Source organism: Pholis gunnellus (genome assembly GCF_910591455.1).
Source record: "Pholis gunnellus genome assembly, chromosome: 12".
Lineage (NCBI taxonomy): Eukaryota > Metazoa > Chordata > Actinopteri > Perciformes > Pholidae > Pholis > Pholis gunnellus.
The window spans coordinates 5,720,577-5,780,935 of record NC_136539.1 but is presented as its reverse complement, the minus strand read 5'-3'; the positions used below and the strand labels follow the sequence as shown (position 1 = coordinate 5,780,935).

At 42.8% G+C, this 60,359-nt stretch overlaps 1 protein-coding gene across 3 annotated transcripts; it reads left to right on the top strand.

The window, feature by feature from the left end:
* The first annotated feature begins 33,844 nt into the window (after positions 1–33,844).
* Positions 33,845–47,949, top strand: ankrd50l (ankyrin repeat domain 50-like). Of its 3 annotated transcripts, XM_079170021.1 has the most exons (4): positions 33,845–33,980; positions 34,075–34,891; positions 42,382–42,593; positions 43,301–47,949. In XM_079170021.1, exons 2-4 carry the CDS (start codon positions 34,473–34,475, stop codon positions 46,849–46,851), a joined length of 4,182 nt encoding a protein of 1,393 aa, XP_079026147.1. In that variant the 5' UTR covers positions 33,845–33,980; positions 34,075–34,472; the 3' UTR covers positions 46,852–47,949. The 3 variants fall into 3 exon arrangements, with proteins under 3 accessions (XP_079026147.1, XP_079026148.1, XP_079026149.1); XM_079170022.1 differs by lacking the exons at positions 33,845–33,980; positions 34,075–34,891 and adding an exon at positions 36,856–40,825; XM_079170023.1 differs by lacking the exons at positions 33,845–33,980; positions 34,075–34,891 and adding an exon at positions 40,687–40,825 and having other exon boundaries at positions 42,387–42,593.
* Positions 47,950–60,359: the final 12,410 nt, after the last annotated feature.

The window sequence follows — 60,359 nt, the reverse complement described above, 5'->3', positions numbered from 1 at the left end:
TTAATAAAAGTATAAAACCAATTCCGACCCAATAAATATAGACAGAAATAGTGCGGCATACGCTGGAGGCTCATTCATGAAACTGGGAACAAATTTCTTCTAATAAATATTTTTGTTAACATGGCATCACTCATCTCCTTGTAAAGACTGTGAGTTCTAGCGAGACTCTGAGACTAATATCTGAAAAGTAGCGACGCAGCGACGCAAGGCCAAAGTAACAACACTGCTTCTATTATTGTGATTGTGTTATTATTCTTTAATCTTCTTGTTGTGTGTACTGTTTATTTGTTTTTTGACTGTAGGAGAAGCACAGTCTTTTCTCTTCCCTCAGGGTCCATGAACCTGTCCATCTGCTCACACACACACCAGAACAGACAGCCAAGGGCAAAGGGGAGAGTCTTTGTTTTGTGTGTGTGTGTGTGTGTTTTAAATATGAGGTTTTTGAAGGGTTGGGTGTGCAGTCAGTTTACATGGTACAAGGTCTGGACCAGAGCCACTAGACTTCAGCTCCCTCCCAGAGGCTGCCCCACCTCTCCTTACTTTAAATCACACACACACAGACACACAACACACATCCTCAGGGCTGCTCTGACAGCTCCCCCCCCCAAACATACACACACACACACACGCAGACACACTTGTGCCATCACACAGCCGTTCTCTTTCTGCTGACCAGCAGAAACCCAGGACACCTTAACCCAAGGACAGTGTGTGTGTGTGTGTGTGTGTGTGTGTGTAGAGGGGTTGCTGGGGGCCTCAGCTCACTCCTCCTCTCCTCCAGCCTGCTGGAATGCCAAAACCAGCCGGCAGGGTCAACGCAGGAGTCAAAACACTTCAGAGGAACGAGGAGAGGCCAAGCAGCGCCGTGCATTTTTTATCGCACAGGTACATGATTTTGACCCATTGAACAATAAACCCAAATGACTTGAAGCCTGGAAGAAAAAAGCTCTGCCGTAAGTTAAAAGGTGGAGAACGTGTGTTGGCTGTGCAGCCTCAGAGGTCAGTGATGAGGGGAATACTCAACCTGGATGCACTTGAACACCGATAAACAGTACGTTTGTCTTATAACTGCTGGAGGTTAACAGAATTTCCTCAGTGATATCCAACGTTCTTACGACTCCATTACTGAAGGTTTTCTAATCTGCACTGTTTGCTGGCAATGCTCATATTACAACTTTACAAGTATGTTATTGAAAATAACGCCCGCCACAGCGTCTTTATTGACATTAAATTACATCAGCTCACTTATTTAAGTGTCTTGTCAGTCTAGAATAATGCTGATAAAATCGGAGCAGTGTGGACACAGTAAGACGACAAATTCTGGTCAATCAATTAAAGGCAATAAACCGGATACTTTTGAAGTTCTTTCGCGGCTTGTTAACAATTTTTATTTGACCAGGAAGTCCTATTGAGATGATAGAGCTGTTTAACAGGAGAGACCTGACCAAAGTACAAATTCACTCAAGATTAAAGCTACTACGAGGACATTTTATTTTGTGTCAATTTTGGCGGTCTGTTCGGACAACAGTGGTAGTGTTTCCAAGCACCAGATTCCCTTTCAAAATCTTCTCGTTTTACTCTCCTGGTTCTGGCTCTCTCGTGCCTTCCTTTCCTCATAGGTCTCCAGGGGGTGTTGGCTCCCAGCGGGGACTGGCGGAGCAGCAAGCTCTCCTCCCATTGGACCTCCAAAGCCGGATCTGGGTCTGTCCACGGTGGGCTGGTTGCTGCCGGTGGCCCCGTTGGAATCTGAGCTGAAGGAGTTTCTGGTGAAACTAGATGACTTCATCTGATTTAGCTGGAATCCAACCAGGTGGCACCAATGACAAGCATCAAGATTACATTTATAGAAATAGAAAATCTTCTCGCTGATGGTAATGTTTACATAGGTAGCCATATAGAGGCACATTTATAGGGTATAAATGTTTCTTAGAATTCGTGGATTTTAGCAGGGAGGTAAAGAAAGAAAGTGGGCACAGCTCAACTTTAAAACTTGACAAAAGATTAAATTGACATGTAAAAATGAGCCGATCCTTGAGGAAGCACAGACAATCGCAGAGTCCATAAAGGGAAAGTTATTGTGATGTATGATTTTGTGGAACTGGATGAGAAGCAACATTAACATTTCATTCCATTTTTCTCATGAACAGAAGTCTCCACAACCAACAGTAGGAACTCAATAGCATCTCACCCCAAAGAATATGCCCAAATATATTTGACCTTGTGATCAGGCTGAAAAAACATTTCGCAAAGGCATAAGAACATGACTTGTTCTACTTTTGCTTCTCAAGCATATGTTGTTTTCAAACCCAGTTGCCAGAAAAAATGTAGGCATTATACATTTCTGTAAACCAGGACAGGTTCTGATCCAAAAATATGTTTCATGATAACTGTCCATATTTGTCTCGTATCACGCTTGCAGAAATGCACAATAACACGTGGTTAATGTTGTAATGTTAATGTTGTGGGAAGATTGATTAGGTTGAGCAACAAAATCACTTGGTTATAGTTAGAAAATATAAAAAATTGAAATATGTCTGTCGTTTATATTTATACTAACATCTTATATTAATATACATTTTCTATCAGCATTATATTTTGGACTATAGTTCTGAATGTGTAAACTAGGTGTAAAGGCAACGACTAATGGGTCCTGAGGATTGCGGAGTGTTTGCGTTTATAAATGTGTGTGTGTGTGTGTGTGTGTGTTGGGCAGTGTACCCACCATCCTGAGTCCTCTGTTGGGAAGGGCATGGTCCATTCCTCCTGTGTGCAGGTGTCATGGCTGGACCTCTTCATTTGCATACATTTGCATGCTGTCAAACGGAGCTGCCGCTGACAGCTTCCAGAGCCGACTGTCTTCCTGGACCCCGGCCCAATCCTGTCGGCATGGTTACACGGCACGGTTAAAGTGTAGCGCGGCAGGCTCGCGGCCAGGACGATCCGCCTCGATGAGAGCTTCAGGGAGACGTCTGTTAGCGGACAGACATCAACTCACACCAACGACCTCCAAATGTCACTGAGTGAGGGCATGAAAATAAGAGTACATGTTTGTCGGCACACAGCAACACGGAGGCACTTTGGGTCCTTTTAAACCGAATAGAACCAGAACTTGAACCATTAAAAGGTAACGTTGTGTCAAATATTTTGCATTTCCAAACATGGAGAGTAGTTAAAGAGTATTTTTTTATATCCATAAACTAAATGATATAAGATGTACTTTGATGAATCAATGCTCGTGTTAACACTGACATTTCTGACCAAATGTATTAAACTCGCTCAAAAAGCCATCTGTTTTAAATCAGAAGCCAATTGTGAGATAAGAGTCGACCATTTGGGACTAATCTACGTTATGAAATTAAATAATGTTAACGCCCTCTAATCACACCCCACTCCTCACCTCTCAGCATCTATCCTCTTTAACATTACCGTGGCAGTGTGTAGCATTACTATCACAGCACAAGCCTGTTGTCTCCTTTCTGTGGACTGGAAATCACTAAATTACCAAATCTGGTGAATCAGTGTTGATGACTGATTATCTGGTGATAGCAATGAATTTTCCTAGGATGTGACAAGAGTGTAAAGATGAAGCATTAACTAGCGCCTCGCTAGTTTGCTAGCTAACATTAGCATGCCAATTCCACCATGTTTTCATGCTCACGTTACACCGGTTACAGAAAATAAGCGTGTCGGTGGGCTGGGTTCCTGTTATATACTGTATTAGAATCAGACCTGGAGGGGAACTTACATCGTAAATTGTGCCAGTTGAGCTTTTGCAAGGCTCCGAGTTTTTGCTAGTATGTTAGCTGCCACGGAGCCCACACTGTCACTAATGTCACTGATATACCAAAAGAAATATGCTTATCCAAGACACCGCTGCATGTATTATAACAGTTTTATTCTGTAACCTGGTCAATGTTTTCTACTAAAGCAAATGTCTTTTTGCAAACAATTTCACCAGAGCGTTCTCTCCTGTGTCCACCCACCTCCTCCCTCCAACCTTACAAATAAAAATAAATAAAAAATGAAGGTGAGTTCACTGTCCGAGCTCCCTCTTTAAAATGAACTGCCCTTTACCCCCCCCCCCCCCCCCCCCCCTCCCTCCCTCGCCCTTCTGTCTCCATCCATTCTGCTTTTGGCAGTTGCGCCGAGACCTTTCAGAATGACTTGTTTGGCCCCAGATTTCTGGACATTCGGCGCCAGGAGACACAGAAGCCAAATAGTCAAAACGGGCTTTCTCCTCAGTTCCTCCGGCCCTCTCATCCCTGCCTCCTCGGCGGGTGTTTGTCATCCCCCGCTGAGCCAAACAGACGTGTGTTTACCAGTTTACTGTAGCTGGCCGGGGAGGCTTGTCGGTGTGCAGGCCAGCGCTTTGTCTCTCACACTGTGAAACACAACAGCAGTTAGACTTCTCCCTGACAGCATGCTAATCGTCTGATTTAACTCTCCCATGTTTAATCATGAGGGGAAAGGAAGGGAGAGAGAGAAAGAGATTATGATAATTGCTTCAAAGTTCTTTTGTGTTGGATCCCATCTGTACACTTTTAGTATGAGGTGTCACTTTCGACATGTCTGTTTCTTTTTGGTGCAAACAAACAGACAGAAGACTGGAAATGTTGTTTTTTTTCTCCCTGAAATGGTTGAGTTTTATGTAAATCTGCCAAAAATGAAGAAATGAAGTATTGTGATCAAGCCGTTAAACTGCACTCAAACATATTTGCATGTACACATATTGCTTTGATAATCACAATAATAAGTCAGATGTAGCTATTTTCAGTCGACTCAATGACACTTAAAAGAAACCAAACCTACAAGATGAGGACTGAAAAACCAGGGCGCCATTGGACCTGAAGAAACAAACGGGGCTGGACTGGTTGAGTAGCTAGGGAGTATTTCTAACAAGGCGTTATGCAAAGTTGCTATTTCTAAACACTTTTTTGAAGGCATTTTGTCTTTATTGGATAGTTAACCTTTGAAAACAAAAGGAAACACATGGAGAGAGAAAGGCGGACGACTTGCCAAGGGTACTTAGCCAGAATTAAACCATGTTGATGTTGCAACCTTGCATCTTTGAGCAATAAAGCCTGGCTCGCAGTTCTAGTTCCAGTTCATTCCAAAAGGCGTTGGACGGAGACGAGGTCAGGACCAGTCAATGTCTTCCACACCAAACTGGAAAGAGGGTATTGTCGTATTGTAACAGAAAAGGGACAAACACAAACTATTGCCACAAAGTTGGAATAATATTATTACAATAATGGGCATAGTGTAAACCAGTTAGATATTCAACAATCAGCTAATCTGATATGGGTGTGGTGTTCCAGTGTTGACATGGCATGTTCAGATATGTTTGGTCGTATATTTTAATACAATGTAAAACATATTGTTTACAACTTCACAAGTCACACAAGATCGATCAGCTCCCACTCCCAACTCGTCAAATGCCACCGCTTGGTCGGTGCCCCTCTGCGTCTGATACAGAACACTCGTTCAACCCCACTGATGTCATTATTGGAGTTACAAACGTACTTATTTTACATAACAAACTTACTTATTTGAACCCAAACCACAATTTTTTTTAAACTTTACCAAGTCCTTGTTTTTGCCTCAATCTAACCAAGTAGGTAAATCAAAAAACTCAGTAAAGCTATGTTGGAAGTTTTATTATGAAATGACACATTAGTTAGTTTCTTGTGAACATAAAAGTTTTATTTTGAAAAGACACTATGCATGTAACAAGTTGAAATTGACACGCTGAGCATGAGTCCAAGTGCGTTTAATACTTTCTATGAATGAAAGTACAAAAGTATTAGCATCAAAATACTTACTAATAATAATTAAGTACTCAGTATGCAGAATGACCAGTTTCAGAACAACATAGTTCTTTATTGTAATGTAATATAACCGAATGTACAAAATAGGGTCTTAAATTTAGAATAAAGGTTTGGTTTGAAGATAAATTATCTGTCGGGATGCCACTTCTTTTATCGGTTGACATGATTGTTCAGGAGGCAGCAGCATCAGTGTGGGAGTCAAAGTGAGTTTTGGTGCTCAGAACATGTGAGATTTACAGACACTACAGTGTGACGAGCCGCCACAACAATCCGCTCTCTCTGTGACACAGACAATGGTGGGACTGTTCAACCACAGACGTACAAGTGTCCCGGCCATCTGTCTGCATACCCCCACAGTACAAACATTGTGCTACACACACACACACACACACACTGCTGTCAGCCCCCCAAAAAACACACAGCCAGCCCTGTCATACATGTGCTAACTAGCACAGTACTAGTCATTTACATATCAAAAACTTTGTTAGAGCTGTTCACTTTTCATATCTTTGAATTAGGCTAAATTATTTTATAAATGTTAAGGCTGATGTCAAGCATTTAAATAAACGTGAAGACAATTGGCAAAATTAATCAACAGTAACGTTGATGGTCAAAAAGGCGTTTTGGCTCATTTTTCTCATTTCATTTTTTTCAGCTTTTCAAATGTAAGAATCTCCGTTTTATGGTTTTGTAATTTTAATATCTTTAGGTTTGGTACTTTGAAGACGTCATCTTGGTCACCTTTTTACAATGTCCTGATATTTTATAGAAAAAAGAAAAGCTGGAGGACCAAAAATTATGAAGAGGATTAATAGTTTGAACAATGACATGGTGAAGTTGAATTAAAAGCACTGTCAGGAGGCATCCCTGTGCTCTCCTGCTGACACACACACACACACACACACACACACACACACACACACACACACACACACACACACACAGGGCTTTAAATCTAAAGAGACTATATATGAAGTAGAGACAAAGGGTGTGTGTGTGTGTTTGTGTGTGCATGCGTAAGCGTACCAGCAGAATAAGATCGGGTCACCATACAGTCTCAGTGACAGTTGAGTATTGAAAGGCTGCAACAGAAGAGAGATGCCTCTGTGTGTGTGTGAGTGTGAGTGTGAGTCTGAGTGTGAGTGTGAGAGAGAGAGAGAGAGAGAGAGAGAGAACACATAAACAGATAAAGAATAAAGAAAGAGTCTGCAGCCTTCAGACAGATTCTCCTTCTCTGTCTGAGTCAATACAGTGTGTGTGTCTGTGTATGAGAGTGTTTATAGAGAGATAGAGAGAAAGAGAAAGAGAGAAAACACAGAAACAGATAAAGAATTTTAAAAAGTCTGCAGCCTCCTGAAAGATTGTCCTTCACTATCTGAGTCAATACAGTGTGTGTGTTTCTCTTTTTTTCTCTTTTAAAATATTCGTAAATGTTTTTTGAATTGTTCTTAATAACTTGATGGATGAAAAAACAGTCAATGTCAGGTAGATGTAAAGTATCAAAAACATGACTTAACCACAGCACCATTGGTCAACATGTACCTCTTGTATTTGTGGGGACCTTGTATTTTTGCATGACCTGTGATTGGTCACAGCTTGTTTTTTCTCCTGCAAGCTTCTGTTGGATGTGGAGATGGTTGAGAGTGAAGACAACGTAGAGGACGTTGATACCGACTCAGTGGTCTCATTTTTCTGTAACAAGCATCTAGCGACGCCATCTCCACTCCAAACCTTCCATTTACCTCAGTCGCTGCTCTCTCGTTCTATCTGAATGAATGATAATAAACACGGTGATCTGCAATAGTCTCCAATTCAGCAATTAGATGCGGCATATAGTATACCTTGTTGTAGTTCTAGTTGTATTCTAGCTATATTTTCCCGTGACAGTTTGTAGGCTATTTATTACAAGTGGTACAGGCGTGCATATTGCTCAAAAATCAAACATAGTATCAATTATGTATTTGCTGTAGATTGTATAGAACAGTACATCCATTCACTTAGAAAACTGACATTTAGGAAACATCATATTTCGATGATCTGGCTGATTATTATGTGTTCACTGTAAATAGATTGCAGAGATAGACTGCTTGGTGCGCTAGATTGACTAGAGTTTTTAGCAATATACCTCCTGTTTGCTGCATTGGTTTCTAGCTTCTCCTGTTCTCCATTTGCTACTACGAAATAAGACAGTGATCTGCATTCGAAACAGTTGATACAAAAAAACTTCACAGCTGGAAATTGTAACCAACATAGAACGCTGGGTGAAAGGCTGAATAAAAACGCTCAAAGAACACAAATCCTTTTCTGGCTCTCAAAATGATGCCAAACTGCTGGATTTGGATGTTTGAACAATATTATTGATAAAACAAGTGAAATATATAGTTATATAGTATATAAAAGTACAATGGAACAGCTGGAACACCTGGTTCCAAAATGATGACCTCACCTAAATTCTCTGTACTGAAACCTCTCTAACTATTTTATTCTTTACTCCAGTGGTCCCCAAACTATGGCCCGCGTGCCGGATGCGGCCCGCCTCCACATTTGGTCCGGCCCCCTGAACAATACCAGAGACGCATTATGATTTTTTTTCAGTCTGCACAATTAATCGAATTTTAATCGCGATCACGATTTTGGCTGCCACGAGTAAATGAGCATGATCGTCTGCGATATTAACGTTTAAGATACGTGCTCTGCTACATATCAAATCAAACGCTTCCTGAATCAGCCAACCACCAGGGGGCGAACGAGATGAGAGCTGTCATGCGCGCACCCTGTAGAAGTAGAAGAGTAGAAGAAGTAGAAGAGCCGAGAGACGGGAGCTTGAAGGACGAGTACTTGTGCTTAATTTATTTACACGCCGGCATGTCATGTCTGTCACTACATGGTCGCGCGTTTTCAATTCCCCAGCTCTCTGCATCGCGCACGGCGGTGTTCCGCCCCGATCCGCGCGCACGATGCAACAGTCGCTCACCTGCGAGTAGCACGCACGTAGCACCCCCCCCCCATAATCGTTCCCTAGGTCAAACGATATGTTCAGTGATGTGGCCCTCAAAGGAAAAAGTTTGGGGACCCCTGCTTTACTCTGTCAAAGCCACATCTTTTTAGAGACTCCTGACCTGTTTTGTTATGATTTGGGAGTTTTCAGGCTAGCCAGGGCCTCATAAAAAAAAATATTAACAATAAAATTGCTTTTTTTTCAGGCGAACCTGACAATTTTCAATTTGAGCTGTGTGCCATCTTCATTTATTATTAACCAGTAACATATACACAATATTTACCCATCTGAACAGATCTCACAAGTGTTTCTGTTATCAAAAAAAAGTATTCAAATAGACCTTGTAGTTAGAGATTTACACTCTCTTGAGTATGGGTATGCAATTTTCGAGCATCGGCCTAAAAATAGGCCTAGGGTTCAAGAGGTTATGTTAATTTTTATAATTAGAAATTAAAGAAAATATTTGTTCTCCCAGTCATTTAGAATGGTCCAGTTGTACAAGCCCACCCAGAGCATCGCGCCTGCCTGGAATTTACTACGACTCGTGTTAAATCAAAGACGGCATCAGATTTCTACCTCGCTGGCTAATCAGAGTGCTTCTCTGGACCATCGTCTCAAGTCCAAACACACACCGTTGTGATATAGCTGTCATCCACCAGGGGCAGCAGTGAGCGGGATGCTGCTGAGGAGCACACCGGTCATTGAGCGAGGAAGAAATCCTGTGCCATCTTTGATTTAGCATGGGTTCTACTGACATTGGTGGAAATGTGCAAACATATTTAATTAAAATGCAAGTCATAAGCAGTCAAATATATGAGGGAAAAATACCTTTTGAAGCATCCATTGAAGTATTGCATGAATTCAAATTACATTCTTCACACAGAAACTGTCTTCATGTTGGTTTTGACTAGTGAACAGAGCCTGGTTTTGTGTGTGTGTGTGTGTGTGTGCGTGTGTGTGTGCGTGTGTGTGTGTTTTGTCCTTATTCACTGTGTCACACAAAGACAACACAGCCTGGGAGACGAAACCCACACCTGCATCCAAACCCACAGAGGAGACACTCATGTGACGGCCTGAATGGTGTCACTTCTTTCTTTCTGTCTCTTTCTTTGCTTTCTTTCTTCATTTCCGTCTTTCTATGAACGACAGGCTGAGCACTATAATCTGTGTACCATCAGCATACTGTATACAGAGACGTCCCTGTTTGCAGTGTGAGAGACAGTTGCCGTTAACTGTGTAAATCACAGTGAGTGCTGTCAGAGTGAAGGAAGCAGAGACACATTCACTGTCTAGCAGATGGCTCATACGCTGCTGAGGCTGAAAACCTCCTTTGCTCACACTCAGACGTTTCAAGGAGCTGCAACTGTTTCAATGCTTGTTTGTTTGAGGCAGAAATGACAGAAAACACATTTTCAGTTGGAACATTAAATTAAGTACTAGACAATAAATAAATATTCTCTTTGGTATAGCCTTAGAAACCTGCTGGTAGCACAAAAAAAGTATTAAAGCGATTATTTTTCCATATGTATGACATACTATTTAGACATTTTGTTTGCAACTGAAAGTAAATGGAATTGATTATTCTACATCTTCAACACTAACACCAACACATCCTTTCTGCTAGCAGTCCTTCAGTCTGCAAGCTGCCACAGCTACCATGGAGCCCACACTGTCACTAACTGCACTCACTGAATAAATAATATACATTTTTTTGGAAAAATAAAATCAATTTCAGAGAGAAGCAGACAGAAGGGTCTATGTGTTTGAAAAGATATCCAGGAAATGAAACTGATTCAGTAGTAATAACAGGTTATAAGGATAAAGATAGAAGCTAAAGCGACAGATCACTGTGTTTAAATAAACCACCACATCACCTGGTGATGGAGACAGAAGACAATGAAATTAAGGAACAACACTGTTCCTGTAAAGCCGGGTAGGTCTTTATTCACTGTCACAATCATTAAAAAGCTAAATCAGCATGTGTATACATCCAGTATACCTTCAGTAGCTAGCGGAGCATAGAAGTGCTAACGCTAGTTAACGATGTGCTAACGCTAGTTAACGATGTGCTAACGTACTCCAGTAATGTTAGCTCCACAGGTTTTTACGTAGACGCGTAAAGTTTTAGAATTGTATATATCCTTCCAACCTCTCTGAGTAAGGAGTATCTCTATTACACAAAGTTCACCATGACTAGCTCCGAATCCACAAAACAACAACAAATATATGAAACCATTGCATGAGTCTTTGCAGCAGAGCCGGTTAGTTCTTGGACCATGGTCGGAGCTGGCCCATGTTTTAGTATGATTGGCCAGTCTGTGTTTGATGTGCGGGATTTATCGAAGGATCAATTGTGGTCATGATCAAAAAGAAACTGTCATTCCATAAATGAGCTGACATGTCTGAATGAATCTGTAAAGAACACACAACCTCTTGACGGTGCATTGCGTGGCGGTGGCACAGAATGTGTTAACATTACATGCCGGAACCACAGAGACAATGTCAATGGACAATCAGTTCAAATCCCTTTTCATGTGGCGGCCACATAAGAGGAGGAGGTCAGGGTGGATGAATGGATTCAACACAGGACTTTCGCTCAGGAGACCAGTGTTTGTGTCCCATTTGAAGCCAACACTGACATTTCTAAGCTACGTAAGAAGTTACATAACAAAGTTACTAAGTTCTAACCCAAGCAGAAATGTTATAGTTATGAAGGAAAACTACCTAACCCAGTAGATTTGCTGCTAAATCTAACGTTAAATTGTTTCCCTAGTGGCAACACATAATCAACCACTAAGCAAGCACACCCGGAAAAAACATGTTAAGCTAGTTTGAAGTGTACTGCCAGCTCAACAGTGCACTAATGCTGCGCACTGAACCAATTGGTGAAGTCGAGTCGTATAATCGTGTGTTTCCTCGTCGTTTACATTTTTATCATGGGTCTTGCATCAGTCAGTCTTACGGTTGTGTTGTGTTTTCTCACTGTTGTGTAACATCTCAAACCCTTACACACACTGTAACCTCCCTCCGCAAAAAAAAAGATTTGACTTTGTCCACTTCTTTAGTTTATGACCAAATACCTGCAAAACAAATGACATTCCCATCAGCCTCGGCTGTTGTCAGTGATACTGCTCATTAGCAAAAGGCAGAATGCTAACGTGCTGAACTAACATGGTGAACATCAGCATGTCAACATTGTCATTGTGAGCATGTTAGCACGCAGACTTTTTACTTGCTCCTTGGGTCACTTCGGAACATTCCACCAAATACTATCTGAATATTTTAACAATGTTTTTGTTTTTGTTTTTTTAATACTGCGTTTTCTGCTAATTAAGAAACAAAATCAGTCAAACATATGGATCCAAAAAACTTGACCCTCGTTTCAGAAACCTGGACCCTGACATCTAAGACAAAGTAAGGTTCATGTGATCACCTCAGCTTGTAAATGGCAGATCAGCACTTGTTCTGTAAAAGACAGCATAAAACCACAGAGACCCGTGTCTGGATATTGTTTCCCAATTAGCCAGAACGACGGTCATTTCGGCAGAGACTGTTGCCAACATCTGAAACAACAGCCAGTGTATTTAGCAATTAGCTGCAGTGTGGCCCGATGGGGGTGGGAGGGTCCTGGCAGAGAGAGAAAACATCAGGGACGGACCTGGAGACGGAGCAGGGTAGAGACGACTAATTTCCCTCAGGAGGACTCAGATGCACACACTAGCGCAAACGCATGAATACAAAATGTATACACACATACAGACATATGCACACAGACTTGCATTCAGCCACACACACACACACACACACACACACCACCTCTTTACATCTTTGATAAAACCTCAGGGGAGTTCAGGGTTGGAGCCAGTAGCTGCAAACTGAGTGTTGACCAGTGTGTTGTGTTCTCACCATGCCGTGTATCTCTTGTCTAATGAGGAGGTGCCAGTCCCACCAGTTAATTTAGCAGAAGACAATCGCACCCTGAGTCACACTGACATTTATAGGCAATTAGGACCTGCCTGAGAAAAGTGTGTGTGCGTGGTTGGGTGTGCATCTGTGATTTAGTGTGTGTGTGTGTGTGTGTGTGTGTGTGTTTGTGTGTGTTTGTGTGTGTGTGTGGGTGTGTGTGGTAAGTGCAGCAGTTCTGTCGACATTTTTATCAAAACTGACAGAACAGCCATGTAGCTAATTTTGTTTGCATAGAGATAATGGGGAGACACAATTTTAATTGCATCATGACATTAAATTCAGCTGATTCTGTGTTTTTTACAAGGCCTGTAACCGGTAAGTATCTATGGGGGCACATTTTACATACACAGACATACACGGAAATGTGACCTTACTGTCATGAAGTTGGCTTGTGTATTGGAAAATATTGATAAAAGAAATGAAGTTATTTTCTGTGTTCTTTTTTTCTTTGTTTTTTATGACTATGTGAATATGAAACCTGGATGATTTCATTTTTTGAGGTCAGAACGTTTGTCAGTTTATTCTCTCTTAGCCCTTAACATGTAGCTATCATAGTCCTAAATCACACATTTACAATCAGATGACACCCTCTATCCATTTTATTTGCACAAGGGAATGATCCTCCAACAAATGGGAGAAAAACAGACCCTACAAGTGAAAAAAGAGATAACTAATAGATATCACCGTGTTTCTAGGATTAACATGTTCCATAAATGTAAAAACCTTCAGAATAAAAAAAAAAGTGAAACTGGAAAGTTTGGTGAATGTAGGTGCTACTGAAGTGGACATTTCTAGCTCAGAGTCTGAGACAAACGATTGTAAAAATAAAATAACTATGGTGAATAGGGTGAAGAAAGAATCACTAATAGATAACACCATGACACTTCTCCATTGATTACTGCCATTATCTAATGCTAGGTTTTGGTGAATTTAGGAGAAATCTACAGACACAAACTGACAAAATAGTACAATAAACAGACATGTGTGTTTTGGAAGTTTTCTTTCCACTACACCTGTTATGGAAACAAAATAGCCCAGAATCTCACAATTGACCACTGGATGAAAAACCTGGTTTTGTCCTGTGGTGAACGCAACTTTAAGGTACTTCTGCATCGCCTTCACTTTTCAGAACCAGACGTAGCCGCCTGCTCCAAAGCCTGCATGTCCCCAAAAGCAACTTTCAATTCCTGGCAATTCTCCGATCAAAATTCAACATTCGCAGACTCTCAGAAACGCGCCCAATGATGTTTTGAGAATGGTTTGTGTTTTCAGTCCTCAGATGAACCCATAGCATCTCTTACAGCCAGTCAAAGGTCACCACACAGTGCTGAGCGCTGTAGAAGCGATCGCCTGCAGGATCGTGTGTGATGTAATGCTGCTTGCATCACACTGTATCTCCCCCAGCTGATGACAGTCAGGCCTGTTTCCCCTGCCAGCACATCCCAGCTGCTATGAGGCAATGTAGTCTGCCAGGCACAATACGGCGTGTCAGCCCTCAACAATGGAGGGCTTGTGCTCCCTGGATGGCATCATTGTCACAGTTTTTCTTTCTTTCTCTCTTTCTTTCTTTCTGTTTTTGGGAGGGAAGGCTTTGTGAGTTGTTGTTGTTTGTGGATGTTGTTTTAGCTACAAGTCTCTCTAGGTTAGCCAGTTATTAACCCTTGCATTGTCGGCTGGGAGACAATGGCTGCAGTGAGTGGTGATGCACGGCTCATATGCAGACTGGATGTGGGTCATGGGAAGAAAAAGGGGTACGATGGTGCCGTGGGATTGCAGTGAATCTATACCTTTATCTTTTAAGGACGCCAAACCAGGTCAGACACGGGATGGCAAAACCAGACCTGGAGACTTGAGGTGGACTTATTACGTGGCTTTAGAAAGAAGACATAAGTCAATCATCTCTCACAGGTGAAAAGCATAATGTTGCTCAATTTAGACGTCACATCTATTCTTGGTCTGGTATGACTCGTAGCTTATGGTGGCTAAATTTAGAACGCTTTAAATAGATATTTCTGTTATTATGTTATAACTTTATTTATGGTATCGTCACACTACATTTTAGCATTTCCAGTTATTGTTGTCACAATTGCCGCTGTTCTGTACTTTAAAGCTACTACAAGGAATTTTGTGATAAAGCGGTAGTGTTTCTGAGGCCCTTTAGAAAACCTCTCATTTTACTGCTGGGCTGGTCAATGGCGGCGGTTCTAGTGAACCTGCATGAATTTATCTGATTCCATGTGGAATCCGACGCGGTGGCACCAATGACGAGCATTAAGCGTCACTATATAGAAATAGCCAATCTTGCCGATGATGTTGTTTACTTATGTACATCATATATCGGCATCAATATTGAGACTGCTTTATAACCAGTTAGAAGTTCCTCAAAGTAACTTTAATCCAGAGAAATGTGTTCTTGAAACTTGACTCAGACTCCTCTTGGCCTAACTTTTTTATCGTCAGTAAATCGTCATTTTGCTTTTTTGACAACCTGGATCTAATTTTCATAGTTTGGCTGTATCAATAAAAAACAATGTATCCATCAATTTAATCGCTGAGATCTCAAATATACCAACATTACTGAAGTCAAATGGGCCGGAGGACATGTGCAATATAGTGCAGACTATGAGTCGGGTGTCATAGCCACAAAAACAAGACCAAAGTCGTCTTCATCTTTATATACGAGGGAGGTTCGGTTACTAGTGAGGGCTTTGCAGTGGAAGGAACATTAATTGGTAGAAAAGGTTTTGCTTAATGGAGCAATGATTGTTGACTTGCAGTGTCGTATAATTACCGCTGGGTTAATACTCCTAAATCATTCGACAATTCAAATAACGAGCCTCTACATAAACAGGTGCCCTCGTATAATGCCTCAGGCCAAAGTGTTTACAGGGTCTGTTCTGCTGAACGATTCATTCAAACTTGAGAAAAACAGTCCCATGAGTGTAGATTTCCACTCTTAAGGTTAAATATGCATCTTTATCTCTTTTTGGCATTACCAATATTGTTATTACGTTATCTGAACAGGCCAGAATATTGATATTGATTGCATTTTGAACAGTAGTCTGTAATACACATATATTAAGGTTCATTGGTGTAGAGCTGTGTCATGTTATGAGTGAGGTTAGGTTCAGGGTTGAAGTAAAGTCTCCTTGGATTATCATGTGAAAATCTATACCAACGAGGATGGGAGTGTTTGATTACCTATCAATTCAACTTTTAATTGGAATGAGAACGTGTGGGTCATTTCCTCATAATGGCTACCCATTATATCCTACACTGTGTGTTTCCTGATACATTTAACACTGTGAGTGCACACAATGTAACTAGACCGTTACCGGTGGGGGTTTGAGGTAAGGTTAGCAGGAGAACAAACAGCAGAGTGTTTCAAATAGAAACTAATAGAGCTAGACAACACTGCTAGTTGTTCTGCCATGACGTCAACGTTAACACTGCAACAATTTCCTCGCCCACCAGAGGGCTGTGTCACTGTAACGTACACAGATGTAATTATCTGGCTGAGGCGACTGACGCTGGCGTTCTTATCAGAAGACAGTCTCCATTTTCCCTGCACCTGTATACATCCAACACATTCTCACTCCCAAATCGTCAAATACCAACGCTTCGTCAGTGGCAGGCGACAACCTCCGGTTCTGCCGATGAGGAAGTGTCTTAAGATTTGCATTCTCTCTACTGACCAGCAGGGGGCGACTCCTCCAGTTGCTAAAAGAAGTCAGATTGTATGGAAGTCTATGAGAAACTGACCCTACTTCTCACTTAAGTTATTAACTCAGTAAACATTGTAAACATGAGTATATGGTGCTCAAGTTTCATACTTTCAAGTCTTCTTCAATACAGCATGACGTTCATTTAGTAAGGGTCTATTTAGAGTAAATTCGACCATAAAACAATATGCTTCATGGTCTATTTTACTATAAATAGCCCATCATTTATGATTGACAGGTCACAGCCACAACCACTACATCAATCCTCCGCATTCCAAACATGGTAACTTCCGTTTATCGGTTACAAAATAGCAAAGATAGCGACGGCCGTATTCCAAAATGGCGCCTGCAAGACGCCGGACTTAAGGCTTCATAACGGCAGTCCACAAACCGATAGGTGACATCACGATAACTACGTCCACTTCTAATATGCAGTCGATGGTCAGTGGCCCTAAGCTTCAAGCTAAGCTATGATGCTAAAGATCAGTTTCTTTTCAGTTTTGGATTAGTCAGGGACGGCGTGGCAGTTTCCACTTGTTACATGCAAAGTGTCTTTTCAAAATAAATGTCCTTCTTGAAGGGAAGTTAGGTTTCAGCAACAAAACCACGCAGTTAGGAAAAGCGCGTGGTCGACGTTAACTTGACTGAAGTTAGTCACGTGACTAACAACTCACATAAATACCGACTGACAATGTCAACACTGACATGTTTTGTTTCACACAGGGCACACACATCAGGCTTGTTTAACCCACCCGAGCTGCATCTCGCACTTTATACCACATCAGTTGCTGTGACCCTCTAATAGTGACGCGGGTGGGTTTACTTTGGAGTTGGTTGGAAGCGCGGTGTGTCGGTATCCGTCGGGGGGGGGGACCGGGCAACGGTACTTGACCAGTTGAGACCAGGTTGCCATATCAGGTCACAGTTACCGGGCACTGTGAAGACCCATGAAGAGGATCCCTTCTTCTTCTTCTTCTTCTGTCCTTCCTCAGTGTTTCAACCTCACACATTTTGTTGTCACAAAGTAACTCCTGCTCCCCTCCTCCCCCCTCCTCCCCTAGTGTAGCGTTAAAGTCATAATCCCCCCTCCCCACCTCTCCTCCCTCACCGCTCCATCTCACCAGGTCCCCCTGAGCTTTGCCCGTCCTCATTAGTGGGTATTTTTCACATGCTTGTTAATTGTGTCCCGCTTTCTGCACCACCTGCCCCTCCCTCGCCCTTCTCTTTTTCCTCCTCCTCCTCCTCTTCTTCCTCCCCTCTCCCTCTCTCTCTCTCTGTCTCTTTCTCCCTCTCCCCTGCTCATCTGTGCTCTCTAACAGCCACTAATTGTCATCATAAGGATGCGTCCGCTGTCACAACTGGAGAACAGACTGCAGACCGACAGTGTGCAGGCTGGCTCCTCTGGCCCCTGGAGGCCTCTGCACCGGTGTCTGGGGGGCCCGGAGGACCTTGGCAGGCAGAAAACCTCCCTCTGCAAGTGTAGCTAATGAAGACAGGATGAGAATTTTTTACCTGGCTGCGGAGGAGAGGCAGTGAACTCAACATAGGCAAACTGGGAATTAATTGTAAATGAGAGGGAGGACAGGAAGGTGCGGTGGCTGCTTAACAAGGTGACAATGGTGAGAATAACACAACACTATAAACAGAGGATGACTACCTTTCTTGATGATTTCATCACTTAGACTCTTAGCACAACCTATGTCAAATTTCCAATCAGAACAGGAACTAAATCAAACCTGTGTCCATTTGAATCCTCTCACTTCTCTGCGGTCATGTTTAAGGTCTTCCTTTATATTTAGAAAAAACATTCTTCCACATCAAATACAGTAAACGTGATCTGTTTTTTTCAAGACGGTTGATGGTTATGAAATGTGTGTTTGGATCTGTTTTAAACAGTTTACACTGTGATTTGGGGAATTCAACAACTTGTGAAGGCGCAAATAAACACAAATCCAACTAATCCCTGCAGTATAGTTCTTGTTTTGTTTTTGGGGGATTTTCTTTCAACAATTTTTGTACAAAAAAAAAGGAGCTCAGGATACCTGCCACTGCACGTACACGATGTAGCATCACTACATTTAGATAGATATGAATCCAATAAAAAATAACTTTTACAGGCCAATATCTTCAATAAATCAAGCTTAATTGTAGTAAAGTTGACTAAACTGGCATGGAGTTGGGATTTTTCTTTACTCTGCAGACTGGTGTTTGTGTCTCTATGTGCAGCCAAGCAGTTTTCTCCGTACATGCACATGTTAGTGTGTGCGTGCGTGTTTGTGTGCAAGTGGGAATTTGCGCTTTGCGGCATGTGTGCTCTCAGCATGGGGCCACGGCCGGCCCCGTGCCGGCCAGCTGGAGGCTCAATCTGTTGAGGGGGCGCGCTGCTCAGTGGTGGGAGGTCGGCCGGACCCACAACGACGCCCCGACCATTTGCCCCAGCCTCCCCTTCTGACCGGGACGTGCAGCTTGGCAGGCCCAGCCAGGGACTGACAGCCCCGCACAACCCAATCCACAAGAGTCAAGGAGGAGGAGGAGGGAGGAGGAGGGAGGAGGAGGGAGGAGGAGGATGGTGATGGGATGGGGATGTGGTGGCAACTTTGGGGAGGGAGGGAGGGAGGGGGAGACTGCTCACAGCAAGGCAGCGAAGACAGCAGCGGAGCAAAGACCAGGCACACTGCCAACTGCAGAGAGAACAGCAGAGCGGGGCGATAAAGGAGGGAGGTGAAGAGAAAGAGGGGAGAGAAGGAAGGGAGCAAGAGATAGGATACATTTGGAGAGGAACAGGGAAATAAGAAAGATTGAGGGAAGAAGTGTGATTGGATTTTCATTTACTGTTCTTTTGTAAATTAGTGAGGCCTCCGTGTATTTCATACAAGTGATGTAAATCATCGTCATCGTTTAGAGTGTATAAGACCAATATGACGGATGTATATGATGCCATTCCCATGCTCACTAATGTCCCCTTAGTTGTTGCAGCACATTTTGGGTTGATACCATTTGTTACACAAATTTGGTAGAAAATGAAAAACATTTTGACCGCTCTGTAACTGATCAAAATAATCCAAAATCTTTCCAAAATCCCACATTATGACACCAAGACCTTGAGGAACACAATAGAAAAATCTGTGCTGTGATTTGGTACATTTGGAGATTTCTGGAAGAACCGCATTTTTCTCAGAAACCCCCTTATTGTCAATATTCTTACAAAAAATAAAACAGTATCATACATCCTTTGAATGCCCTCAGTCTCTAGTTTGTGGTTGCAAAGTTTAATGAGGCTGTGATTCTCCTAGAGGTCACAACAGGTCATTTTATGCAGTGACGTCAAGTTTTTCTTTAAATTGTCTCACTGTGTAAAAATGGCTACTATGGGGACTGACATCATCACACATGAATAACACTGAGGTCACTGGGTGCACAAGAGTCTCGGCTTTCCAGTCAGCTTTTGCAATTCTAAGACTGTCGAGGACCCCAGTATGCAGATACTATTTTTAGATATAGGCGAAAATAACACATTTTTACTGCATGCAAGAGCTGCATGGATTTTGCCCAAAACTGGGATTATCATAAAGTGGGCCTGTCTCTAGAGTGGAGACTTGTGGGAAGCCTTATATCTCATTTTTATTCAGGTATTTTTCAGTGATAAATGTTCACTCTGGCTTTAAAACCTAGCCCGCTACAGTCTCTTACAAACCGTCATTTTGGCAGGTAGCTTGCTATATAGCTTGAAGGCAGGCACTGGGATGATGTCATGAGTCAGGCTGTGTTTTCACTGCCAAACGGCGAGGGCCGGAGCCACGCGCTTTGAGCTTCACAACGTCTACTCACAACCTAATAGATGACCTAAAGTAAGGTTCAAACAGAATAGAAATGCATTTCAATAAAAGATAGTTATGTCAAGATGTTACCATTTATAGCAAACGCAGACACCACGCCACAATACATGCACACAACCAGACTACCTCTGCACCAAAATACTTTAAGAACAACTGGCCTAAAGGCCCTTTTCCCTGAGCTGTATCTACATCATTTTGTTGTGTCAATTTGTGTGTGTGTGTGTGTTTGGGTCCTTTCTGTGTGTCTTTACCAGACTGGTCTGCTGCTCTCTCTGACAGTTTGATGCAGGGCACCGGGGTTACATCTGAGGGAGTGTTTTTAGCGGTCACCAGTCTACAGAGGGGACGCTAGCTGGCACCATCTGGTCATGAGATCCAACGTTTATCTGGCACAGTCTTGGCCAATGTCCATACCTGCTTGTTCTGCACACACACACACACACACACACACACTTACTGGGGGTCAAGCTACCCTGAACGACAGGCTGAGAGCAGATGTCCGTCAACCCTCCCAGTCCAGTTAATTAAGCACAATCACAAACAGCAAGGACACACATGCATACTGTACACACACACACACATGCACACACACATGCACAAGCATGCACTCTAGATGCCCACAGCCGGATAGTCCAACGGCCGTTTGTCCTCACTGCAGAGCTAAAGAGAAGAGATGACCACAAAGTCAGTACATACCTGTGTGCAGAGATGGGCAGTATTTCTATTACTTGTATTTGAAATGCGTATTTCAATTACTTTTGAGTATTTTGTAATTTGTATTTGATAGGGCCGATTAAAAATCTAATGTAATTTGTAACAAAATACTTTAGAGTGGAGTAATTTTGTATTTAAAATACTCAAAATACTTTCTCCACGAATCAAAAAACAGTTCACGAGTTCAGTCTTCAGATCTTCAAGTTCAACGGATTGTCTGTCAAGTTAAATATTGTATCTGAGTGTGACAGATGTCAACTAGCTTGATGTATAACTTATGTCTGGGTCTGGCTACATAGCCTATTGTATATACATGGTGATGGTTATAATATCAAGCTAGCGATCGATGCTAACATGCTAATGTCGCTAGCATGCTGTCTAGGCTAGCGCATATCCAGTGTTTAGCAAGTTAGCTTATCAGTCGAGTAGCTAGCTATAGGAAGAGGGAGCTTGTATGTCATATGTGATGAATATTTTCTTGTTGATACAAACCAAAGTTTATGGGCTGTTAAGTCCCATTAATATTCAGGTTATATATATATATATATATATATATATATATATAATCAAGTTGTGTCTTTCAATAGCTTTGCTTAGTTACACTGACATTCTGTGACTGTTCTTCCTTTTTGTGGGGTTCACCAGAGCTTTGTGTACATTATATAAACCTGAATGCTCTGCTATACCAAATTGTGAGAAAAAGAAAATCCAGAAAAAGTATTTCCTATATTTTAAATACAAAATACATGTATTTTGTTACATTTTCTGGCACCAGTATTTTGTATTTTGTATTTTGTTGAAATACGTTTATTTGGGGGTATTTTGTATTTTGTATCAAAATACATTTTGATGTATTTTTGCCCATCTCTGCCTGTGTGTTTGATTTTTCTAAAACATGTCGTCACTGCTGCAACCAGGGATATCAACGTGATCGTGTCATTAACTGAACTGTAAATGGTGAAACCTACAATAACAATATGTATTTCTTTATTTCTTTTTACTCCAGCCTATTATCTTTGATCAAACATTATGGTTCAGACATTTAAAGTTTCATATTTTGGCCAATTCTTGTTTCACATTTAATTTCATAAATTAAAAAAACATAAAAAGAAGCACAATATTTTTATGGAAACAAATAATTATCTAATCAACTGTGTGTGTGTGTGTGTGTGTGTGTGTGTGTGTGTGTGTGTGTGTGTGTGTGTGTGTGTGTGTGTGTGTGTGTGTGTGTGTGCGTGTGTGTGTGTGTGTTGTCGGGCTGGCAGCCTCTGTGGTTGACTGTGGCATCATATCAGTGCCGGTGAAGGGCCTCAGTGTTTCTCCCTCTATTGTCATCCCAGCAGCCGGTAGGGTGAAGTAAAGGATTGTGCGATCCAATGAAGCGTGCTGTTATCAGAGACTTCAGCCCCGGACATGAAGCTGACATCACCCCATTGCCTCAGTTTAGAGCTGCGTGATGCACAGCAGGTCACTGTGAGACGACGGGAGGGAGAACCCCTGAAATCACTGCAAAGCCATGTGGATCAACCGCATCATCTGTTTACAGGCCTGGTTTCGCTGAAAGGGCCGTCTCGGCACCTAAACCGAGGCCTCAAATCAAATGAAAGACGTTTTGTTGAACACTTGGCACTTGGACTATAATCAGACTTAAGTCGCAAAGATGAGGATTCGACTGCTCTGAGGCTTGATTTACTGCGGACTTGACTCTCCAAATTTGACTTGAAAGTACAAAACGTTCAAGTCAAGTCATGCTTTTGGCTCTGGAACATCCTGAAATAATAGCATATTGAGACAGCAGCGGGCAGCCTTGCATAGCCACGCAGCATTATTTTTTAAGAATAAAAGATATTTAGACAGAAAACTGTTTGCATTCAGAGACTTGATATAACTAAATCTTAACTTGCAATTTGAACAGAAATCTTTTAATTAGAAAATATATTTGTACCTTTTTTCGGACATAGACTCAGAGAGATGTGTGGGTTCAAACAATGGCTGATCCCCCTGCATGGAAAAGGACAGATTGGAAGCACTGGCAGGTTATTGAGACACAATTCAATAGAAAGAAAACCACAGGTTCCTGGTCTGTGGGGGGTTCACATGAAGGAGAACTGACATCATCCACATTTCAGTCTAAAGCTCCCTGAGGTTTACTCAACTCTCTGCCTCAGAGGAATAAGATGATATCACACCTGCACCGACTTATCTGTGCTGCTCTGCTGGACAGAAACAACAGACGGGGACACGCAGAGAGACTGAAGCCCAGAAGTTCCACTGGCACGACGAGCCAGCCGGTTCATGAAGTGGAACTCTTGCGCCCTCTACTGGTGAAAGACCAGAACGTGTGTTCGTTCTGGTCTTTGTTAGAATGCTCCTGAGGTCCCATTCAAATCTAGAGGAACACAATGATAGAGACAGTGTTCAATCAGTGTTTTTAATTAATTGAGAATAATTGCTGACTTAACTTGTGAATTGCTAACTTAACCTATAAAGTCAAGTTAGTCAGGGCTCAGCAGGTCAGCAGAGGGAATACATGTGAAATGTGTCTACAGACCAGCACGCATTTCAACAACTATGGATAACATTTCCAAAGATGTCTTTTAATTTAAGCCAATCCGGACTTTCCTTATAATATAGGTTATAGGTTTTCATGGCTTATCTGCATGTTTATTACATAGGCTACTATATTACTGTATGATATGTAATATATGATATCTACCTGTCTTATTAAGACGTTTAATGGCTCATCTGCATGTTTTAAAATTTGTATTTAAATTAGTTAAATTTGGTACAAATTGAATGCATGACAATCCCTTAAAAGTAAAATCTTAGCTCTTAAAGGGGCCTCCAGCAGCGTGATGACCAGCATGGCGAGAGTCGCTCCTGGCTGGAGGAGGAGACTCTGCTGCCGAGCACGTAGCTCTGCAGCTCTCCGCCAGAGCTCAGACTGCAGGTCGAAGGCGGCAGGGAAGCCGGATCTGGGTCTGTCTGCGTGGGGGGGGGGAGGAGTTTCTGGTGATTTTGGCCAGGAATCAGACCCGATGGCATGCAGGCATTAAGAATAACCATACAGAAGTAGCCAATATTCGTTTCATTATTTCATTTTTATGTAGGTCGTGTAGAGGCATCAGTATCAAATTGAGACTGTTTCATAACCAGTTAAATGTAGTAACGTTAAGAAATTCATCCAGCACACAACTGTACATCTACAATGTCTGATCCCAAAACAATGCAGCATTTATTTAACAAAACAGCGTAGCTCTTTTCAGATGTCACCTCTGACACATGATGTATTGCCCTTTATACTAACACTACCACCACTACTACACTGCATCCTTTTGGCTAGCTAACTATTGCCGTGTGTAAACAGCCCTGTGACTATTTTCACCAGTGTGCAAATAGACACTCGTTATTGTGCGCTCATTTAGTTTCACAGAGCCATTACACAAAGGGATAGTCGTAGCGTATTCATACACGGGATTATACATGAGTAAACACTCTCACCACTCAGACCGCAAAATGATGATTTCTTCACGGCGAGTCTGTTGAATCTAGGACACAAGCTTCTGTTAATAAAGAGAGCGTACTATGAGGAGGTCAGAAAATACTGAAATCAGTTTTTCAATTCCAATAAATATTTGTTGTTACATGAAGGCCATCAGCCAAAAAACAACCCTGACACGTGACTATGTCTACTCTGTAACATGTTCTGAGGACACAGCCGGTACCCAAAGAGCTCATTTTCAGGAAGGAATATGTCTCAGTATGGAGAAAGAGCCATAGACCGTGCAAAGGAAATGGACATAATCACTGTGGCACCACCCATGGGGGCAGGTGGGTGGTGGATTGCCATTTTGAAGCCTCAGCCGTAGAACATCTTGTTTTTTTTGGGCCGTCGCCATCTTGTTTTTTTGCAACCAGAAGTGGCTCGAGAGGGCGGAGCTAAGTACGATCGAACGCATAAATGTTACAATTAACTTTCATGAGCTGAAAACACACTATGAAAGGGTTGAAGTTGTAAAAGTACAACACGGACCACTCCCAGACCGGACAACGCCGTGGTAGCGACCTGTCAATCACAAGGCAGCCCCGCCCCAAAGCAAACCCTGATTTATGGTCTGTTATGTATTGAAGAAGACTTGAAACTAGGACATCAGAAAGAATGCAGGTTTAAGGCACTTTAACATTGGCTTCATTGTTCAAACCGGAGGTTGTCGTCTGGGAAAGATCAGAAGAGTCAAAGACTGGACTGCATCAAGAAGAAGATATGGTCGAGATCGGTGGTGCTGTATCGCACGTTGACCAGGTGGACACAACCTTTAAATAGAACAATATACATTTTATTACACAACTTGAAACTGCATGCAGTGAAACTAGAGCATGGTGTGATTCGACAGAAAGCAAGCAGTCACGTGGTGCTCTGCAATCTCTCGACATGTGTTTCAGTGTGATTCTTTATGAAGACATAAAGGACACTTCCCATTATAAAGAGATCATGAGAAGAATCCTGCTCATCATTCCTCAACATGAAGGGACCTACCCTTGGGGGGAAATATGCAGGCTCCCTCTCCGTTCACTCCAACAGCGTCCTTCTCAACTGAAATAAAAAGAAAGTTTGAAATGTTATCATTCATGGTGAGAAATGTCTTCCTCGAGTGGATGTCAAAATGATTATGAATGCTCTCCATCAAGTCTCCTGACGCATGGGCTTGGGGACGGGAACATTACTCTGATTCCACATCTTCTATTCCTTTTTGCATCACAAGATGCAATTCATGAACAGCAGCGACGTTTCAAAGCACTTTCACCAGCTTATCATTTGAGAATGTAGTGAGAGTTTAAAAGCATATGACTGCAATTTGTCTGAACTTCTGAATACTGAAAATAAACCCTGGCATTCAGATTTTCCTCTTACTTTCCAATCAGATGACGCTTTGAACTGCTCAAACCCAAGATGTCTTGATTTTAAGGCTCCATTATTGCATCGCTCCAGACGTCTCCTTTACCTTTACGTATCTTACCGTGATGCTGCATCTAAAATATAGTCCTGTGGGTTAAAAGCTCATTTACATTGACGGCGCCTCTAATGGTTTTTAGGGGCTTAAAATACATTTTGATAATTTTAGCATTTTTGCATTTTGTCATTGCTAGAAGAGTCTCAAGCAAGTCCCAAGTCATTTTTTAATTGGTCAAGTCGAGTCGAGTCGAGTCACATTAGGATTCTTTATTTCATAATTTCCTGTACAAATAATGAACACAGACCAGTTATTTCAGTCACCATGTCTCAAGTCTAGTCACTAGACCTCAAGTCATGTATGTTCTGTTCAGTCAAGTTGCAAGTCATCAAGGCAGTGACTCAAGTCCAAGAACACAGTGATTCAGGTCCTCAGGTGCTGCAGGAACTGTTCATTTGACAGCACAATTAACGGAGGCAGTGTCAAGTTTGGGTACCAAAGGAGGATGAGAGGACAAATCAAAGAGATTCTGTTTGACATGCCCCAGAGCTGTGCCCCGGGAAGCCCTACACCTGCCATCCCACTGCTCCAAACAGGCTTCCAGGAAAGCGAGTGAGGCAGCAGAGAATCACAGAGATGAGAGAGAAGGTTCCCTTTTCACCGTGATATAGTCGGTTCAATGTATGTGTGTCTTACACCCCTTAAAGGACATTATCACCTAACACATTCACACTTCATTATATATTCGTGCACATTCAAACTCAAACACTTTCCTGAAGATACCGCAGCTGTTTGAGCAGCATTGATTTTTTTCACATTTTAACATAGTGTTGGTCATTTTGGCTAAATGCAAATAAGTATAGGTTTAGCATCAAATATATCTGAATCTCAAAGGATAAACTTTCCTATACTGTGTTAGAAAAGTCAATGTGTTGGTGTGCAGCGTAGAAGAGACTGATCATCAAAGCCAGAACTATGATTTACACCCACACAGAAATCCTCTCTTAACATTCTAATATTCTTTTCTTTATATTTTAGAACAATACATTTCAAGCGTTGTTTTGAAATTCACCGAACAGAGATGAACCTAGAGGGCAGAAACAGATCAACTCTCACTGGGGGGGGGATGCTGGCAGAATTGAACCCTGAGTTTCTTTTTCATCCACAAAGTCGGTCTACTGCTAAGTGTGCCGTAGGAACATTATACAGATCTTCAGTTATTTATATGAATCTGTGATGAGATGATGGAGAGAGCTGTTGTTGACAGCAATGAATTATTCAGCTTTACAAAGAGGAAATGCAGTGAGGCACGACGCCACATCCGCAGAAAGGAGGAGGAGAAAGCGTGAGTTTATTATGGAGGCAAAAGAAGCAACATGCACACATCTACAGAACATGATTTATTCCTCATTTAGAAAGAATGAATTATCCATACTCATCACGGGTCAATGTGAGTCCGGCTTTGTATTTTTAGCCCATTCCAATAAGTTTCATATTGTGAATTTTATATGCAAGAAATGCAGCTGTTTTTTTTTCTGTATCATGCATGAATATAGATAACAGAACTGTAAAAAGTGTGTCGATGTGTGTAAAGAGTGTTTATGTGTGTGAGCGATAACTGCAACAATCATTGACTTTGATTGAATGATGTTTGGGACTGAAACTATTTTGCAACACTGGCAGTCTGAGTAAAAAAATCAAGAAACTATGTAAGAATTGTGACTTGGTGAGGCAAAATCTGAACTACGAGATCTATTGACTGAAACATAATTTGGCTTTTTGAAATGTTGTCTTGTCTGTCTCTCACCATGTTTGACTTGTTTGGGACCAAAACCATTTTTCAACTAAATAAAGTACAGTTTAATTAAAACTCTTTATTAAAATTCATATTCTGTGGAAGTTACATTTAAAAAGAAATTAAAGTGACCCAACTTCAGCTCAACGTGTGTCATTACCACGCATGTCCAGTAGAGGTCTCCCCTGTCAATATAGTAGGGGACTGACTGACCTCCACATTGGAGAAATATCATCATTGATAAAAAGCCATGAAACAAATGTGCTGTTTATTTAGGAGATATGCTCACAGCAGGTCTGAAGCCAAACAGCAGCATGCAGGAGGTCAGAAAACAAACAAGAGGTCTGGTGCCACGATGCGTCTTTGGAGTCTCTCTTATACATTTGCGTGGACGAGAGATGAGCTCCGTTCATGACGTTATCATGTAAATTGCATGTTGTTGACAAAAGCCATTAAGACATTTTTTGTGTTTATAAGAGCACGTCAGAATGTGGAGAATTGGCTAACAGGGTGAAGAGGTCATCTCTCATTTCACTGTGAGTTCAGTCGTGTTCGTGGGACAGCTTGGAGGCCCGCAGCGAAGCAGAATTTAAAGCAGAGTTTAAGTGGTTTGAATAAAAAGAGAAAAAAAAACCCTCATGTCTTGTGATCTGGAGACCATGTTGTAATGGGAGTACACCAGCCCCTATTGCTGGCTCCCTTGCTCGGACCACACCTTAGAACTCGGCCTTTATTTTGATCTCAACTACACATCTAGCAAAGTACCCAGGACTTCTTCTGTGGTCGTTCCCGCTACAGTAGGTGTCTCCAGGACCATATTTGACCATGACAACACAAAGACAGACTTAAAGGTGAGAACTCTGACCCCGATTGTTTTAAACATACAGCACAGAATGAATTAGATTGATTTTGTTGTAAATGTACTAAATTGTAAGGTGTGGCTTTTGTTCATTGTTTGGATGACGGACTGTGCCTTTAAAATCAGACAGGCCTTTATAGGCACAATTAAAAAAAAAAAATGAAAACTTTTATTACAGTGTGATAAAATACAAAATCAATCAAAACCTGAGAGACTATAATCAATACTATTTTAAGTTACTAGCTGATCAGCTTGATTTAAAGTTAGACTTGTTACATACAATTTCATATTTCAGATGCATTATCTCGGAATTCTAGGCCAAATTAGGAGATGTATGAGATTATACATATATTTTGACTTTGTACCTCCTAATGTTGACTTTAAAAAAGTCTTAACTGACTGACTAGTTTACTGATTTAGCCTATTATCTTGTACATTTGACCACAACAGTCAATTTTTTCTCCAACATTTCATCTTGTCATACCATTGACTTAATCTGACATTGTTAGGTTTCCATACTCTTACAGTAGAACCAAGACGAACGTGTGGTCCAACGTGTAGCGTGTCGGTGTGAAACCAGACTGCAGGGGATGTCTCTCTCGCGACCGTTTCATTTTCGTTCTTCCTCTCAAACATCCTTTTTCACCGTGCGCGCGGCGGCAGAGAGAGAGAGAGGGCAGCCCTCCCCCTGACAGACGGAAGACAGAGACGGACAAAGTGATACTCTGAACTGCACATCTATTCTGCTTCACCTTTAACGTGACGGTGCGGAGGATTGTGGGAGCGGACACACGTGATTATAACCCAGCGAAGTGGCGCTTTTGTCGGTTAAGGAGGCAGGTCGACCGAGATGGGGCGCGCGTGTGTGTAAGGTAAGTGCATCCACCCGTCTGTTCAAACAAGCAGACAAAGTGGACTCATTGGCTTTGTGTGCTTTTTTTGTTTTTGTTTACAATGGCGTCGAACACTCGCGCGTGATGAACGCGAGTCGGTTAAAAGACGCACGTCTGTACCGTAGACTCGGTTGTAACGTTCCACCTGTAGGGAATAGTCATCTCATTGTTGGTGAGGAAGCAGACACCTGTAGAGCCCCACAGCGAGGGAGCTGATTGGCTGTAATGTTCACAGCAGGGCACTAAACTAATAGTTCATGCTGGAAAACATCCAGTCCGTGATATTTTTTTTTTTTTCACAGGCTAGTGATTAAAAATCCTTTTAAAACCTACAAATGCAATATAAATATCTTAATTGATATTGCATAATCAGTGTCTATGCAATATACAGTGTCTTACGTTTAGGGGGATCTATCGGCAAACATGGAATATAATATTCAAGATGTTTTCTTTGTGTATAGCCTAATCTCCTGAAAATTAGAATTGTTGTGTTTTTGTCATCCAATGAGTCGTTTATACCGACATAACCAGTGTGTTCCAGGTCCCCGGGAAGAGTGCCGGAGGTTGAAGCGAATTTGACGCGGTTCAACAGGTCAAACCGTTTAATTACAACTTCAGGGTCCGTCACGTGATGCCATTGGGCCCACATAGACTTTTCCCATAGGCTTGCTTTGGGAAAGAGATGTTTGTAAATTAGCGAGTACATTTTGTTTTGAGGTGAATCATCTTTCCAGTGCTAACTGTTGAATCCCCCTTGTTTCAATCATTAGAGTTGTAAAATGCACTAATGTGAATGAGCCCGAGAACAAGGCTGGACCGAGTGCTGGGATGCAGGGTTTGAAGGAAACACTGATTTAGCTCTATGGGCTAGATCTCTACAAGATCTGGCAAATTTTAGCGGAATTTTATATTCAAACTATATATTCATGCCCTACTGAGCAACTATCACAATGAACAAATCCCCGCCTCCAATGCTAACCAGTTCTCTTTGTATATCTATGGCAGGTCCTCTTCAGAGCCAATCGGCAGGTGTCTACAGTAGGGCCATTCGCGTTTCACGTCGGCCATTGTATTTGAGAACAACAACGGTCTGCAACCAACTGCAATTACTAGTCGTTTAAAGGCATAGTTCAACCAAAAAACGGATAATAGGGTATTTAAACAAATGTTGAACTATGCCTTTAATACCCTATTATGCGTTTTTGGGGGGGGAGGGTTGTGCTCTAACTTTTTATTGTTGACGAACGGCAGTTCATCCATTTTGTCCTTTCCTTTGAGCATGAAGCATTAAGCTTTGATAGCATTAACACTGTAATGACAGTCTAGGATATCCAGAAATAGTCCGACCCATACACTTCTGTTTTTGCACAGACTGAACAAACAAGATGTAACAAGATAGTTGGTGGTCTGTAGAGGGGCTGGAAGGTGAATTTTATTACCTCTGGACGCATTCAGGCCCCCCCCCGTTTTCCCTCTTTATGCTAAGCTAACCAGCTACATGCTCCAGCTTCATATGTATTGTACAGACATGAGAGTGGTATCAGTCTTCTCATCTGAGTTTGGCAAAAAAGCAAGTAGAGGTCAGTGTATTTCCCAAAATGTGGAACAATTTCTTTAAGTCGTACACAAATAAATGTTAAAGAACCCCCCCCCCCCCCCCCCCCCCCCGCAATTTATAGTTTTTTCGAGGCAGTTAGGTGGTGTAACCATTTCTCGACTGAAAACGGTTTAGCCATCCTCCCGGATACTTTTTGTACAGTGTCTTCACTGGTTGCATAGCAACTTCCTTTACATGCATTTAAGTAACCAGGTTACAGTCTGCTTTCTTTAGTAAGCTGATCTCATAAATGTCATGTGAACAAGAAGCCAGGGTTTCTGTAAATGGGGGTAGAGGGTAAGAGAAACCGTATTCCTCCATCTAGATGTGTCCTGGAGAAGGCCTCTTTCTTGGCCATACTAGCGAGGTTTCTTATTGGCTATTTAATGTGCGCATGTGCCCCCAAAAAAATCTGGGTCAGACAGGGGAAAGTATTGCCACAACAGCAGGGCGGCAGAATGAAAGTAAAGATCATTACAGAACACGAATTAATTCCATCTGACTTACATGGAAACGGGAACAAAGTAGCATCTAGAAGTCTAAATAAGTGGTTTTCCAACACTGAACTTCTGACTATTTGTTAAATTCAGACACATTTCTGCTGTAAAAACCAGGAAACGGTGTCTTTTAAGTATACAATTAAAATGAATACAGTAAAATAAGCGATGCCTCCTACTTAGGGTCTGGGGCCTGTTATAAATGAAATTGACTCGATTTTGGTTTTCTGCATACACAGCATGGCTGTGAAGCGCTGTAAAGACGCTGCTCCAGGCTTTGCTTTGCTGCAGCCGCGTCTTTACAAGCTACACGGTTCAGAGAGCTTTGTAAATACCACAAGTAATGCCAAGAATGTAGACAACTTCACGGCTCGGTGGCAAGTCTTCGGTGCCCCTGCTAAAACCACACATCTCTTCATTTCCCAGTTCATTGTCAGTATATTGGCATCCGTCGGCTGACGGTGTTAAGTGTTCAACATGTGTCGTCTGCCTGTAGGAGAATATTCTGCTGCCATTAGGCTCTGTGACTCACCCTGTCACCAGGCTATCAGAGGAAATGCACAGCAGTGAGGCTTTCTTTTCTGCTCAGTTCCATCGAGTGTTAAATCACAGTTTTAATCAGACAGATTCAGTTCAGTGTAGCCGGTGTTTGATTAGTCACTGACTTTAAATGCGGAGCAGTCTTTCATTTAACAGAAGCGTTTGACATTCCTCGTCTGGAGTCCTTAAAGGTTCATTTTATCAGAGGACCAACCATCTTGTATGGCTTTTTTCATCCACTTTAACAAATAGTAGCATGCAGTCGAAAATAGAAATGGATTGAATTCAGAGTTTGTTGCTGATGGACACGTTGTGCACAAATGGGCATGCTGGAAATTGCTCACAGCTGATTACAAAGTGGTTAGGGCGGAGTGACGGCATGTAAAACCAGAAAATGACATATTCCGAAGCTATTTGTTTTCTATAAGTTGTCAGGTTTGATTTTGGCAGGAACTTTCCAAAGAGATTTTTATTGACATCAGTTGCCTTGCACACTCTTTTTTAATACAGAATGGTGCAGTGGTATTAATGTGGCTTAGTAAGCTTCTCATCAGTTTGAGAAGAAAATATTTTACGAGATGGTGGAGGTGATAACACCTTCTAGTGGTAAGACGGAAATTTATGAGCATTTTAGAAAATATATGTAAACATCAAATTAAGGCCAAAAACAATATAATTTAAGCTAATTAAATGATAATAAAAACAACTAGAGCTGCAACAAACAGTATATGAAACTATTGAACAATCAGTGGAAGTTTAGTGGTTATTCATTTTAATTAATAAAATATTGGAAAATTGACATTCGAGAAGCTGGAACCACAATCGTTGTTTATTTCCTTGGTATATTAAGAATCGACTATCCAGTGTCTCCATTAAGTCTTTGTTGAATGATCAACTGTTTCAGCTTTAGACTTTACATGATTTAATTATCTGAAAGTAAATCTTGCCAGAGAGGCATGGTGTGATGACAACAGCACCTCAAAAGATCAAAGTGATTTTCATGAAACGAAACTTCAACACCACGACGTGGCCTTACATCATGGTATTTGTGACGACAAAGAGGCGGAGCTGAGCAGACAGCCAGCAGCTAGCAGCCTGAGAGCGGTCACGCCCTCAATTATGCCTAACTTTAAATACCTTGATTTAATTTAAACGGGCACAGTTGTCATGACTGTGCTATAGATACCAGGCTGTAAACATGTTTAATTTTGCTGTAAAGTTGGACATTTTAATATGGGTGTCTATGGGGATTGACTTTGTTTTGAAGCCAGCTTCAAATGGCCATTTGTTGAACTGCATTTTTTGGCAATGCTGCGTTGGCGTCATTCTTCAGCACTGGCGGCTGACACTTGGTGTAGTGTTGCCCTGTGACTGAACCTTGACCCCAGGTAACCCCTCCCACCTGTCAACTGTTGAATCGCTCACGGCCACACGAGCCCCCCCCCTCTCTCTCTGTCTCTCTTTATCTCGCTCTCTCTCTCTCTCTCTCTCTCTCTCTCTCTCTCTCTCTCTCTCTGCTCTCCTGTGCATGTTCTGACATGCCGAGAAACACCGGGGGAGGGAGGAGACAAATAAACCCCAAACAGGAAAAACCGGAGCGCATGAGAGACGGATAGACAGAGAGATGGAGAGAGGGAGGTGTGAGGGTTGTAAAAGAGCTGAGGGCATGAGAAAGGAAAAGAGAATTTTTCATGCTAAGCAGTTTCGGATCGATGAAACTGAGAGGAGGGAAGACTGTAGCTGTCATTAGAAGACAGAGGACGACTCCGTCATCAGGGGAGGGGTGAGATACGCTGTCATTATTTCTGTGAAAAACATGCTGTCAGTTCCTCTCTTGACTCATTCCTTTTCCGTCTTTCTGATTTCTGACTGAACAGCTCCACGAACTCCTGGAGAGGCACGCCGAACGCCGGCAACAACCACGGATCCTCTTCGCTTTGGCGCTTCGAACCGCGCCAACAAAAAGATCCGGACAAATCCAAATGAAGACACACCGAAGAGGTGATCCATTAGCTGACTCAACCTTTCCCGGACTCCTCTTGTCAGAATTATGCCTTAAGGCCTGCTGGGGGAAGGACGGCCACTGATAATGATCGCCTGATGCAACACTTTCAGGAACCGTCGGTGTGAGGAAATACCCAGAGCTGTCACAAAACCAGAGGTGTCACCAAGCTGCAGCTCCACCTAAAAGTTGGGAGTACGATTACTGGAGGAGCATGGGACGGGGAGTCAAGAGCAGCGAGTTGTCCCCTGGAAGTCAGACGCCCGGGAACAAATGAGTAGCGGCGGATTTTCCAGCTTGCTCCAGGGCCGGCGTTTCTACTGCCGGGAATGGGCCCTGGACAAGCTGCGACGCTGCCTGGACACCCGCTCCGTGCCGGGGCAGCCGCCAGGGCTGCTGGTGATGGGGGGCCCTGGCACCGGGAAGACCGCCCTGTGCACCGAGGTGGTGTGGCCCACCTCGAAGGCAGGGATGGCGGTCGGGCTGGCACCGCGCTGCCTGGCCTCCCACTTCTGCCAGCGGGAGGACCAGCGGAGTACTTCGCTGTGGAGGTTTGTCCTGGGCCTGGTGGAGCAGCTGAGGGCCTCACCTCTCCTCTCTCCTAGGTACGAAGAGACCCTCAACAACCCGTCTGTATCCTCCTGTCTGGAGCCTGTCGCCTGTCAAAGAGACCCCGACGACACCTTCAAGAGGTTTGAATCTCTTTTTTTTTTATTCAGTAAAGAATGTTTGAGAGGTTTGAGGGAAATTTCAAGGTTGCCAAATGAGAGGCAGAGGAAAGTTTAAGGAAAGTGTAGCAAGCCTGAAACCCATCCAGGCGCCTCTGCATGTGTGTGCTTGTTGAAGAGCGTGGCCCAGCGCAGCACGGTGCACGTGTGGTATCACATTCTGTAAATGGTGATAGTTGAATGAAGGCAGGAGCAGCTGAACAAGGTTACATCTGACATGAGTCAGCGGGCAAACAAGTGGTTTTATTGGTGAAAACAACAAGGTGGGAGCCTGCACCGCAAGTTCCTTTTTTTGGTTTGGTGAATTGACAGTTTACACATTGGATTGTGGAGACTCAAAACATCCCAACGTCGGCAGTCATTTTAGACGCCATAACCCTGATCATGAGAATGTGCAATTTGGTTTGTTGTCAACCAGACAAGCTATGATTTGAGCTCATTATGATCTTACTGCCACACAACATCGATCTTGTGAATTTGATTTGTAGCTTGTTGCTTCAGTTCCCACTAGGGCAGGATGGTTAAACCAATACAGCATATGTACGTACAAAATCAATCCAATTAATTCTTAATATAGTTAAACAAATTGCACTGTATACTTGTTATTGAATGGCGTGTGTACAACAACATAATAGCTAATTTGTACAAGATCATAACAAATAAATAATTGAGTCCCGGCCCCCACTGCTACTCCATCAAGGTGTCAGAACCACCATGGAGCCCACACTGTCACTAACTTCCCTCTCTGAAGAACTATACTCTGAGGGGGCTACAACATGAAGTTAAAGCCTACAGATCACAGTGTTAACAGTGAGCTGTCACCCGACCATCAGACTAAGGAACAACGCCGTTCCTGTAAAACCAAGAATGTCATAAGCTAATGATGTAATAAGGTACTCTCCTGATGTTAGCTCCACAAGTCTGTACGAAGAAGCGTAATGTTTTCTAATAGAAAGTTGGCAAACAATGATTTTGAATGATCAGCACTGTAATATAACGTGCATATACACATAAAAAAGCTCCGCCTTCACTCATAAAAGAGTCATTCAGGCTCAAACACGGTGGCAGCTCATGTTGTGGGAAAAAAGATCCACGAAAGCTTTACAGCTGCGTCCAAACAGAGGTGTTTTCAGCAGGTGTTAAGACAGTCAACAGACAAAAAAACTGTTTCAAAGCCTGTAAATGTAAAACCCATTTGGCCATCACAAGAGAGGCCAATGACAGTCACAGGAAAATTGACGGCAGCAGCTATTCTTCTTCGTCTTATATTTATTTCTCCTCTCATAATGCGGCCCATTCACGGCACACACAATGGGCCTCCGCCGTGAATGAATGCTACTGTGTTATTTATGACACAACTTCCCTTTCAGCGAGGGGGTAGAAGAAGAAGAAGAAGAGAAAAAAAAAAGAAAAGAACAAAGAGGTGAAAAATGCCTCCAGTACCCCAGTGACCGTCTCGGCGGCAGTCAGCGAGGTCACCCTCCTCTCTGGGACTTCTTTTTTTTTTTCACTCTCTCCCGGCGTGTTTACTCTGCAATGAGTCTGAGCCTTTTTACACTCCTCCTGTGTTTGCCTACCTCTGGTGTGAAGTACCGAGCTGGATTCCTCACTCCCCTCAGGATGGCTCACAGCCAGCCGTTTGTGTTCGGAGCGCTCGTGAGAGAAACCTTGCCACGTGAGAACAGCCGTTGAAACACTGTTGAAACATGGGGCTCGAATGGGCAGTGGGAGGACGCACATGGGACGCAGGTTTTTGCCTTGAACCGGCTGAGCGATGGGTGTCGTCAGCTTTTGGTCGAATTTAACTCAAGTTGTGTCATTATTTGACAGTTAGGGTTGGTTTCACACCTTGACCTGCTCCATGGTCCGTGTTCACACTGTTTGTATTACAAACGTACCAAGAGGACAGGGGGGGGGGGGGGGAGTTCTTAGACGCTTTACCTATAAGTAAAAGTAGAAATACCAGGGTCTGAGAATACTACATTGTAAAAGTAAAAGCCCTGAATTAAAAAAATGGGCTTATGTTAAAGTACAGACGTGTACAAAAGCAAAATGTACTTAAAGTATTCAAATCAAAATGGCTCGTAGTGCAGGATGGCTCCTTTTGCAGTGTTATTATAGAACATTTATTTGATTCTGTTGTTGTCACTTACGAATACACGAGAGCATGTTAATGTTGTAGTACATCAGTGTGGAGCCAATTGGAGATACTTTGTGTACTACTGGGTAGACTAGTAGTATAGTACACAAACATATCACATCTCATGTTTTCCTGTTATGTTAAATGTAACTAGTGTAGAAGTAGAATGGACATACTTAAAGCTTGGGTAAGTAACAGGAAGAGGACACCACATTTAAAAATGTCTTCAACCGGAGAAAAAAACACTGCAGTGTTGCCAACTCGTTTCCAATGAAAGTAGATAGCAACTTAAACAACAAACATGGCTATTATTAGTACCCACCGTTGTCACGCTATAGCAGCTCGAGGAAGACTTCAGCGATGCACAGTGAGTTCATTTGCAGACAGCGAGACACGCAGGTCGGGCTTGTTACAGTTCTGCGACAGCCACAGGGGTTTTTCTATTGTTTTGTTTGCCAGCCAATTTGATTTATTGATTACAAATAAAACAAAATGTCTCATAAATACGTGTATAAACGTACTTGGTTACATTCCTATGAATCATACGGACTGACAGGTGACTCATTCATTGGACGTGAATCTCTGCTTCAGTGGGCCTCACCGCTCCGTGTCACAGAGAGCTCTCTGATTGGTGGAGGCTGCTGCCGGACTGCATAGGACGAGATAACGATGAGCAGGTAGCAACGTGATGAAATGGGATTTTCTGTTCTGATGCTATTGAGGGAATAGTTGCCGTGCGGTTTCTACTTTTCGCTCACTTTTAATGAGGAGCTGCCGAAAAAACACAAAGTAGGACACGAGCATCATGCGCTGCTTTCTAAACTGCTTTTCTGTGTCTGACAAATCCTCACACTTGCATGCTGACATGCATATATACATGTTACCATGGTTACTACATGCTCATACACACATTGTATACTCATATTTCTTATATGGTTTGCTTGACTGCAACATCTATTATCATATTATCCTGTGTTTGCCACACTTTGCTTTTAAACCACAAACTGTTTGAGTTACGTTTTAATTCTAGTGTTATTCTCTTTTAGCCTTTTTTATACAGTATTTATATCTTGCACAGTGCACTATTGAACAATGTTCTTTTGTCTGAATGAGGCTCGCCTGGTCAAGTAGAGTCTAAATAAAAATGTAATAAGAAGACATGCACATCAGTTAACAGTGTAGTGTTGCTACAAAAGGAGTTTTACAGCCAGTCGGGTCATCCCTGACCTCAGTAACGCAGCTCATTGTTGTTGTATTATACCGTGCGTTTCATACAAGTAAACTCAACATGTTTCATATTCAAATTCATGCAGCAACAGGGTGCATGCAGAAGAAAAGGCAGCGATAACGAGAAGGATAACATAAACTACAGACACGCACCAACAGTGTAGTGTAATAACCAATCATAAGCCTTAGAACAATAGTGCTCATCAGGCAGTTTGTTCCAGGACAAAGACCCTCTCCAGATCTGAATCTTACTCGAGGTTCAGTTAGAAAACCACCTCCTGACAATTGTTTGTGACCTGCTAACCTTTACAAGCTGAATTAAAGCTCAGGGTCAAAGGTCACCCACCGTCCTGTGTCCAGGACTATGTGGGCAGAATGGAGCGGAAAGCTTCAAGCAGCAATAAAAGGATCATTAACGTTTCCTCCTCCGCAGACCTGAACGTGCGCCCAGTGAGGGAGTGTCGCTGTAATCCGATGACTAATGCAAACAGAGGTAGGATAAGCTTGTTGGAACCCAGATGTAGCCGTCACCCAAGGGCAGGGCTTGAATCCGCTTTTAATTGCAACACATGCCCCATGATAACAGTCAAGGCGACCGTGGAAAGGCAATGAGGTGTTGAGGTAATGAGAAGACTACAACAAATCCTCAGACTTTAAAGGACTGCAGCGTAGAGCCGGAACATTCTGGAGCAACTATTATCACATTATATCACGACTGAACATCTCTGACTAAAGACATTCTCTTTGTGTGACTGCTATTCACCTAGATTGTTGTACTTCAAGAGAGATTAAAAAAATGTATCAAACAATAATTAAAATTCATCATATAAAGCCAAATCAAGCAGAAAGTTGGTTCTACACGCCTCTCAAAAAAAAAAGTTTTTAATATAATTGTCAATTAAATATGATTGAAAACTGTTGGTTGCACAAAATAAGCATATATTTATATATTTATAGACGCGGCCACCTTGTCTGAAAGACTGACTCAACAAACATCACACAATGTAAATGTTATTTATTAATTTATATGACATTGTCCTTCAGGAGAAAATTAGACATCCTATTCCCCACAGCAAACACCATATCATGTGAGTCTCATTACTGTTTAGGCTGCTTCTTCTACCTCATTCATCATGAAAGGAGATGTGTCAGGAAGTGGGCGGCTTACCACCTCTGCTAATGTACACGTTGACACCAGTACGCGATGCTAGTTAAAATGTCCATTATGTAAGGACAGGTTATGGACAGTTTAATAGAGGTGGTAATAGTTACTTTTTATACTTTCACGGCTGAAGCTCAAACACGGCCGATTTGTTGCCAAAGCCTTATCGTTACGGATGATTCATTTCTGTGATGTTGAAATTTCACTCCCCACTCCTTTACATGTGTTCATCCCGAGACTGATACTGTGATGTTGACCTCAACATGTTTATGCTTCAAAAAAATCTAAGTTTTTGTTTAGGTTCTTACCTTAAATTTGGGGGTTTAAAGAAAAGCTGTTTGGTGACTAAAGATGACTGGACCTTCTGGCCTAAAATATAGACATTAACAATAATGACAGCACACACAAGCGTGAACCCTGTGTTTGCTGCAGGATTATTGGGTTTAGCCTCTGTGTGACCCATTCACACCAGACTGCTGTCACAGGTTAATCATTGTTTGTCACCTGTAAAACTAGCCCCTGTCTGTGTGTGCAGCTCTGTACAGATTTCTGCTAAACGGAACACTGAATAAAACCAGACCCGGTAAAGATGTATTATTAAATGTGTTTTCTGACATTTCGACAATGGAGATTCAGTATTTTGCTGTCGGTACAGTGTTATGTGTTTGTTTTTAGTTCATGAAACATTTTCAATAGAATTATAAAAGACACGAAAAATTACAAAATTTTCTTTTTGGTCTAAAATATAATCTAAAGCAACAATTTAAAATTCAAAGTTTTATGGTCAATGATTCTAAAAGTAGTCTTTACATCCCCCCCCCCCCTTAGTTTAAACACAGGTCTGGTGCTGCTTGGCTCTGTTTGGATGGGGTGGACATGGGTTATAATAGCTGGTATTACCATACAGTTACCAGAGCATCATCATAGGTGTAAGACAACAGTGTTTGTCTTTGGCTCAGGCATGTTTTAGCTGCAGCCACAGTAATCATCTGGAAGCAACAACTTCGTTCTCAAGAGTCCCCTCTTCCCTCATACAACTTGCACTTTCATTATGTAGTGTTCATGCTCCAACAGCTCTGTGCAGTCATCACATAAATGAGTCATTAGTTTGAACTAGCAAGGACTGAACTAGGGTTTTTACAGAAGAGTACGTGAAAATAAATTAAATCAACAATACAATCGGTTGAAGTATTTCAAAAGGAAAAGTGCATAGTACAAATATGGTAGGATTGTGTGTGTGTGTGTGTGTGTTTATAACCTGTGTACACACATCAACCCGTGTGTGTGTGTGTGTGTGTGTGTGTGTGTGTGTGTGTGTGTGTGTGTGTGAGCGTGCCCAGGGTGGAGCGGGACATGACAGAGGTTCCATGTACGTGAGTCACTATCAGATCACAGCAGGGTGCGGGTGCTAACTGTGCTCTTCAAAGGACAGTTGCGCTAGGATTTATGGTTTTTTGCCAAGTTCTGAATTTCTTAAATGTTTTACATCATATTCCAGAGATTAATCACAGCAGAAGATAATATATTTGCGATTCTAGTTCCCTAGTCACAGCTGTATTTCAATGTTAAAGGTCTGAGGCGTCGTTTGAGGGAAATGTCGTCTTAACAGTAGGGATGGGTATCGTTTGGGTTTTTTCCGATACCGGTGCTAAAACGATACTTTTAAAACGATACCGGTGCCTAAACGGTGCCTGAACCGATACTTTTTTTATTGCCAAGTCAAATTTAACAATATATTTAACTGTTTAAAGTATACTATACATATTAGTGCTGGGCAACGATTACAATTTTTAATCGCATGGAATTTTTGCGATTAATCTCATTGTTATGGCAAAGTTCAATAATTAATTCAAAGGTAGTGTATTGTGCACTTTTATTTTAAAAGTACTGCTATATGAACAAAAGTGCAATAACATTTGGTTTGCAAACACTTTAAACAAATAAGGTTCTTTTTAACAGCAGTATTCCCTTTACACAGTAGCAGTTATATCTCTTCACTATCTGTGCTCAGTGTGTGACGTCATGTGAAACGTTCCACTGCTGTGCAACAGGAATACAATGTTTCAGCACGTTTCATCTAAATGTGTGTCGTCTTCATGACAGAGCATGTGAATGCAGCTCTACTGTTCATCAATATAATGCTGTAACTCAGAGGTGATGATGGTTACCCAGCAATCAAAGAATAAAGACACACTTACGCACAATGTAGGTGTATTTTCCCTTTAACTCACGAGATGCAGGTAGCATGTTTTATACTTAATGTGAATTTAATTCATACTTTGTTGGCATCTTATTCTGAAAATCGGATGTTCCTCTGAAGAAACCGGATGTTGTCTCACGTTAAATCTTTCCGCTAACTTTCAAAGTCCTTCGCTCGCTCCCGATCTGTGCCGTTTGAATGCGTTTACCGTGAATTTCAGCGTATAGGTCACTAACATCTAAGTGTCTGCTGAGTTGACCACGGAGACCTGAGTGTCTGCTGACTTTACCGCAGTGATGTCCAGTAGTCTCCATTCCTCCACCGCTGCCAGTGAGCAACGGACTTTCAAAATAAAAACAGCCACACTTTTGACCGTTTACCTTTCGGCATTTTCTCTGTTAAAAGGTTGATGGCTAGCTAGCTGCTGTAGCTATACAAACGGTAGCTATCGTTACCTGCTGCCAGGACGGAGTCATCAGAGTAGTGTTAAAAAAAAGTATTTCAATCGGCTCAGGCACCGAAAAGAAGCACCGAAATCTGCGTTGCGTTTCGGTCCGGTAGGTATCGGTCGTATAGGTACCGGTTCCATATTGGCACCGGGTTTCGGTACCCAACCCTACTTAACAGTACACATCAACCTGCTGTGTTTTTCTGTGATTGTAATTACTCTGCAGACATTTAATCTCTTCCCTTGTGTGTCTTGGCTCTTTCTCACATGTCCTTAGAGCAGTGTTGGGACCCCTGTTAGACCTTCCTCCTCCTGCCCAGACTCTGATGGTGCTGGTGGACTCCCTGGACGTAGGGTATGGGGCAGGCGAGGGGAGTGGAACGTCCATTGCGCAGCTCCTGGCCGCCAATCAACACCTGCTGCCCGGCTGGCTGCTCCTGGTCTGCTCCGTCCGCCGCCACAACAAGGCTGTGTGCAAGATGTTCTCCGGTATGAAGAGAGAGTAACTCGTCTTAATGGGATTTGCACTTGAAGATATTATGTTGTTAATGAGAGTCTATGTGGGGCCTGACAGAAACATGGACTACCTCACGCATGTGTGTGGTGGACATCGATCAGCAATGATTGGACATTCAAATCGCTGACTGTTATATATTTGTCTCGACACTGATTAAGTCGTTTTTTTATGACATTTGATTACATACAGTAAACAAACAATTATTTTCAGAATTACTACCATGGCCAGCGGTAGATGTGAGAATAGTTTCAAATCACCATGCATCTAATATATAAATACAAATACAAAAGTTGTACAGTATTGGCCTTTTGTGTAGCTATAGCTAAAGAGACCTTTGACTGTAACTCTTGTTAAAAGCTGGTACTAGGTTGGGTGCTCTGGGTTATAAGCTCCAGCTTTATTTTACTAACATATTATAAATGAAGTGAGGTGTTGTTTTGTAGCAGAACAGAACAGAATACACATATCTCCTCTTCTCTGGTCAAAAAGTTCTTTAACTAAGGTGTTCTCTACCTAGACACTTCAAACTCACTTTGAAAATAGAAAAGCAGAGAGAGAAAATACCACTTGATAGTTGTCAATACCTGTGCCAGAGAAGAACCAAAGTAACATATCACTGGTATCAAGTATATGTATAGACTATATTGGGTTTAAAAAACCTGTTCTTTCTGTGTTTTAGGTTTTCGTAGGATCTCTCTAGACGATCTGCGCAAACCCCCGCCAGTCCGTGACGTGCAGCAGTATATCCTTTGTCGGCTGGATGAAGACGCAACACTTCGCCGTCAGCTCACTCCTGACACGGCCGACATGCTGAATCTGCTGCACATTAAGAGCGGCGGCTGCTTTCTCTTCCTCGAGCGCGTGCTGGATGGTGTGGGAGGTGCACTGGTGGGTCTCAGGGAGATCCGTGACATCCCCGGGACTCTGAATGGCCTCTACCTGTGGTTGTGCCAGAAACTTTTCCCCCGGGGGCTCTTTGTCTTTGTCAGGCCTCTCCTCAATGCCCTCTTGGCTGCCGCAAGGCCCCTCACGCCTCAGCAGCTTTTCACGGCAACATGGACGCATGACACATCGCTCAACCCCCAGGACTTCCAGAACAAGCTCCGAACCCTCACACCTCTCCTGATCGATGGCCCTGAGGGAACCAAACTACTTTTTCATGCCAGCTTTGCTGAGTGGCTGACGGACGTTAAGTATTGCACACAGAAGTACCTGTGTAGCAGAACAGAGGGTCACAGTATGCTTGCCATGGCTCTGACTTTGCAGGGACCCCACCTGGACATTGCGGACACTTGCCAGCTAGCCACACATTTAGTTTTATCAGGTCACCATAAAGATAACCCCTCATTATTGGCACTGTGGATGCTGTGGGCAGGTGTGCCTGCTCTTACGACTAGTGGCAGTATTGCACTAACCCCATCCATAAGCCAGCCTCCTGTTGTAGTCAGTCAGGAAGCCCTTCAGCTGTTAACGAGTTGTGGGCTCGTCTCTGCAGCCTGTCTTTCAGGTTCACATCCAAGTGTTGGAGTGCATTGTACAGGTGAAGAGGGGAGTAGTTTAAGACAGGCTTTTGAAAAGGGCGTGTCTGTTAAGAAGCTTCTAGGCTGTGGGGTCTCTTTAAACCAGCCTGGTTCTGCAGATGGACAGATCTTGCTTGCCAGTGCGGCCCACGAGGGTTCTGCAAATGTAGCCAAACTTCTCCTGGCTCGTGGATCGGATCCACTGGTCAGTGATCAACAGGGTCAAACGCCACTCACTTTGGCTTCCAGGCAGGGGCATGTCAAAGTGTTGTCTGTGCTCCTGGATTGGACCAAGAGCCAGGGGCCAGAAACTGCTGTGCGGATGATGGAGCATGTCGACAACGAAGGCTGGACAGCACTGCGCTCTGCAGCTTGGGGAGGACACAGCGAGGCTGTCCGGCTTCTGCTGGATGCAGGAGCAGATGTGGATGGATGTGACGCCGAGGGCCGTACTGCTCTCAGAGCTGCTGCGTGGGGGGGGCATGAGGAAATTGTCCTGACCCTGCTGGACTATGGGGCACAGGTTGACAAAGCTGACAGCATGGGCCGCACGCCGATTATCGCTGCTGCGTACATGGGACATCATGAAGCTGTGGAGATATTGCTGGATCACAAAGCAGAAGTTAACTTAGCTGATGGAGATGGGCGCACTGCTCTGTCAGTCTCTGCCCTCTGTGTTCCTACAGCAGCTGGGGTCAAAGGTTATGGTGAGGTAGCAAGTCTGTTACTGGAGCGTGGGGCAGATCCAGGACACAGAGACCATGATGGAATGACACCGTTGCTTCTTGCAGCCTACGAGGGCCATTACGACATAGTTGAGCTTCTGTTAGAAGCTGGTGCTGATGTAGATGAGACTGCTGGCCCGAATGGCAATGTCTCAGCAGCGGCGGCTGTCACTCCCCTGCTGGCAGCTGCAGCAATGGGCCACATGAGGACTGTGTCACGGCTGCTTTTCTGGGGAGCAGCTGTGGACGCCATTGATTGTGAAGGCCGAACGGCACTCTGCCTGGCAGCAGCAAGGGGCAGTGGTGAGGTTGTCCGCGCTCTGCTGGACCGAGGCCTGGACGAGAACCACAAGGACGACCTCGGCTGGACTCCATTGCACGCTGCTGCCTGTGAAGGCCATCGGGGGGTGTGCGCTGCTTTGACGGAGCAAGGCAGCATGGCACGTGTCGGAGAGATGGACATTGAAGGACGCACACCTCTTATACTGGCTGCCCAGGAAGGTCACTGGAGCACCGTCAGGCTGTTGTTGGACAGACGTTCTCCCATTGATTACAGGGCGTACGACGGACATTCTGCCTTGAGTGCCGCCCTACTGGAGGGCCATGTTGAGGTTGCCGAGCTGCTTATGAGGCGAGGGGCTGATACTGATGTTCGGGACGCAGAGGGAAGGCCTCTGCTCTACCTCCTGGTGTTGGAGGAATGCCTTGAAAAGGCCAATCTCCTCATAGAGAAAGGAGGGGTGCCCCTGGAGTCCCGAGACTCTGAGGGCCGTACAGCACTTCATGTGGCTTCCTGGCAGGGGTGTATTAAGATGGTAGACCTACTGCTAAAGCATGGGGCAAACCCCAATGCGCAGGACACAGAGGGGAGACCACCAATCCATTCAGTGGCTTGGACAGGACATGCTGAAGTAGGACATCGTCTCCTTGAAACCAGTGGTGTCATTATAGACCTTGCGTGTCAGCAGCGGGCAACAGCTCTCAGCATCGCCGCCCAGGAGGGACATGCAAACATTGTTGCAATGCTTCTGGAAAGAGGTGCAAATCCCAATCACATGGATAAATATGGCCGTAGTCCAGTCAAAGTGGCTGCGAAACACAGGCACTTCAGCATTGTCAGACTCTTGGAGAGCTACGGAGCCAAGCCATACGTAGGCCAGTTGCCTAACTCTAGCAATGTCTCCCCTTCAAAACCCAACAAGATCCTCTCCTCAGGCATCTTCGAGAGTAACGGAGGTGAAGTGACAGCCTCCTCCTCTTCAGTATCTTCTCCCGGCTCCACTGACGAACGATTCCACTCCACGCAGAGCTCCCAAACCTCATCTACCTGCCACTCGCTGGCTACGGTGCAGACAGTGCCAGCTGACAGCCTCAGCTTTATTCAGCAAATCCAACAGCACTCACTGCCCCGCAGTCGTAGTCGTCCCTCCACCCTCCCCCCACCAGGGAGCTCGGGCATGGGCAGCCTCCACGGAAGCAGTCAGAGGCATCCCAAATTCAGCCCTCCTTCCACTGTTTGCACAGTCGCTGCCATGATGCACAACTGCGCACTGCCTCAGAAAGGCTTGTCATCTGTACTTGAATATCATGACAAAATGAACAAACAAAACTCAAACTTAATTAAAGCAGACAGGGCTACTAACGCTGGTGGCAAATGGAACTCAGTCATGGCTTCCCTTGGGATAATGCCAGGGCAAGATAGCCCTGCAGTAGGTGCTAAAAACAGAGACAGTCCTCCTCTGGGCTACCCATATAGACTACAAAGTCCACTTCAAGGGGAAGCTTGGGATTCTCTACCCCAGAAGAACATTTTGTCACCTTCTTGCTACAGTTTTAGCCCGGTCCCACCTTGTAGTGCCTTGCCGGAGGATGTTATGGTTGGTATGACAACCACAGACCCGCAACTCAATCTGAAACAGGCCATCAAACTGCAGTTTGAAGGGCCCACCAGTGCAGCCTTATACAAGAGAGAGACACCCCTGTGACTGGTATTCCAGTACGTGAAGTTGGCTATTGCTCCACATTCTTTACAAACCTTTTATTTTGTTGGAGTATGTGGGTTAGCGCTGAAACAAAGTTCATTCTCAGTAAATGAAGTAATTTAAAGAAGTAATTTATCAAGTAGACTGACAAATATTCTCTGGTTGCAGCATTTCAAATGTGAGGATTTGCAGTTTTTTGTTGTTTTATATAATTTTACATCAACGTTTAGTCAGTTATTTTGAAAAAAAATGATTGATATAATGCCGCAGTGTGGGTATTTACAGGTTATGTTGTGGTACCAAAACAAAATAGTCTCTGGTGGTGCAGACATTTGAATTTGAATGACAACATCTTTGTTTTAGGTGGAGTTGAACATTTTTGCAGTTAAAAGAGAGTTTTCACTGTGTACAATGACTTTCTGGGTTCAGAGGAGAGAGGAAGTGATCCCTCTCTCCTCCCCCCTTCAGGAAATCAGAGGAAGAAGGAACTGAATGACATCAAAGCTTACATTCCGGCTTTTCCGTTGCCTGTTGTGTGTGTTGAGCAGGGCTCTCCTCCTGCTTATTCATTTAAAGTGTAAAGCATCACTTTGTTCATTTTCAAAGTACAACTTCTTTTACAGTTTACAGTTTGGGTTATGTTTTAAATAATTGTTTTGCCAGTAAAAGACCCCCTTTTTTTAAGCAGTAAACAACTTTGTTTGAGAGCTTTAGGCTTGCGCCTTGATCTTTATTGAAGCCTTTGATATTTACTATAAACTGGCCTACAACTCCCATCGGTCCATTGCTGACGACCAAAAACAGTTTGCAGAAACGCCAACCTACCGAAGCCTGACCCAGTGTGGGGTTTATGATACAAACCATAAAAGACAGCCAAGTGTACTCAACCAACTTGGCTCGCTCGCAGTGTGTGTGTCTGTGAGCAGGCAGGAAGGAAAGTGAAAATTGGACCATACACACTGGGGGTGGTTTGTGGGAGGTTTGTTAATTCCTAACGTGTACATTCTCACAGAACAATCTCTAGTTCTTCATCATTTGTGCATTAGATTGATATTTAATTGCATTCATTCATTAAAGTGGCGAACAGTGCCATAAAACCTGTCTAACCCTTTCATGTCTGCTTATTTGTGAATATTTCATGCACTGTACTACTGGATGTCACAGAAAGCTTCTGATGTAGTAGCAACATGCAGAGATGAAAGTCTGGCAGCGGGCTGTCGGAGGCCATCTGGGAGAATAAAACCAAGCGCTTCTAGACAGTTTTGAAACTTGAGAAAGGAGGGCTCTGCAGACCGAGTTTTTGTGATATGTTTTATCTGTGAAACTCTTTTGGTATTTGGACCTTGAGAGCCACATTTCAGAATTTTTGTCATGTGTGCTTTCATAAAAAAGTAAGCTCTATAGTCGACATTTACCTTGACGAAGGTCTAAAGCCTCAAAGCTTTTATTAAATGATACTTGCGTTGGACCTAAGTGAACAGAGCTTTTGCCTTCTGGCACCTTAGCATTGTGTCGTGTGTGCAATGACCTTCACGAATCACCTGTTTGTTTTTTTTCTCACCAATTTATTCATCTCCCTTCAGGGAATTAGAACACCCCATCATTTCAGTCATGTCATTATTCATATTTTCTGACCAGGAGTTGACATTTCTATATCCAGAACTGCTGTAGATACCAATTTAGTCCAAAACATGGATAGAAACCCCACGGAGACATTCATTGTTCCAGGAAGAACTGCTCCATGAGAAAGCTACATTTAGTGGAACAAAAGCTAACCCAGATGTGTGGTGGGACTTTGGCTGACGTATGTTTAGGAGGTAGAATGTTTCTGTTTAATATACTGTATTCTTCACCATGTCTGTGAAGACTGACAGCCATACATCAGGGATTTCATAAGGCTCTTTTTATACTTTTTGCTTCCATTCCAAAGAGCATTTTGAAAAGGTCAGTTTTCAGTGGTGGAAATTGTCAGCTTGCTGCGGCAGGAAGGCCATCTTGGAGAAAAAGAAGCGCTTTGAAATCACACACATTAGTGAAGACACAGTACAATCTGCATCCAGCAGAATGTACCGAGTGTACTTTATTTTAGTTCCTTAGTCAGCCCCGTCACCAAGGTGACTGGCAAAAAGAGACGGCCAAGCTGTAAAGGCAGGCTGTAGCTTTCCACCACTCTGCCTCTCTGTAATCGTATGCTCTTTAATAGAAACATCACCTTACACAGAACAAAAGCTCAATTGTTTTTTTGGAAATGGGTCTGCTTAACACCTTTAAACACTTTACTCAATAACTGGAGAATACAGCAACTTTAGTGTTTGCTTGACACAATGAGAACCGTAAACTTCTCGCCTCTTCTGTAAAACTTCACTTTACTTTAATCTGGTAATTTTGCGTCGGCGTCTCGTGTGTAGGAGTCCAGCCATTTCCATAATTCCTCCTCCACAGCTCAAGTGTTAAGTCAACATCAAGGAATACATTAAGCACAATATTAAAATGTTCTTATATAAATGCGTTCATCTATAATATAAACAACGCTTGCTCCTAACAGACAGAGTGACTGAGCAAGTGGTACGTTTATTTGTGGTATTTACTTTGGTTTGAAGAAATCTCCCGAGTGATGGTTGTGTATTTCTTTAGTCAATCGACTGCCAAAAGCTGTTTTAAAATCCATAATTTAGGTTCAAATCCAGAATCTATAAAAAAATGAAACAATTATTTTTATCTGGACCATGTTAAGTGAGCGAGAGAGAGAAGCAAGATTTTCTTGAAGCATCCAAACTATCTTCTGTAAATATTATATCAGAGCTGAGTATGGAATTGAGCCGGTGGAAGGAGTAATAAAGGCTTAATGTTGAACTTGGAGAGAAGGGGTTAGCTGACTGACAGAGGAACAGGAAAGCTGTGTGACAGGACGACCAGCTGGCTGGGAAACTAGAAGGCTGGCTGTCTGGAGAACAATGGAGGAACAGGATAGTTCATCAGCCCGGAAACAGCTGATGGGAAACAGGTGAACCTGGTGACCGGGGAACAGGAAGGTTAACTCTCTCACACTCTTTAGTAACACCTGCTGGCAGTGGCAGGAAAATACAACAAATGTGTCTGCTTTGATCAACAAACACAAATGAGTTTGGTTAGAAGTGTTCCCAGGGTCCTTTATTCCCCAACCTAATAGCCTCTTAATGTGACACTTTTTCAGGGTTTTACATTCTCAGCAATGTGTTCTTCGAGGATAAATGTTGAGATCAGCCAGTTTTCTTTTTTCTCTGAACATTGACATCTCCACTTTGGCTGACTGGATTTGTATCATTTAAACTGGAATTCACTGATCAGTCATTTGCAATTTGAACTGCGAAGATATCCCTTACTAATCTCTTAAATTGTGATCTTATATTAAGAACATACGACCATGTGTGGGGAATGTTAGCTTGCCTACTTCACATTATGTGTTGCCTGTCCACCAGAAGTATTGTTTATTTGACTGAGCGAGGAGCACACGGAGTACTCTTGGGACATGAGATGGAGAGCAAGTCCAGCAAATAAACAGAACCACACCGAGGAAGTTCAGAGAATGTTGCATGCAGACAATTCCCAGCAAATACTCAGGGCCTGGGGATAGTTCAGGGGGTTTGAGAATTTACAGCTCTGAAAAATATACAATAGAACTAGCAGTTAAATAATAATCTGAAATATTACATGACTGTTCAGTAGCTATAAATCACAAAGCCTTTGAGGAAGGCTGTAATGAATTTATTCTTGGTTTGTGTGCTATTTTGTTTTGATATGTGTCACACACAATGTGTCCAAGGCCATGACACGAGGGATGATGGCAAAGCAACGTATTTATTTTAACTAAACACAAGAAGGTCAAAACCAAAGTATAATCGAGCAGCAGCTGGCAGGGATCACTCCACGTATGCAGAAGAAATGCCGCCCCTGGACACCGCTGCAGCAGGGCTATTATGCCCTAGCAGCTCCAGGACCAGGTGCTCTGCATCAGGTAATCTGCCCTGTTCAGGGACAAACTTTACAGAGGTTAGACAGGGGCCGTCACATATGCAATGTATGTAATGTAGTTCAGAGAAGTATTGTCGGTAGTAGATGTACAGGAACTTGAAAGTATCTGTGGGGCTGGTAAGGGTGCAGAAGTAAGAAGGCTCCATAAATATATACAAAGACAAAATATATCAAAGTTAAATATGATAACAAAATATAAGAGTCAACAAAAAATATCCCGTAAACAATAAAGACATCGTTTTTGCACATGCGTGTGTGTGTGTGTGTTGTATCTGTCTTGTGGGGACATATATCTGACTATACAGTCATATTGTGGGGACTCGCCAATTTTTGGGACAAATGCTGTCCCCATAACGTAAATAATTACAATTTAGGGCTTGGTTTAAGTTTAGGATAGGTTTAGGCTAAGGTTAGGGTTGTAGTGGTTAGGGTTAGGGTTAATCTCTTATAAATGAAAGTAAATCAATGTAATGTCCCCAAAAGCCATGAAAACATGACTCTCTGTGTGTGTGTGTGTGTGTGTGTGTGTGTGTGTGAGAATTTGAGGAATATGATTTTTCATTTTCATTTTTTGTGCTCAAGCCCTCAGGCACACAGCTCTATTTGGCTTCATAGCATGGCTTGTAAAAAATCCACCTTAGCTGTAGTTTTTCAAAGAAAGGACAAAACTTGTCTCCATAGAATTTCTTAGAGGCACCAGCGTGGATGATGGAACAAGTGCAACAGTTTGTCGTGTAGAGATTGAAATGAATCCCTCAGATATGCAGAAGAGATTCCTCCTTCACTTCTTTCTCTGTGCAAGTTCATTTTGCAGTTATTCAGATTCTATTTGTGTTTTTTGCTTCTGAATTGAACTCTTGATTTCCATTTAGTGCAAGAGATGGCTAGCATATTGTGTCAAATAACTGACGAATGATTAACGTTAACGTCACATACTGCTAATGTGATAGGAAATGTAGAAAATGCTTGATTTATTGAAAATATTGTAATTGGAAAATAGTCAGTTTCTCCATTGTGTAAATTCATTTAGGTGCAGTATTCATATGGCAATACTCAGACTCCGCCTTACACAAATGAACTAATATTTTAAAATATATCTGTAATCTTCAATAATCAATTTGCTAACATAGAAAGAATGTTTTATGTTAATGTGGCTCCACTGTTGTGTTTCTGGAAAGGTTTATAATCTGCTGACACTCCTGATGATAAAGAATTAACAGGATTTACCAGAAAACAACAAGCAGGAGGAAAAAATCACAACAAAGACAACATTTCAACAAACTCTTTTTTTATTTATTGTTGTTAACAGAAAGAAGTCAGCACAACAGTAGATTTTCTGGGGATAAATTTAATTATTACATATTAATCTCTCTTCATTCTGTAGTCTTAACCTTGTTTTTGCGAAAAATGGCATCACGTCCACAACGTCCACACTGCTGCTTAATCCTAAACTACAGCAATATGTCGTATTGTTGCTGTCTGGGGAAAGAACTATGTCTCAGGTTTTGAGGATTGTTATACTTTCAGATCAGTTGGATGATAACGAGCTCCTCCAGAGGTTTAGAAAACACTCCAATATCATTCCATTTTTAAAACTGATAAGATGTCAGAAATTCATGATTGAATCTAAAACAACAAGATACAAGTAACTTACTATCTCATACTAAATATAAAATCGTAATCTGTAAAGTAATGAGTAACAGCTGTCAAATAAATACAGTTGAGTAAAAAGTACAAAATATCCAGTGAGCGGCAGTGGAGTAAAGTAGAAAGTATCCCCAAAATAAAACAGCAATGGTCCCATGATCTGCTGTAAACAGAATTTGGATGACAGTCTGGTTTCACTGCCAATGATTCAGCCCACCCTATACTTCCTTGCATCAGCGCATCCACATGTTAAATACAGAATCCATCAAAGGTTGGTGGATACATTACAGTCACTGCTGGTGAAAGAAGGGAGTGGGACGACTGGAAAAAGCCACCGAGCTCTATTGCTTGTCAGTGAACATCAGTGACAGCGTGAACAATTGTAGAATTTGCAGGAATTACTGAAGCAAATCGTGACAAGATTCCATTGAACCATTAAAACCGTTATCTTATTAACACATCAAGATAAAACTGGAAAAGAAAATACTGAATTTGTATTGAATTTATTAAATCTATAAACAGTGAATACTTTTCGGAGTTGATTTGTCAGCACTAGGACTAATCTCTCAGGTCAGCAGCTGTGGGTGAAAACTCTGACAGAATATTATAAAAGACAGCACACACAGACATTATTCATTCTATGATTAAACTCTAATCTATAAACAGTAGAAGTTTTCAGAAACATTTGCAAATCTCTTTGACCCTGAACATTTGAGAGCAGCAAAACTAAACCAAACTACACGTATGCTACACTGAGCACTAGCCTAGCTGTTTGCTCTTACGGTACAGCTAGAACAGGGGAAGGCAACCTCAGGCACATGGCACGCGGGAGCTTAGCTGATGGCACACTAGCAATAAGTGTGTGAGTGTTTTTAATAAGTGCCTTCTCATCCGCATGCCAAATAACCTCTTTCACAGCCATTGGCAGTCACTGTGACCTGTTACTTATAGTAGTGTGGTTGATTTATTGTGGGTGTGTGGATGACGGAACAAGCCAGAAACGGTTTGATCAGTTTGGTTGATTTGTTTCCCCATTCCGCAAATACCTTTTCTAATCTGCCTCTGATTGGCTAGTACTTGTTCTTCGCAGAATTTGTTAAGTTTATTTAATTTATTGCTGATTAATTAACAAGATTTGTGAAAGCCAATGTCTTCATAAGGATGGCAGCCTGTAGTGCTCTTATATGCTTTTAAAGGTGCACTCAGTAGAGTGCAGATCTGGCAGTATAAAAATGGCAATAAAAATAGTTTTGAGATAGTGTGAGCCACTGCAGTCACGAGAGGTGCTTGAGCCATAACTGGCCATCCTAAATATTATGCAGTTTGCTGGAGCAGAAGGCCAGATGCGCCGTGGACAGACACATAGGTGATTGATCCCATGATGTTCCTGGCATAGGTAATGATCCTCCTAGCAGAGATTATTACAATGTTCTGATTATGGGGGAAATTAAATTGCTGCTATGCACGTTGCCATTATGGATGGAAATTGCAGATCCTTTGGTGATTTCCATTTTGATGTGATGTCATCATTAAATGTAATATTTATATTAATGTTTAATATGGCTGATTTACAAGAACATTTAAAAAGGGCAATTCATATAAAAAAGGTTGCCGACCCCTGAGCTTTACCAGACACCAATACATTGCTTGTCAGCCTAAAATCAGTTGAGTTTAACAAGTGAAGTTTACAGTGTCAGCACAGAAGCTGCATCGGATTGTACTTGCAGTTATGCAGTAAAATGACTAAAATGATTAAGAATAAATGCACCCAACATCTCAGGTGTGATTGGTTTCCTCACCACAGTTTTGTGATGGTGGCTTTAAACATCAAGTCACGCTCTCTAGTCCTGGGTCACTTTGTACTGGTATATCTTAACGCAATGGTGCATGCTGTTGGACACAGCGAGTTGGCCCTTAGGTAGCAGGGCCAGTCCACGTGGACTACTCAAGCCCTGGGTCACTATCGGCCACCCCACTCCCTGTGCTGGGTATAACAGGACTCTGTGCTGCTCCCCCCAGTCCGCTACCAGCACGTTACCATCTGTATCTATAGAGATGCCCCAGGGACAGGCGAGGACTGGTCCCATACCAGCACATATACCTAAAACTCTCACTGTGTTCCAGCCTGGCTCCAGCACTTTGATGCAAGGCACATGGCCTGTTTCATTGCCCCTTTCGGACACAGCTACCATACCTGAGCTGGAACAAGCTGCCACTAAGTAAGGCCGGTGGAATCCAGTCACCACTGTGCGCTCTAGACGGGAGCCTGTTTTAGGGTCAAGCTTTAGGGCAATGAGGCTACCTTTCCGGATATCTGCTACCAAGAACTCATCCAGTCTGGTTATGGTCACGCCCCTGGGAGCCTCAAGCTCATCTTTTGCAGAGCCAAACCCTGACCCACCAAAGGTCTGGAGTAGGCGACCATGCCGGCTGAAGACAAGCAGGGCCCGCTCTGCTGCACAGCTAAGTGCAATCAAACCCTTAGCATTGACGGCAATATCAAAGTAGTTCCGACATCTTCTTGCAGAGCCATCAGACGTTGGGGAGGTCACTTGCTGGAGGACATTCCCCCGAAGGTCAGTCACCTGTTTCAAAGTTAGATTCAGTTTTAACATTGGCAATTTAATTTGCTATAGTACACACACTGTATGTTGTTTGACACAACACATACCTGAACACGTGCATTTCCACAGTCCACTATATAGAGTAGGCCCTGTGGTGTGGCATGTATACCACTTGGCAGCGTAAGGTCAGCTCTTCCAGAACCCTGCTTCCCAAACTGCCTGATCAGATGGACTCCTCTGGGGTTGAATACTGTCAAGGACGAGTCTCCCTCCTCCTCCAACTCCACCAGGGCTGGCTCTCCTCTCTCTCCTCTCTCTCCTCTGCCTCTCTTTGGCTCTTGAGAAGATCCATCAATGACAGACATGGATAAAGACCTAGCTACCAGGGGCTGTTTTGAGGCAGTCACAGTATTTTTTTTCTGTGGCTGGTGCAGAATATTATAACTTCTATATGTAGGGTACGTTGGGCTGTGCCCCATGTCAGAGACCCTTGGCCTCCTACTAAGAGTTGGGGACGTTGAGCTCGACATGGAGTTGATGTTGTTACACTTCACGGGCCACTCTCCGAGGTGCTCATTCGTCCCACCACTGATCATCGGGCGAGTCTTGTGTGTCAAGTCCACTGCAGACTTTGATAGACGACAATTGTAGTTCAAAGAGCCTCTGTTCATGCTGTAGTCATGAGGTGGGCTAACGATAAAAGTATAGCTGGAGTCAAGGCTGTCTGTTGGGGATGGTGCTCGCCCATTGTCACCATGGGGCCCGAGAGAGTGTTCATCAGACGACTGGCTGAGTCGAGACTGAGGTCGGCCCCTGGAAGTGAGGTCTAGGCAGCTTTGACTGGTCAGAGGCTCTCTTGAAGTCATCTTGGGAGATCTGAGGGCACTGTTGCTGTACTTCAAAGGTCTACTATTGGACTCTTGACTCACTTTTCCTCTACCTCCACCCTGGCTGTCTAAACTTAAGCAGTGATTTAGCTTAGCATGCTCCACTCTTCGTTGAGGCGAGGGTGACGGCTTCCTACCAGAAACCACAGTTATCGTTTTCCTCGGATTCCTGGGAGAGTAGTGTTTACCATTCATCTTGTACACCTGCTCCTTGCCTTCCGTGTCCATGTTTTTAAGTACCGTAGGGACAGCCAAAAATATGTCCTCGCCTTGTGGCTGAAGAACGCCTGTCTCCATCTCGTCATCCTGGGATGACTCCCAGTCCGACTGCTCACACTTAGGAAGCCAGCGACTTATGTTTGTTGTGGAGAGGTTTTGTTCCTCTTCTGATTCCAGATCACTCCGGGTAGAAAGACTGATTTTCCTGACAACCCTGCCTGTTGGTGAGGTCCACCCCTGTCCTAGGGGGCTTTTCTCTCCTCCAGCACCTTGATGGTTTGTGTCTTCACACTGCATCCTCTGTGAATGGAGAGCACACAGCTGCCCCTGTGGCCCGCAACCTCCGACGTGCAGGAACAGGCTTTTTTCTTGCACGCTAATATCTCCGAAGTTGACCGCATTAGGTTGGGAGCTGGGTTTGAAATGTACTTTCTTTAGGGAAACTGAGACTTCCCAGGGTTGTAGGAACTCTGCAACGTCCTTCAGCAGCTGGTTTGGCCCACCATCATCTGGACATGACTGTTGACCTGCCTGCTCAACCTGGTGCTGAAGTTGAGAAAGTTTACGGAGCCTTTGGTCTAACAGGGACTGGCTGACCCGCGCGGCTGCCATGTTCTCTCTCTGGACCTGCTCTAGATGCTGCTGAGTGTCCCGATGGTCTTGCTCCACCCTTTCCAGCAGGCGCCGCTCTTCTCTGCGAGCTCCCAGGATGGCCCGCTCTACATCCCGCTTCACAGCGTCTGTCTCGGTTGCATGACGCTCTTGTAGGCGACGTATCTCTGCCTCTACCTGTGCAAGATCCCACCGTGCCTGCGTTGCCCAGCATGGAGGGGACTGAGGCAGAAGAGCGAGGGACGGACCGTCTGACTGGCGATCAGGACTGGGGCTGTGGGCTGGGATAGGGGAGGAGGAGTTGCTACCCAAAGAAGTCCCCACAAACATCATGATGGATTAATGGAGCTTTACTTATTTTCCAGGGTTCAGTTTGAGTTCCTACATTAAAGACATAATGAAGGGAAAGGGAAGATTAATTTACATACATAAACAACAACATCATTACCATAATAAATGCCTGAATGTCAGGTCACTCAAAACATGAAGATGTTAGAGTGAACATATATATATATATATTGATGCTGGTACAAGACATTCTGTTTTTGTTCAGCCATAAAAAATGTTCAACAAGCAAATGCATTCTTCTAAAATTGAACAACCTCAACATGATGCAATGCCAATTACTCTATGAATGAGGTAGGTAGTGAGCTATCTGTTGAGTGAATCCCTCTAGTCTAAAATGTCATGTCGATAGATTTTCAAGTGATTATATTAATGAAATTTAAACAGCTTACCCTGTAAAACTGTGTGTTCCACAAATGTATACACTATGGTTACCAGCTGTGGCCCACTCATACAGCCGGATTAAATTACTTCCAAAACACTTCCTCTTCAGACAACATCTAAAATGTCCCATCTAAGTGTCTATTTTACTTGTTTATTTGCGTCTGTAGATTTCTTCTAAATTAACCAGAAGATGATGCCTCATTTGTACATTTGAATATTATTTTTTTTAGAAAACATGTAATACAAAAAACAACTGTGGAAATGTCATGGTGATTTCTATTAGTTAGAATTGTCTACCCTGCTCACCTGGTGGTTTCTTCCCACTACAATGACCTTTTAGCTCAAAACTGGATATTAAGATTCCTTTGGACATGGTATGAAGCTGTGTTGTAGTATTGTAGTAATATAGTATGCAGTACATTGAGCAGTGTACCTGTGCTAACCATTGTGATATTATTAGCACATGATCAAAGAATGAAGTTGAGCAAATCTGACACTCTGGTTCAGCCAATGATGAATGAGCAACCACTTTGTTTAGATGTGCACCGGTTAGATCTTTTATTAGAGCCCTTTCTTTTGTTGCCAAGTGAACCGATGCTTATGAAAAGGTGATAACGCTATGACGGAAGGCCGTGAGAGAGATGAGGACGAGCGTAGAGGAAGAGGAAAGTTCCTCACCAAGAAATCTATGAGCATTTCAAATGGAGGCAGACAGCCAGAAGCATCCAGAGTGAGGGCGAGAGTGGGCGGTAAAGAGACAGCCCAAGTGTCAACACAACAATACTTCTCAACTCCCCAGCTCTGCAAACAGACTCCGCTTTGATATTTTATTCATGAGACGAACAAAGTGATGTCGAGAAACGGCAGCGAAGGATGTCTGTCCTCCGTGTGATGTATTGCGATAATACTGGAACCCCGAGGAGCCATCATATAATAAGCGCACAGTAGCATTCTTACCGCGAATACATTTGGAGGTTTATGGCCCCTATCGATCTTTTTATGTATAGGGATGGGTACGATTGCCAGTTCTGTGCACGAATGCAAGAAAATGCTTTAGTTGCTACTTTATATTTAAACAAGTCTACTTTAACAAACACCTGTAATAAAGGCAGTCTGAAATTCAGTATGACTCTATTGTAAAATATGTGTTTAAAGTTAAGAAGAAGAAAAATTAACAAGTATTCATTGAAAACGATTTGGCACTTCCCAATTTGTCTTACTCCATAGTTTGGGTATTCAACATACAGCTTCAAGAACAAGTGTCCAATAGTGAGAACCAAACATGCCGTTCTTGTTATTGTGTAAAGAAAAATTATTATTATGGCACAATGCTGATTTAGAATGTGCAGTTGAGATAATGCAAAGATTAGAACACATGTAACATTACTTAAGTTATAATAAAGTGAAAGAGGTCGAAACAAATCTCCATCAATGTATCATTTAAACCGAAAACTCATCAAATATGACATAATGAAAGTCTGTGCAGCTGTACAGGAGTATATAGAAGTACACTGTGTGGTTAATCTATTAGAATTCACTACCGTTTCCAGTGACAATCTGTTTCATGATTATTTTTGGCTACTTCCCTTTTACTGACTGAGTATGAAACTCTTTAAAGATGTTGCAAACAGAAAGAACTCTGCAGCTCTGCAAGTTGAGACGTATATCTGACTGTGTGAGCTTTGTTACAGTTGGTTGTTAAATTTAGCACCAAATCTGTGTAACAACAAAAATTGCTGCAACATCTTATGGGTCATAAGTGAGCATGGGAATGGCCATCATATTGTTGTAAGCCCTTCACACTATTACAATCTATTTTAATTTCATTCGTTCTTTTGTTCATGACTAAACAACTTGACACCGCCCCCTTAATGTGGGTCTCTAAGGGTTAACACATTACTAAGTAAACCTTTTCTATTCTTATAATGAGGTACTTGTTGTCTCAGTACTCCAAAACATGTTAGTTGACTTTAGCTTTCACTTGCTTGGTTGGTTTGTTAGCTATACTTTGGAAATGGACTTTGAGTGGTGACGTTATTCGTGCTGGAGAGATAAGTGACGGCCGTCTCTGAGGAGCTGTGCCAGTCCTTTGAGCCACCGGCCAGGTTTCCACTCACATTACCAAAGTGCATTATAGATGAGGCGGGTCCAGTTGCTCATCTTGTGAGCGCTGCAGGATAACTGGGTCACATTAGGAAAACAGTCAATGAGCAAACTGTAGTTATTACTACACCTGTCTCGAAAAATAAGACTGATCTGTGGAAGTATTCAAAGGATGTTGTAAAATGTTTAATTTTACAAGAAAAAGAAGAGAAAAAATATAAATAAAATCTAGTACTCAATTAAATTATACTCTATTAAAAAAAAACATTAAATTCTGAGTGTGTAGAAGGAAAAAAAAAGACAAATCCATGGCTGTGTCTTACCTGCAGTCAGCGCTGCTTCGGCCTCACGCTCTGCTCTTCTTCATCACTCCCTCACTGTTTCCATCAACCTCTGGCCCTCCCTCTTGTTGGCTGTTGCTAGGAGACCGCCAAAGCCGTCTCTGGTTCCCTCTGAGCTCAGAGTGTGCATCCACAACGGACATTCTTCTTGGTCTTCACGCTGTGCACGTTAAGGTTGACCTGGAATCCTGCTGCTGTGTTTTCAGAGAACGCAAACTTCGAATGATAAAGAGTCAGAGCGGGGAGCAGATCTATTGAGGAACCAACACTCCTGTGAGCTTTTTGTGTGACGAAGGCGGGAAACTAACAATCAAACAAAATATTATCTTCTTCATTGACCGCTTGATCGCTTCGTCCAGGAAATGTCAACAAATAATGAAAAGATGCCCATCATTAGT

Coding starts and splice junctions, on each gene's coding strand:
- ankrd50l (XM_079170021.1), top strand. CDS start 34,473: ATGAGTAGCGGCGGATTTTCCAGCTTGCTCCAGGGCCGGCGTTTCTAC. Junction 34,892..42,381: donor CCCGACGACACCTTCAAGAG/GTTTGAATCTCT, acceptor ACATGTCCTTAG/AGCAGTGTTGGGACCCCTGT. Junction 42,594..43,300: donor TGTGTGCAAGATGTTCTCCG/GTATGAAGAGAG, acceptor TCTGTGTTTTAG/GTTTTCGTAGGATCTCTCTA.